The 60,948-nt window shown below is 39.7% G+C and overlaps 1 protein-coding gene across 1 annotated transcript; it reads left to right on the plus strand.

The window, feature by feature from the left end:
• Positions 1-22,088: 22,088 nt before the first annotated feature.
• On the plus strand, positions 22,089-60,554 carry gfra4b (GDNF family receptor alpha 4b; the record flags this gene model as incomplete). The annotated part of the gene is made up of 8 exons (XM_079228672.1): positions 22,089-22,131; positions 50,220-50,495; positions 51,323-51,403; positions 52,946-53,291; positions 54,066-54,175; positions 55,001-55,135; positions 58,633-58,799; positions 60,414-60,554. The coding sequence occupies 8 exons, from the start codon at positions 22,089-22,091 to the stop codon at positions 60,552-60,554; spliced, it is 1,299 nt and encodes a 432-aa protein (XP_079084798.1).
• Positions 60,555-60,948: the final 394 nt, after the last annotated feature.

The following is a 60,948-nucleotide window of genomic DNA, read 5'->3' on the forward strand; positions in this document are numbered from 1 at the left end:
ACCCGGCATGACGGGAGGCTGGACCTCTGGACACATCCTCCACTTGAAGCTCCCCCACCGTCGGCTGTCATCCTCTGAAGCCAATGCCAGAATCGCTGCAGGAGCTCTGTAACTTTGGAACGTGGGTTTTGGTGCGGCAGCACGCTTCAGGGGTCTAGCTCGGGCGGGCACACACATAAGGCCTCCAACGTCACGCAGCTCGGCCTGCTTCAAGTCCAGAAAACGGAGAGGTCAAAGAGTCTGCCTTGAGAGAAGTGGACTCGATAGAGGCTCATTTGAGAAGTGTGGGGGTGGGAAGTGAGGCAAGTGTTTGTGGAAAGGAAAAGGGAAGTGAGAGGGGGTGGGGTGGGAGGCATTAATGACTACGCAGAGAAAGAGTCCTTTATTCTGACAAGCCCAGATCAAAACACTTCAGACGCATTTCAAAGACCACGATGATCTAAAGGTGGCACATTGCTGTCATTGTCATATTATGCAGATGAAGGAGGGAGAGCACTTGAGATGAAAGATAGCACATTTTTCCAATATGTTATTGTTAAGTGCAGGAAATATGCAGTCTTTAGATTACTTGTAAGACACATTGCTTTATCAATATTTTTTTCTTCGTTTTGTTAAAAAACCTCTCAGCCTGATGGCTTGTTTACACAACGCAAACAAAAATATTTGTGCGAATACACGGAATTCACAAGGCGGTGTGTCGCGAAAGCCTGTCAGCGTTGAGATTCTCCTCCTGCCGTCATGGATGTTGAATTCGAAATGGGGGAGGAAAAATATTGCTGCAGTCTCTGGCGCACTCAAAGTGCTACGATAGTAACTCATATTTGTACAGAGACCGGACGTAACTATGTGTATAATGTGTTTGTAGAAGCTATAAGCTGTCTATGGTGTTAATAATGATGTTGCTGCCTTATTTATGCTGAGATGGCAGAATTCTGACTGTCGATGGAGCAACTACAATGATAGCATAGCCTAGCACTGATCGCTCCAAACTCCTCTCAGAAAACAAGTTGATTGTCCTCCTGTCGACAGACCTGACGATGCAGAAATTCAGACTTTTAACAAATCGTCACCATAATGTGCTTATTTTGTCCTTAATCTGTTTTTTGCGATCCGTTTCACAGCTAAATGTGTTTATTTGGGGTTCATACTACTGTAGCTACTCAGCAGATGTTATACTTACTAGATACAGTAAATACAGCTCAGTGAAATACACAAATCGCAACTGGATGATGTTATGAACCCGTACACTACGATTATGACAAAAATGATTATTTTGGCACTAGTTGATGAAGCGAACACACAATGAACACAAATAATCTCCCAGTCAAACTGTCACGAGTAAAGCGTGATTAATCAACACCAGGCGGAAGTTTGCTTTGTTTGGTGTGAAGACATCATTCGATGCTCCTGTTGTTTTTTTTATGATAATAGTTTCATCCCAACTGTTGAACTTGAAGACTTTCCAGCAACCTGCTGTTGATGTATCTGCCAAGGTGAAAGGTGGACTGTGTTGTTATGACTGCTAGTGTGAAACTTGTCTAACTATTTCACATTGCATGCTCGAAATTCGAAATTTGAGAAATGGAAGCTGTTTTTTAGACCCATGTAAACAGACTCTGCTTGAAACCAGGCCCCATATGGAAACAATCTCCAGCCTACATTAGCGCTGTCAGGAGCAGTTACCACAACGCATACCATTGCTTCCTTGGAAGGCTACTCCAGAACTACAATGATGAACGACTGCTTCATGTGAAATCAGCCGACCTCTAGTAAGGTTAGTGCACTTTAGCTCACCCTGCATAAAAATAAACACGAGTAAGAAATACAGTTTGAGAACACAAACATGGCTGCTGAGTGACCTGCTGGTTTTGATCAATGTTTGAGATTTCTGTGGTTCAGTTCTGCTGAAATCATTTCCTCTGTAAAAATCAAATTGGTACAAATCGTCAACAGTACCAAACAGAAAACATTGTGAGCTGCCCAGTAACATCACATTCATCTCCAGAGAAGAAATGTTTAAGACCTCAATGGCGTCACATAAATCTTGCAGCGTGACTTGAGCCAGTGGAATGGAACATGAAGAATTGAGCTGTGAATCACCCAAACAGAGGCTTTAGCATCACAAATGTTACAACAGGATCGACACCAGCCCTGTGTTTGTGTGGACTGAAGAGACACATGTGATGTTTGATACCTGAAGTGTTTTTGTCGACATATTCTCTCTTTTGTATTAACACAGCCTTTAAAACAAAAGATATCTAATGCCTGATGATTTCGGCATACGGACTTGGAAGATCTCCTGTCTTTTCCTTTAACACCACCACAAGGTTGAGGTTTAAACTAGTGGGTGGATTGCCATGAAATTTGGTGCACACATTCATGTCCTCCTCTCTTTTGTGATCCTTTTACTTTTCTTCTTATGTTTTCCTTTGTCCTGCTTTGTGACCAAATGCCTGCAAAACTAAGAACATTTCCATCAGCCTCAGTTGTACTGTGTGAGTTTAGTACTTTAGCACTTAGTAGCAAACGTTATCATGTTGGGGAACATGGATAACACCACCATGGTATAGTGCTACAGTTTGCATGTACTTCAAATAATTAGAGACATTCAGCACATGAACAAGTGATCCTTACAAATCTTTGAAACTGAACTGACTCCACGGCATAGCCACCATCAATGATTAATTCAGTCAATTTTAACAACAGAGCTTATCTTCTAGGTGACAAAAGCAGCTCAACCATGACACACAGTGCTCTACTTCCTCATTAAAAACAGAAGGAGCGAAAAGACCAAAAGCTCTGATGCGTTCACTTCCTGACGTATGTACTGAAGTACACTGACTGAGTTGAATCAGTAAAGCGATGTGTGCTTTCCACCTCTACGAACACGTCTGCACAGCCTAACAGAGCTGGAAACGTGGCTGGAGAAGTCTTGTAGTCTTTTTCTGCAAAGTAGCCAAAGATTGACGGACAGGGGAGAAAACATCACTGTTGACTCTGGAAATACTGAGCGGATTAGTTCGAGTATTATGTGTCTGATTTCTTTTTTTGAACGTTTTTCGGAGCACAACTAAGGAGCTGTGGGTTTTCCATTTTTGCATTGGCCGTTCGGTTTTTGTTATTTTCGTTCCCTCCCTCAGCGGTGGTTTGAGACCTCCAGGACGTGTACATTTCATTTGTGCTAAATTCTCAGTTTAAGGCTTAGACAATTCAAATTAGACCATGTCCATGTCCATGTATGTGAAAGAGATCAACTGTGATCAACTGCAAATGCCTAGATGAATTCTTTCTCTAAGGTCAAGCCAGACATTCCCACTGAGACCAAACATGGTCTGACTCATGTAGTGCAAATGAGGCATTTGAAACACTTTGGCTATTCAGCTTTATCTCTCGTAATCTCATTTTCACATCTCTTGCAGGACATTCAACACATCCTTGCCAGATGAGACTAATTCTTCCTTTTGGCTGTGGCATTTCAAAGTCCGAGCTGCGAAAGAAGCAACTCTATTTAATTATGTGAAGCTTAGTCTTACCATTCAGAATCATAAGCATGCTAGCAAGATAGCTTTGCTAGATAAGACACTGACTTTTATAATATCAAGAGCAGCTCTCCACACCATGTGGGCAGCTGGTTGATGCACTGTACAACAGAATTTTCAAACCAAAAATAAATAAATGCATGAATGAGTAGAGACTTTTTTAGTTTTGAAATATCAGAGAATTCTGAAAAGGCGACTATCATAAGAAAAAGTAAGAAAATCCTATTTGAGAAGCTGTAACTATTAAATATGTGTCATATTTCCTCATAAAATAAAAAATAAATGATTGTGTTAAAATCGTAGCATAATTAGTTATAATAATGTTTCAGTCCATTTACTAATCCGATAATCCTTTCAGTTGTAGTTTAAGGGCCATGAACAAAAGATGCAGAATAAATGTTGACCAGAACGACTGGAAATGTTTTGCTTTTGGCTTTCACATATTGATCATTGGCCCCTGTTTTGTGGGCCCCGGGAGAATTGTTTCTTCCAATCAATCTCTGATGAAAATGCCTGCAGGTGGCAGGAGCCTCCTTTCAAGATTTATGGTCTCCATACTTAAATTTAAAAAGAAAATGATCCTTGATCTGCAAATATCCCTGCTCTGTCCCAAATGAAATGGCCTGCGTGGGAAAGTGAGCCCCCTCACTCTCGCCCCCATCACCATTTACCCTCAGGACACACTTTGACCAGCATGGGGAGCGGAGAGGAAGCCCATGCATAATGCTTTGTGTGGTTATTTGAATTCCTTACAATTTCCATTGATTACACATAAAAGACCACATAGGAGCCTTGGTATTACAAGGTTCCTTCATTATGCTTTCAGCGTGAAATAACCCAGTGAGCATTTTCTGCATACATGTAGTGTTACATCCACATTTGAATGATAAAGACCCCCATCCACACAAAAACAACATTTCATATGCAAAGTTTGACCTTATGATTACTTTCAGTGTGGTTTGTTATCAAGTATTATGTATAAATAAATAATGATCTGATGTTATTGGACATCGTAAGCCATGAGCCTCTGTTATTGGAGAAGATATTCTTATCATGAATATCACCTGAGGACATCATCTAATTACGCAGCAATGTCGTGGCTGGAACAAACAATAAGCATATTATCTAACTCTGGCTTCTTATTACATTCAACGTCTGTTCATGAAATGAACACATAAAACATTTAAATGGGACCGTTTTCACAAGCGCACAACAAGATCACCCATGTGACACAAAGTATCCAGAATTTCCCAGACGACTCAGTATTTCATTTCATACACCCAATCCTCCACGGAGAAGTCCGACCCAGCGCTGTGTGACGCAGTGAACGTCTTGTTCCCCAGTCAGACTGTGCCTCTGAAGGCCCCGGTTGTCTGAGATTGAACCGTTCAAAAAGTTTCATGATTGAGCTTAGAGGTGCAAAATCCATCAAGACAGAAAGTTGGATCCAAGCACAAGCTGGAAATGTGATTAAGGCCTGAACCTCTGTGGTCGGGGATCCGCCCAACAAATCCCTTACCCAACACTGTGATTCTGCCGAGGTTCCTCAGGAGACATTTAGCATTTTGTTAACATAAACCTGTTTAGTGTGACATGGGATGAAGGCCCCTGAAGTGACAGATGTTTCTCTTTAATGTGATGGAAAGTATTTTTTATTTATTTATTCTTCTCGGGGAGGGGAGGGGCGCTACTCTGTGGGGTTGAGTGAGAGACGCTCGCGTTGCTTCGGGCTGTTTGAAATCCTGGGCTCATCCAGTCTCCTTTTCTCTGCGAAAGTTTTGCATTTTGATATGGAATACACCTCCTCTGTTTCGCAGAGCCAATAAACTGCTCAGCCTCTTCTTTCCTCTTCCCTCTCCTCCTTCAGCACGACAGAGTCCACAAGTTATGAGAATGGTGACTTGGTTTTATTTGGGTGTTAAGGGTCATTGTGGCCTCAAGCAAGGTGCTCTCAAGATAAAATTGTTTCACATACTAAGTAAAAGAGGGACCACTTTCCTTCCTTGCAAAAAAAATAACTAAAATATGCACTCTGAAATGAGTTTTGGGTTCATATGAGTAACTTCTGCTTGTACTTAATTGCTTCTGGGATTTGCGAAAACACTTTTTAGCTATTAAAGGGCCTCGAATGAAAATAGCCACGCTCCACGTCTCCGATTATTGTCCGTCTTCATCTTCTAAGTGCAAGAATTGAAGAACAGATTTTGCAACACTGCAGTGTTTGTTCAATTGTGATTGGCAAGGCTCGAGCATTGTGGAGGAAGAGAACAAAAACAAAGGCCCCTCTCATGAAGCTGGCAGTCTGTTTGTGTGGCTGGTTGAAGAGTCTTCAGACACCAGAGGGAAATCCACCAGACCTTCAAAGGGACAGAGCAGCGGGCATGTTGGCAGACTGCTGGTTTGGACAGCTTGCATACCTTAACACAGCCCCAGTTAACAGGCCAGCACACAAACACAGCATCACCCACTATTATGGCTGAACAAGCAGTGGACCGGCCAACATATCTATATTTATAACTAGGATTTCCAACCAGGGGAACTTATACTTCAGGGGTTACTTCAGCATTTGTGGAAACATGGCAGAGTTTGAAATAAATAGAAAGCTGTAAGACATATACTTCTTGTTACAAAGAAAGCTAGCAAGTTAGCAAGCAGAGATGTCAAAAAAATAAGTTAAAATTAATAGATGGTTCACGAAAAGAAATAATCAACAAACAGTTTAGTTTAAAATAGATAAAAAAGCTAAACATAGTGCATATGGTTGAAATAGTTAGCTAAAAGTATTTGAGTATTCTAAAAGTATCTGATAAATAGTTGAAATGTTGAGCTAAAACGTAATGAAACGTTTCAAACAGTAAGCTAAAAGTTATGTATAATTGGTGAAAATTGGTAAAATAGAGCTAAACGTAATGAAACTGTTCAAATAGTTCGGGAGCAAAGTGTTGTGGATAGGAAGTGGAAATGAAAAGTGTCTGCTGCTCCACAAGTTGTCATTGTTTGAATGCAAACAAACCAAACTCAACAGTGATATTTTATATGTATAAAAACATATTGTAACAATATCCAGATACTTGGTACAGTTAAATAACATCCAGTTTAAAGTGTCTTATAGCATATATACTATAGTGTAAAAGGCCACACACACACACACACACACACACACACACACACACACACACACACACACACACACACACACACACACACACACACACACACACACACACAATCTCTCTCTCTCTCTCTCTCTCTCGCTCACACACACACAGGAAGCCACTGAATTATAGATGCAGAAACAGGAAATTCCTCCCTTTACCCTCTGTCATTCAGACTTCGACCTTGCACTAAATCAATTAGTAGTGCTGCAGGCAATCAGTGGACCTCCTCGGAGACTCTATGAATGTACCCGTAATTCACGAGGGCCTCCTGGACCCCTCTCCACGGACGCTACTTGATGGGTGGCCCCCGCTCCTGTTCATACAAACAGGACAGTCATTTCACGCTGCGCCAATCAGAGAGCAGTAGGGGCTCCATCGTTTGGCTTCCTCTGCCGCGCTGCCTCATGTCTTGTCCACAAAGGTCCTCTCCTGTGTGGTCAGGAGGGTCTTGTTCCACCGAGTGAACACTGTGAAGGTCTCTTACTGTGTCCTTTAGGTGGCTTTTTGTCTCTTATAGTGCTGCTTCAAGGAAAGCGCTGATATAAAAAACAATTTATGGTGCGATTAACCTGGCTGAAATTACCAGGATATATCAGAATTGATTTGTGCCGAGACAATTAATCGATTAATTTGATAGGTATCAACAATTAATTAACCATTTGTTAGTTATTTATTAAGGAAAAATGGCAATGTGTGCTGGTTCCAGCTTAACACATGAGAGGATATGGGGCTTTTTAGAACTGGAGACTAAAGTGGTCAATAATAATAAATAAATAAGTAGCTGTGACCTATCTTCTTTGAGCCTTGTGGTGCATAAGGCCTTCAAAAGGGCGATTCCAAAGCAATGGTCCGCACCATGGACCATGGATTCAAGCCTCCCTCTTTTCTTTCTTTCTTTCTTTCTTTCTTTCTTTCTTTCTTTCTTTCTTTCTCAACGGTGTGCATCCAGGAAGTCTTCTTCCTTTTCCTTCTGGTACCCAGGTTATTGCTACGTTGGAGGTGTTGTTCTGGTCTTGTCTCAGTATGTGTCAAATCATCTTCCATCTACGCCACTTCACCTCCTCACTCAGCGGCCTAATTTCAGCTCTTTCCAGTAACTCTTCAGTACTGACATGGCCTTGCCATTGAATTGAAATCGAACGATTCTTCGTAGACACTTGTGAATGGAACATGTAAACTGCTTTGTTCCAACCAAATAGCAAGACTTGCACCACCAATGTGTTATACAGCCTCAGCTCTGTTCCTCTTGAGAGCTTCAGGTCTTTCCTAGGCTTCTGAGAGTCTGTTCTTCAGCTACTCAACTATGTCCCACCCTCCACAAATACATGATACTGCCAATCAAATGAAGGATATCAAAATGTTTACAGTGTTGTATGTTAGAGACACTCATGACTATAGGTTTCAAAATACTACACATATAATAATGTAGGTCCATCTCTTATTCACATATTTAAATCAATTATATTGTAACAGGAAAATAATGTATATTTTTGGCAAACATTGCAAGTCTTCCATACACTGCTCTACACTTCATTCTGGGCTGTCTTAGCGTTTCCGTTTGGTAACCTGACACTTACTCGAGCTTACAGCCATTCAGTGTTTATCAGCAGGATCAATGCAGCATCTGTGTCTTTCTCCCACGAGACTCTGAGGGATGTAATCCCTATCCAGCCAAGCGGATCCTGAATCTTCCCATTCACTCTCGCTCCCCTGAGAACACGGAGGCACATTTCCCATGGACCTGAATAACTGCATTCTATGTGCGCAATGTATCGCAGGACGATTGTACCGCAGTAATGTGTATGGCTCAGATTACCTCGCCTCATCCTTAAGAGTGGACGCATTTCTCGGGATGGTGATGCCAAAGTATTCACATTTTATGACCCTGAAAAAACTGATCTCGACAGTAAAGCCTGCCCTTTCGTTCCCCTGTAGCTTCTCATACTTGGACCTCACACAGTAGGGCTCATATCAAACTAAATGCTGCGGTTTTCTGCACTTAGCTGGTACATCGCATTGATTCCCCTTCGTCATATTTCTTCGACTAACATCAATGTGTATTTGAGATGAGCAAATCGCCAGGTAATCACACTCCGCCGGGGAAATAAACAAAGTGTTGTTCTGGGAAATTAACCCAATTACAACATGAGAATTAATAAAGCAAATAAGCAATTTCAATCAATCTGTTTAGTCCTGAACATAAACTCATAGTAGCTGTTAGCTCTATTAGCCTTGTTAGCTGTTTTTGCCCAAACAAGTTGCTGCCCAGTAGGGTTGGACGTGTCTGTGTAGTTTCAGCTGTTCACATGGCTAGTTCACTACATTCCTCAAGCTGCCTTAGCTTTTTATAGTCCAACAAACAAACAAAATTAACTCATAAAATATCAAGAAAGGACATTTTCTTACACCTATTATCCTTAATAAACCAAACAAAAATAACCATACACCTTCTGGATTTCTCTCTTTCACCAAACTAAAACAGGATTAATGGCCTTATTAACTCATAGTAAAACACACTTCCAATCTAATCAGAAAGAAAACGATCCTTTAAACTAAAAATGTCTTGGTTGATCTTACCACTGCTCCAACATTTACCAACTGTTGTTCTTCAGAGGTAGATCACACACACACACACACACACACACACACACACACACACACACACACACACACACACACACACACACACACACACACACACACACACACACACGATGAACTCAGCCAATCGTGTAGTCGCATTCAAATATAATTTCCATCTGTAATGCTTTTTGTTGATTTATTAATGCTTCCTATATGAACAGAAACTGTCAGTCCATTAGCCAAACACACTGTCGGAGGAAACTAGATTCAAAACGGAAGCAGATGTTAATTACTTGCTGTCCCAACTGGCCGGTTAAGAGTAGAGACGAGTCAGCAGTCAATAACGGTATAACACAGTCAATTAAACATGTTTAAAAAAAAAGTGTGAATCATAAGCGCTAATTGAGCATATGTCATAAATGAGCACAACAAATATTAGTCTGATGAGTCCAGTAGTATCCAAGATTAGCTGTGGACATACAGAGAGATGCACACACACACACACACACACACACACACACACACACACACACACACACTCATGCACGCAGACAGACACACAACCAATTACATTTTCTACTTGCAGGGATAATAATAAATAATTTTCCAAGATGAAAAAAAAAGGTAAATAATTTTTGCTTTTATTTAATTTGCTGAAGAAATTTGGATGCGGCTTCATGTTCATAAAAATGTACAGTGATTTTCACATGAACATCAGTACAGTCATCAACCTTTTTTTTAATTCTCCACAGCATAATGAGACCAATTTTCACCTAAGCTAATGGCTATTACATAATTATCTTAATCAGCGTTGATTGTACCTCCACTTTATCAGCACTTATACCAAGCATCTAAGGTGAAGGTGAAAATAATTCCTGGAAATGTTAGGAATTTGTTCTTTTTCCAGTTTAAAAATATCCAGATTTCTTAAAGGTATAATATGTAGTCACATTGGTTTGCTGTTTTGTAAACACAGTAATCCTCTCTAGAGTGAGTGAGTGAGTGAGTGAGTGAGTGAGTGAGTGAGTGGGTGAGTGAGTGAGTGAGTGAGTGAGTGAGTGGGTGAGTGAGTTAGTGAGAGAGATAGAGACCAAGCAGGGTAGCAAGCTAGAGAGTGAATGAAGAAAGAGGTCGTCGTTAGTGAAACTAATCTGTGGAAGATTAAGACAACATTTTTTAATTGTTTCTCTGCAGTTACGTTCTAAAGCAGAAATAAACCAGGTGGCAACCTCCGGTTCTGCCGAGTGAAGCCTATGCAGAAGTATGCAGAAGAAGACCAGCAGGGGGAGACTCCTTTGGTTGCAAAAATAAGTCAAATTGCATAGGAGTATGAGAAAATTACCCTACTTTTAACTTGATTTAGTACCTCAGTAAACATTATGAACATGAGTCTCAATCGCTAGTTTCAAGTCTTCTTCAACACAGCACAATGTTCATTTCGTAAATTATGGTCCATTGAGAGTAAAATAGATCATAAAGCAGAATATATGCTTAAGGGCGGGCTTACTGTGATTGACAGGTTGCTGCTGTCACGTCTCATTTCTCCGCATTCCAAATATGGTAACTTCCTTTCAGTGGTTGCAAAAGCAACACATGTTTACACACTAACACAGCACCCAAGGACAGCAAAGAGACTGACAGTGGACACACAAAAGCACATATAAACACACAATGATGTAACACCCTGTTCACGACCGCTTTGTATCAGAGTGCCACTTGAGCCTCCGTACGCCTCAGCGAGCGACACACCGTGCTTATTGGCTGAGAGTTAAACCCCCAAGTGGGGCTCAAATACTCTTTGCTGACTTCCAGAAATGCATGGAGGTCAGAGCATATTGTTCAATGCTCACAAATATATTTATAATTTTATGTAAATATAAACAAAGTCGGACTATATCATATTTTACTTTTATTTATTATTTTACGTTTTTACTTCTATTATACTGTTACTATGTGATTACATATTTATCATACTTGTTTTGATGTTGTTGTTTTCTACCTATGTCTCTTCTCCAGCAATCCTGCAAACTTCCCCACTATGGGACTAATAAAGGATTATATATTATATTTCTGATGCACAACACAAATATGTCTTGATATACTGTACATAAATGTAATTGAAATCCACAAAGTCAAAAACCTATTTGGATGTTGTTACGTTTATGTAAAACTGTTGAACCCTTATTTACAAACTGCTTGTCATGTGTGAACTTCACTGCATTGGTGTGTGGATTTTTCAGACTCCCCTGACGTGGCTCAATCTGTAGACAATCAGATAATCACATTATAACAACATTTTTGTGGAGAGAGTATTTTATATATAAATCACAGAAAACATTTGTGAATTCTTCTGTGTGCATTAATTATTATTGAGACAGATCTGACCCCATATCTACATTCCCAACACAGCAGAAGAAGAATAAAAGAGAATATACAGGCAGAGGGCAGGGCCTCAGCAGATACAGACACAACTGTCTGCCAGACACTTCCAGGGAGTCATAAGTGTTTACTGAGAGGGATTACTTTTGTATCAGTCTACACACCTTTTTCAGGAAAGTGTTGCATATTATACCTTTAAACTTAAACTCGTATAACCGCATGAAACCATTGCGCTTTAAAATCCTATTGAGTTGGGCATTAAAGAAAGTTAAATATTAAAATAAAAAAAAGCTTGGCTGAGCACTAAAACGTACTGCTATACCACCTTGTCAAATCCACTGTTTATCTTTGCTTGACAATTGTCATTACTTTTTACATTACAATCCCCACATTATATATATTGGTTTTCCTATAGTACCTTGAACACAATTGCGTTTAAAACAGTATAAATATATACATGACATTAGGTAGTCTAGGAATGTCTGCCTGCATGCATTTCATTAATGCAGCACCTCACTAGACTAACACTTGAAGGATTAGACGGTGAATTTGTCATAAAAACAAGCATGGAGATTTGTTGGGTGAACAATTCTCATTCATCTAGAAGCAGTGGCCTTTCTCTGCAGCTTTCACTGTGTCTGGACTTGACATGATATCCAATAATCAAATGGGCGAAAAAAAATCAATACTTTGAACAGGCCGAGTAATACAAGACTATTATGCATGTGGCCTTCTCAGTATGTCAATACGACACAACCCACATATACACTCAGCTGATTACATATGTTAAAATTGCTGCTTTATATCAGGGGCCAGATGTTAAACTGCACTCAATATAGATATACATTACATTATATACATACAACAGTGGTTGTTGGAAAAGTTCTGAAGTTCTCTTTTTGAAAAGACAAATAGTTAAGCTTGTTATATTGGAGTGAATTCTCTGAGATCCGGGGCTCAGTAGTTGGATCAGTTATTTATTAAAGCAGGAGGAGATGACACCTCCAGCAGATTGCCTTATTATTTATATGCTCGCTGTGCATTATGTGATGGTACATGGTTTTACTTATGAGGACGTCACAGGGAGGTGAGTTAAGTTAAAATTACGACTAAACTTCTATTGACTGGTCATTTATTTAGAGGCTGTATTAGCGTTTGGGTATTTAGGATGATGTGTGCAAGTTATACAGTATGTGCAGTAAATATTTCTGCTGGTTAATTTACATGCTTAACTTTTACTTGAGTGCAATAAACTAAATCGAGAGCTGTTGGCTGAAACATATGGAAACGTACATACAGAAGGATACAGTATAACGGATGTTTATGAGATTGATTTATAGATCTCATATCGTTTCTTGGGACAGTGATACATTATTTGCTGATATCACTTCAATCTATTTTAGATATGATTTAATTATTAATTAATCACATGGCCATTTGACACAATGAGTTACATTTATATAAAAAAGAGACCAACATATAATTGTTTTAAATGAAAAACAATTATCTTTTAAATAGATAATATATATATATATATATATATATATATATATATATATATATATATATATATATCTTTTTAGTAAAAATAATATAATTAGACCTGTTTTTCTGTCTGATTGCCGGTCAAAGCTGGTGAGCAGCTTGTCACTAAAATGAGAATAGCCGGTCCATCTTAAAAGTCAGTCTAACTTAAGTTAGCCTGGTTCTTTTTATCTTTAGGCTAACTCCCTTCACTATAACATAATGTTACTGCAACTCACCATCACTCACTATCATTGTCTCTCAAATATCTAACTGTTGAGGAAGGAGGTGCGCTTGGATGGAATTGTTAGAACAGAAATTTCAAAATAAAGATGAAAGAAAAAGAAATGATGACATATTAATGTTTTCACATTGCATCGATGATATTGGATCGTTGATCATGGAATGGATGTTTTGATCCAGGTAGATCGTTACACAACTAGTACTGAACCTGATGGATGCTCGGTATTAACAATACCCAGAGTTTACCCAGATTGAGTATATGGAAGAAAAATAAGATTTGTGAATATCCAGTCTGAACCACATTGAATGTGAGGTATCCCTCTGCCATAACCTTCATCTCTAATGCATGAAGTAATGTGATACAATGCACACAACATGGAGTTTATCATAGAGCACGGTACGGTGCAATATTCATGGGAACCTCAGGCCAGTCTAAGCAATCCAAGGCACTGTGAAAAACCCCATACTGTAGATCTGAATACTTCATGATTTGAAGGATCACATCTCTTTGCCTCAGGGCCAAAACAGCAAATCACATCTGACGCAGAGGTGGCCAAACATACGCCCAACATGCATCCTTCATATGGTATAAACTACGGGAAATTATGTTCACATATGGAAACTATCAAATAATCAGCCTCTCTGTGCTTTTACCTCATTCACGAGTTAAACATGAAACTTTTTTCCAACCAAGCAGCTGTTAAATTCCCTGTTAACACGAATAGATAAGTAGCATTATCACACTAACAGGAGGGGGTAATACAGCACAATGACACCTCACAAACCACCTTGTGAATTTTAGCAGTTCCATCCATCGGCACTGTCAAATAGCTAATTTTATGAATAACTACTTGGATGGAAGCGGGTCTCATTACACATTGCAAATTCATTTTCTTGCTGAAGACAGGCAGCCCGACTTCAACCACTCACTCTGCAGCCTATTAAATAAAGACACAAGGTAAATTGCTACTTCAGCTTGTTTGGGGAGAAATGAAAGTGATGATGACTTCAAAGAGTCTGAGATTGAATACATTATGGAAATTGTGTGAAATGCATGATGGAAACTATAATAAACTGTGTTTGTGTGTGTGTACCCTTGCATGTATGGCATGTATGTTTTTTGGCCTTCGACAAGTAATAGATGAAGTGAAACATAATAATATCAATACGGTATCTGAAAGAAAGCTTTTGAGATAAGTAATAGTTATCCACTTAAGTCTCCGAGAAATAACACTGCAGCTGAGCTGTTTGCTTTACAACCAACATGGAAAACAGCAGTTACTCCCCTTTTGACCTTTGCCTTTACCAGATTTTGGCTTCTAATTTGGCTAATAGTTTTTTTTCCCCTGGGGATGCGCATGCACAACGGGCATGGACAACATCAATGCACCGGTGTCGGGGTCAGGTCAGTCTTAGAAACACGGTTCATAGCGAACACATGTGACTAAAATGAGCTCTACCTTTCCCTGTCTATACCAGCAGTGCGTTATTGAGGCTGCATGGTGACTGCTCTTTGTAAAGTTTTCATAACAACATCGATCTCCAAATGGAGAAGGGGCTGTCTAGATATCACTCAGGTTTTCAAGCTGTCCGTCTCCCACAACAGAAACACTTTATTTTCACTGCTGCCAACACAGCTTTGTGGTCTTTCACTCCAGCTCCTTTACTTTCATGCAAATGCCTGTTTATGTTCCAACTTACAAGCCGACATCTTTAAGCTCACACACATATACATGCCGCTGGAGCGATGCAGTCAGTGTAGACTTTGGTTAAGAATGTAAGTTAGTCAGTCAGCTCAAATCATTTTGGTCTGGTTGGGTGTAATTATCAGCTTGGTCTCTGAGGTTGTTAGCTGTGTTAACCGATCTGCTGTAATTTCCTAAACATGATTACTTCATTAACCCTAAGGCCAAGATCTTCAGCTGACTTGAGCCCTGCATGGAAAAAAAGGCAGCCCTCTCATTCAGTTGAGGGGAGCCAGTAGTATCATATTTCATATGATAGACAAATTGTGCAGCATCTGATAGACCTTTAAATGCATTAATCTGTTCCTCCAACTATATTTACTGGATTGCATTTGTCTCGTTTCTACCTGATTGACAAGCTGCATCCACAGACTGTAAATGAGAAGTGGACGACGTCAACCCATTGGTTTGTCGTCCGCCCTTTTGAAGCCTCGAGATCTGGTCGTCTTCATGCTGGTTTTTTTGGCCGCTGTCACCTTGGTCTTTTGCAACCAGAAGGAACAAGGAGGCTAAGTTCAACCGAACGCTTAATAATAATACAAATTGGCAACCGAAGTATTACAATGAAAGCACACTGTGAAAGGGAAGTTGCAAGACAAATACACAGACAATTCCCAGACCGGACAATGCTGTGGTAGCCCGCCCTAAATCCTACCCTGTTTTATCGTCTCTATTACTCTAAATGATTGAAGCAAGACGGAGCATTTCATAGCAACGTACAAAAGTATTTTGTGTGTCAGATATTGTGCTCATTTCACAAACTTTAATAGAATCATTTTACTTGACTTATCAAAGTATTTAGCTGCAGGGCATTCCAACAAGTGAAACAAATTATCATGAATTGAGTCCCATGTTCTAAAAGTTTAAAGTATTTCTGGTGTCTTGGTGGAGAATGCACTTTCACTTGGTTTTCAATTGTAGCATCACTTCCCACGAACATCTGCTCAGTGCTTTCAGCTTAAAAAGACGTGTGCGATACACAGCATAGATTGTCATCTAAATGCCAGAGAAAAAGACCAAGTGGCCATTTGTGAACACACACAAATCTGCACACATTCTTCCACGCACCCACACATATTTTAGTTTGTGCGTTCACATTCACAAATCCCAGGAGGATGAGTTATGATCTTAATACATATAGCTGTTGATCCAGGTGCCATGTGATTATTTTTGGCCACCAGGAGTGTCAGGAAATCAGTGATAGATGTTCATGGATAACCTTATGACCCCTCCTTAAACCTCACACAGAGATAGATGGCCCTTGCTTGAACAAAAAGAAGTGTCATGAATTTAACATCTGGCCCAGCCACTGTAACCTGATCTTTCTGCTCTTCTTCTTAGTGTCTACTAATCTGTAATTACATGAGTGATAATAGCTGAACTCTGAGGTGAAAGAAAGGGGGAGGTGTTTTAAAAAGGAAGAATACACTGCTATGAAGCTGGAAGTCAGGAGCAGATGCATGTGTCCTATATTCAGCTGAGAAAAAATGGATTGGGGGGAGGGGGGTGAGAGAAAAAAAACACACCTTTGTGACTACAATGGTGTCTTAACTGTGCTTGTTATAAGAAAACTACCGAGATCGTTTCTTCAACAGTTGCTTGATTAATTCAGCAGCCTCTCTTTTCCTCTCCGTGTATGCGTCTGTTCATGCATGTGTGTGTGTCTGTTTGCGTCTGTGCGGTCCAAATTAGGTTTAAGACACAACTAGGCATCCGCAGAGAAGTACATAACCTTCCATGCAGTATGCATGAGACACACCATCTGTTGTAGTGAGAGGTAACGGAGTCACCGTCTGTGCAAATGCCCGCCATGCAGTCTGGCACGTTCGAGCACTGCTCTATTTGGCATGGCACTGGCTGAGAAACACCCTCCTCAGTACGCCGTGACTGAATGCGCACAAACTTTTCTGCGTGTTTAACAAATACTTAAGTTCCTCTTTGTCAAAAAACCCCCCACAAGACATGACAAGGTAGATTCCCCTGACATTTAAAAGAGACTCCTCTGCCAATATTGGCTGGTCCTACAGAAATTAAAGCTTTGTTAACCACATTCAGCCTCTTCAAATATTGAAGAACGAGACAATGATACCTCTGGTGTAGAAGAAAAAAAGAAAAGTTCTTGGAAGTTGTTTCAAGTCTGTCCTATATTGGTTTTCTGCATAGAAAAGAGAGAGAGCAGAAGTGTCCCAAGGGTTCAGACAGAACAGGAACCACTTTGTTCGCAATTGAGTATAGACATGACGCCACTGTCCGGGGAGCAGTATGTAAGACCTACTTCTTAGTCAACGGTGAGAATGTTTGAAGGTGTAGAATGAAGCCTTGAAACACATGTGATAAGAACCATTACTGCTCACTGCAACACACACTCTTGTCTCCACTTCTCGCTCACCTTTCTTCCTTAGAAGGAGTTATTTACTTGTGTGTGTCTGTCTGGGCCAATACAGATGTCTCAAAAATGATGACATGAATGAGAGAGCAAAAATATATGCGCTTGACAAGGATTATTTTCATGCTGCAGACTTTCCATTTGTGTCAGATGATTGACAGTAGTTAGAGTGTAACACAATGCACACCCTGAAACAACATTTCTCAACTCGTGCAGTGAAGTAACATTAAAATGATGAAGGCTTTATGTTTACTGTGATGGATTATCCGGCCTGGGAAATGTTGAAAGTCTGTGAAACTTGTTTACCGTGCTGCGCTTAAATGAATGGCAGCGAACATATTGTTGAAAGAAGGACAGCAGAGCTCTGATTTCTCAAATTATGGGAATAAGTAAAGAAGAGAAACAATTAAGACAATTAATTAAAACAAGAATTAGCGCCTTACGGATGTATGCCTCCGGCAACCAGTCAAGTTGCTGTTAGTTGCATTTGTGTAAAATTGTCATAATTAACATATGAATTCTTGACCAAAAACATGACCTTTGACCACCAAAAATCTAATCAGTTCATTCTTGATTCCAAGTCCATTTTTTTTCCAAATTTGAAGAAATGTAATAACAATGAATTAATGGCTGAGTTCTGATATTGTGGATGTGAGATCACTGGCACGGCCTACTGAGGCACATTAATGGAACAAAGCCTTTGTTAATGTTATGACTTGAACCTGTACCTTTCCAACTATACCAAGTCTAAATGTCGGAATAAAGGTCACGGGGCATTTGGGGACCTCACGTAGATTCCAGCCTGGTTCCGCCCAACTTCAAACTGAATGAGGTCTAATCAGGCAAATTAAATAGAAACACCTGTGATGTGGAGCTCTAAAACCTCCCCGGACCAAATCCCCTAAACAAACACACATTTGGCATGCATCATGTGGGTCCCTCTTCTTTGAAGCAAAAGGAAATTAGGCCACTATGCTCTTTGGTTTGTCATGCAGAAGGTACAAGTCTCCATTTGGCATAGCAAAGCTGTTAAATGCCTCCGACACATATTTACAAAGTCCCTCGTCATCACCCAGTTTCGGCACTTTGACACAGCAATGATTATACTGTAGGTACAATAACTAATCCCTCATTAATGTCGTGTCCACGTGCTGCGGCTCACTAAGATAGAAAATCAATGCACCTTAGCCTGAAGCAAGAACTGAGAGCTGTCCATCTCCCATGTTTAAACAGCACATACTCTCCATCTTGAAATATTGTGAGGGAAGTAAGAGATCCTGCAGCTATTGACAGTAACTCAATACCCCTAGGGCAAAATAACTCTGTTTTATGAGCATGGGCTTTGGTTTAAGAGATTGATCTCTGCAACATCTCTGCTGGAGAGATCCCAGCTCAGGTGATGCAGATCACGTTAGGTTGTTTGTTAATTCGAGGATAAGGAAGTCAAACCCCTCTGCTTTCCCAATCCACTGGGAGGGAGCCAAAGACTTAAATGGTTCAGAAGAAAATAAACACTTTCTCTGTAATTCTCCCTAAACCGTTGACAGGGCTTTTTCAATCTTGCAACATTTAATGTTGATTTGAATTACAAATGCAGATGCACATTGCAAATATGTACTTTACCCAAAGCTCCCTATGGCTTTGAGTCACTCTTTAAAGATTCATAAAGCATTTTCAGAGCCCATCTTCCCCACATTTAAGCACTCTAACTCCCAATAGAGATGGTAATATATTGTTCCAAATATTCTCATTGCAAGCTTGTTAGGGAGTTAAAATTACAATCGCTGAGGCGTTAAGACATTTTTGCAGTTACAGTCTTTCTGATTTGAGGCCTAAGCAAAAAAAAAAAAAAAAACTTTAAACAACCAAGGCTCTGGAAATGCGTAATGTTGCCAGCTCATGTAAGTCCAGTGAAGCATGATCGTACAGCAGCCATTAAAGATAACACCAGCAGGCTGAAATGGCTCTTCAGAGGTCTTCCTTCTGTCTTTGGTACACAACTGGATCATCCTTTTGGACCCCTCTTGTTGCTTTACAGACACTGACACACATGCAGTGAAGCACACACGCTGAGTGTGGCGGTTCCAACATGGCGACCCCTTGTTATCTGCTCCTCGCCAGCTTTGTTTGCATGGATCATCTGGAAACTCTATTTGTTGTGGCTGGTTTGGAGACGCACTAAAAGGGTCAACACGCTCCAATGCACACCCTGATGTTCTCTCTGAACAATAAATTAAATAGATGGTGTGAAAGTTGAATTTCTTAACACTAAAGAATCAATAACTGTCAGTTTCATAAAACCGTGAACAGCTCTGAAAATGGAGCCGTGCAGCTCTGGTATTGGGTCGTGAGCAGGAACGGGATCCACCTCTCTGTCGTGGGCAAAGAGTTATTGCTTTTTAATGGAACAAAACGAAAAAGCTTTCACAGGTAAGGATACAAGAGTCTACATTTTATACAAAACGTATTTGGAAACTTTCACCTACACTACAGCTGTCCACCTGATTGTCTGGTAGTAGTCTTTTCCACCTGTTAACATTAGAAAATTGTTCATTTTTGATGCCGATATGGCCAATTTTGGCGGCTCACCATCTAAAGCTATCTGACTTTGGAAGGAATCTACAAAAAGGGACTGCCTGTCTGTCTGCATTTGATTGTACAGCCAATTAGAGGTGTGCTGTCGACATGAATTTGGACTATGAGCTCTCAAACGTTGTGCACAGGAAACCAGAAATGAAAAAGGTTTCTGTTTGAGAGTGCCCTGAATCTGCCTCTTCTGAGAGTTTCTTGTATCAATATTAATCGTTTGTTTGAGTTTCTGGGAGACCTGAAAGAGCACAGTCATCACCTTTAGAACGGGTTTAGACTAAGCATTGATCATGAAGACTTAGGTCTCACATTTAGGCTTTGAACACTTTTGATTGTGACTGACCTGAATTAGAAGAGTGACATTTCACAAGAGGCAAAAATGAATAAATAAATAAGACCGGACTGGACCATGAAGTTATCCCAAATGTAGACACACATGGGCCCCAAAATAATAAAAACAAAAGGATTACATAGGGTTTTCAACACTCACTCAAACTTCAGCTCAAACTCCCAACTCACTTTTCTTTATAAACTCTCTGCAACAAAAACTCACACTTCATATTATATAAACAAAATGCAGTGACAAGTGTTAGACCTTGAGCCTGATGATAAAAAGGCAAGCTAGCAGAAAAACCTTCATGAAAACATAGTACGGATAGAATAGAGTAAAACAAGGCTATACAGGTGTACTATGTTTAAATTACGTTATATAACATCTATTGGATGAAAAATCAAATCATATAAAAATAGCAAAACAACATTGTTGAAGAGACTCTGTTAATGCTATAACCAGAAGCTGAAGAAATATTCAGAATTTAAAAGAAAAAAAGGTGCTGAATTCCATATTCAGATTATTTATATTGTCTCCACATGGCTCTCAACAAAGTGAGGGTTAACAGTGATATCAGCGCTAACAGCGCCAACAGTGTTTACCTGAGGGGTCGGTCAGGGTGGCGCTGCTGTCGTGGTTTGGTAATTATATATTATACATGTAGTTGTACATTAATGCTCTGAATTACATATAGAGAACCTCTTTCACAAATAAAGTCCTGCATTTTAAATATTACGTAAGTAAATGTGCAAAAGTATTAAAAATAAAAGTACTCATTATGCAGGATGGCCCATTTCAGAAAAATTGCATTGCTAGCTTCTGAATTCCCCCCTCATCTTAACCTAAAGCACTTATGATTTTAATTGTTGATAGTATTTTGCAAAGTTACTAATAACTGAAGTCAACACATTATTGTAATGGAGTAAAACACACTTCTGAGATGCAGTGAAGTAGAAGTATAAAGTAGCAGAAAATAGAAATAATCAAGTAAAGTACAGGTACCTCACAAATGTAAGTACAGCACTTGAATAAATGTACTTAGTTACCTTCCACCACTGGCTAAAACATCCTAAACACAAACCACAACGCAGGTGAATACCACACGTGTCTGCAGTAACACCATAATACGCGTTGCGCTGCTGCATTAACCTCGTGTCACGCTGTATTAACGCCGCGGAAGCCCCGACTGCTTCATCAGCCTGTTGTCCTTCCTCTCTCCCTCCCTCTGGTTCTTCCGGGCAGCAGTCAGCATCTCTCCAGCAGCGGACTCGAGGACTTGAGCTCACCATCTCGACGCGCAACAGAAGGCTCTCGCTCACGACACCGGACCGTCAGCGCGCGGGGCAACTTTACTCCCATCGTTACGCATGGCTCTGGCTCTGCGCAAGAGCTGCACTGTGGAAGAAACTGTCGGGATTTTAGGAAAATAAGACACGGCCACAGCAAACTGAAAGACGATTTGAGGATTTGTTTTCAAGACATTAATCTCCCTGTGCCAATAATGATCTCGAGGAGCGTTACAGGATATCCTCTTCTCGCCGTGTAATCATACAGCTGGAGGCTACGTGGAGGTCCGACGCTTTATCTGAAATTATCATTTCACACACAGAGATGGATCTGTGGGGAGTTTATCTGTTTTATCTCATAACTTTAGGTAAGTAAAGACTTGTCTTTGAAAGAATAAATAAATGTAGCAATTGTTGGAATTATGCGTCTCCATCAGTGGAAGAAAGCAATCCAACCTGCTCCCTTATAGTTTAATTAATCTCATCAGATTAATCAAACACGAGGACTTTATCGGCCGTTTCTTCCATCAATCTTTTGAAGAAAAACAAATAACGTTGAAAAAAGCGCACTTTCTATAATTTAATTATTATACATTTCATAATAATTTAAGTGGACGCTTTTCTTTTCAGAGATCAGCTGGGTTGGACAGCATGTGTTGTGCAAAAACGGTTTATGTGCTTATGTGTGTGTGCACGTGTGCGTGCTTGCACATGCGTCTGTTTGTGTGCCAATATAAAAACTGCCCAAGAACACTCCTTTTTTCCATTGGGGTCAGTAAGTGGATTCTATTTGTGTGTTCTTGGTTATGCATATTTACTCACTGCAGTATCCCACATCCACATTTTAGGTAGACTGTACTGCATAATTCAATATGTATCATATATTCAATACCTTTTCACTATGCACTGAACATTACATGGATTAAAAGTTTCATATGCCACTTGTTTTATTGTTTAATCTAGTAAACCCCAGAACAGTGAGCATCCCCAGCAGTACATCAGTCAGTGCAGTGTCACTGAGCTACCTCCTCTCCATGCAATTGAGCACATCTGGAATATTGATTTTTGTGGCAACGATCCACAGTCCTAAGAGAGGAGAGCTGCCTGTTGTTGGCTCACAATGTCTCTTTGTCACCATATACAAATTTGTCAATCTCAGTACAGGCCACTTATAACTGTAACTAATATAATTATACCCACACTAATGGCCAAGGCACCATCTATGCTCATTCTCCTTTTAATTGGCACCAACTTTCCTTCTCAACAAAGGCAGGAATATGCATTATATCTCGACCCTTTATTCATTAATATCCTATTTGGAGGTCTTAATTAGAGGAATGAATGCCGTAAGAAATGCTGAATGGAAAAGAATGCATTCGGCTTTCTGAATCAGCTTTTCTCTCTGTAATGACGTTTGATGGTCACATTTATTTGGTATGATTTGCCTGGTAATAGCTGATTACAGACAGACAGGGACATTTTATTCTCCAGCCATATGCTTGGAAACAACTCAAGTCTCTGGGCTTGTTTTTGCAAACCTGCATATTTAAATATATGTTTTAAATACAGCAGTAGTAATCGAGTCAAGACACATTACTGATAAACCGGATGCTGATTCTAGGCAGTTTAGCCATCTGCTCAAATCAATTAGCCAACACCAAACTGCGAAAGGTCAGAAACTGTTTGGATGACTCAACCTTTTTATGTGGCATTCTGGGCAGTTTCTGTGACTTCCAAGGCTCAATGTGGACTGAAAACCAAACTCACTTATTATCCAGCTCCCGGCCTGCTCCAGCCAACACAGAGGGATCTCAAAATCACCCCAATTTTCCAGAAAGAGATGGAGGGAAAAAAAAACACATCATGAACCTTATTTCTCAGCTTCAAATACTGGATATTAGAGGGCATTGTTAGACCATTTCTTGGCTTGTTGCAACATTTAAACATTTTCTGTCATATATTTGTGCTCATTATTTACTTTTCAAAACACAGAGCCAGAAATGCAAATTAATCTTCAATTTTATTTGTATAAGTATCCAAGATAGTTTGTTATTGTGAGGTCTTAGTCAATGCAGATGCCTGACTTGTAAAACGGTAACATTTACATCATCATTTTTTTCTATCCATAATTTTGTCATAATAATCCAATTAATGAATACTTCAAGGGTGAAGGGATTTTCTTTTTTCCAAGAACACAAACAGGACATTTGAGGGCGTCAACTTGGGCTGAGAAATTGTAATATATATTTTCACACATTTTATAGGCAAAGCGTTTTATCTATTCATTTTATGAAGTAAGATAGATCTATGATGAAAATAATCTTCAGTTGCTGATCTTGAACATTTATACGGACGACATAACGGATGTATTTTTCCATCGATGCAAATCAACCAATATTTCTACAACAAGCTTTGTTTGGTGAAGCTTGCTCATGTGATCCATGTTGGTCTCAGCTGAGACATGAACCTCGAGAAGTGATGAACTTCAGGTCCTGACAAAGACATCAATCTCGCAAACAGTTAGTTTATACATTCAGTGGAGTTGAAACAAACTGGATCACTGTTGCTTCTACCGTTGTGAAAAATAAAAATGAATCCCAGGCAAGTAGTTGACTGTCCCAAGCTTTGATTTTATCTGAATGATAAATGTGCACCTGGACTCGCATTGACAGATCCACATGGAGGCTCGAAATTACATAGAATTAAGCTCAACTGTGCAGTGTAAGCCTTTTTTTATGATAAGCATTTTCCTTCAGTATCAACTTAAAATGGTGAAAAGGCACCGCCGTCACATTGCGACCATTTTATATCAAATCTCAATTGTAGCGCGAGGTGATTGCATTTCAAATGAATGGGTCAAACTGAAAGCCGAGGAGTGATCTCTAGTGGCACTCAAACTGGTCGGGCTTGCAGTGAAAAAACAGTAGCAGCTGACACGGAAATGCAAATTGGGTAATAACTCTTCTAATAATTTACATTTTTCTGATTAAGGCCTGCCACAGACTTTTAGTTTGTCATCTGATTTTTTGTACTTTCACCTCCTTTCTCAATCAGAGATGCTTTTTAACAGCGACCAGCTTCATCCCACCATCAAGCTATACTTTTTGATTTAATGGTTTTGACATTGTGGGATATGACCTGTGTCTTTAATGGAGACAGATAAGTACTGCCAAGCATGCTATTACCTAGCATATTGGCTGGCCTCTTGTAGGGGATTTGTCATGAATCTCATATGAAGCAGGCAGTAACCATGGCGGACATGCAGCCCATCACAAGCTTATGCCGTCTTCATGTGCGGCAGATAGGTAATTCTGGTCCCAGTAAAATATTGATATTATTGGTGAGAGGAGATAGTGTAACCTTGACAATGGGTGTGAAGTCAAACATGATTTTCATTTTATAAGAAAAAGTAAAAAAAAATGTAAGGAAAATAAAAGTAATTGTAAATTAATAAAGCAACCAGGAAGATAGAAATAATCGCAAATTAAATAATAAACAAAGCAATTAGTAAAATGTTGACGCAAACAATCTGACTCAAGAGAGGAATAGGAGCGGAGCTTGTAGCCACCGGCTAGTCACCAAAACATTAATTCCACTTTAAGTATAACACAATATGTATTTGAACCTTCATACTTGCTGTTGGTCAGGTTGAAATACTTGGTTGTAAATGTGCCATAACTAATAGCATTTCATTGCATTTTTTTACATTTATTTTCTCACCCTAAAAACACTGACTTTCTGTTTACTCTTTTTATATTTATGTGGTTGACAAGAGCAAAAAAGATGTCTGACATGGCTATACAACTTGGTTTTATCAAAGTTTCGTTTAATTTGCCCAAATAAGTACCAAGAGAGGAACTCATACTTAACTTTCTGGATTTCTTATCCTGGAACATACTATATAATTTGGACTGATTGGAGGGGAAATGTAGCCTGGCTCGACCACATCGCCATCCACAGCACTGATTTAAACAATCAGGGATTTAAACAAATGAATTGATGTGAAATGGCTACTCAGTCTGATTATCATGCAGGGAAAATGCATGACTCAATTGGCACTCTGCACATTCACCAATTAATTTCTCGCAGCCTACGTACTCTGTGGAAAGCAATTCAGCTTGACAAAAGGCTAAAAGCAGTCAAGTCAGCTAATATGTAATTTAAGCATCCTTTACATTTGATTATTTAAGAGTGAGGACAAAGGTACAGTCTTGAACATGTCAGTGCTCATTGGTGGACAAATGTATTACATACACCATTTCTAAATTACCTCAAACTAATCTTTGGCATTTCTGAACTGACATTTCTTGTGACGTCTCTCCTGACATACACCAACTCTTCTGCATAAGGCTTATATAAGCCAATATATGCCCAGCTGATATTGCCTCAGGTCTAATACCTGGGTTACTCTTGAGTTTGTGCTTTAATATAAAGGATTTTGAAGTGAGAATCTTTACCGTAAGCACTATTATATACTGTAGTAAAACAGGTGAGGAAACAAAGGAACATTTTATGGATTCTGGTATAAATAATAGCTGCAATAACGACTTAATGCATCTGTCCTAATGGAAATAAAACAATAAAGGATGCAAGTTTTCCATCTAAAGCCTATCAATATATGTGAGTTACATTTACTCGCTGGCAGAGCTGGGGGTTAAAAGCTTTAGAGACACAATGGCTGTTCCACTTTTCCTCTGTTCTCCTGCCTTCTTCAGAGCCCTTCAAAACATCTTTGTGTTTGTGAGGTTTTAAAATCTGCTGTTGACCTGGAACATTGCCATACATCTGATGTCAGTCAGTCGGATGGCTCTGGCCTTTATTGGTGACAGTATTACATTCATAACATCATTATCTGCCTGTAATAACTATAACAACTTCAAACAGTACATAAAGTTCAGGGTAAAAGCTGCTCACAGTTTAAAAGACTGAGGCAAGTGGTGACATTGTCAGGGCCTGTTGGGAGAGGGTTGAAGCCAAAGATGCAGCATTGATTAGGCGTGATGAATGTGGGTGAAAAATAAATTAGTCTGAGTGTAAAGCCCTAATCCATTATTGCTGTCGAGTCCCTCCAGTTATATCACTGTTACCTCATTACTGAATGTGTTTACATTTTAAGAATCATGCAATTGAAGGCACTCTGTTAGGACAAAATAACCAACAACAAGTAATAGGGGAGACAAAGAATACGACTCTTGTCTATTTCACATTTATATTTAATGTCTTAAGAGGCTTAGTAGCTTAGTTTGCCAATAAAAATAGGACAGACTCTAATTCGGAGTTACAATAATTGGTAGAAGCTGTAAAAACCTTATTGTCTAAACATTCATAGTAATACATTTATATATAAAAAAATAATATACATATGGCCCTTCAAGATCAACTGCTTCATCAATTTCATTCTCATATCTTCACACATCACTTGTATCATACGTTTCTGATCCCAGACTATTCACATTGTGTCCGGTACTTTATGTCAACGTAAGGTAAAATCTGTGTATGTACATGTACATGCAATAAGAAAGTTGCTGAAAACATGTGAAAAGACCCTGAACGTAGTGTGGAGTTCGACCGTTAAACCGTTTCCCATCATTTTTGGGTTTAGGATGTTTTCTTTTAGGATTTTTCTTGATGATGCACCAGAGCCATCCTTAGCCCCTCCCCTAACACTACATAATAACTAGATTGGATTAGGGGTAGGCAATATGACCGCATTTAGAAAATTTGATTTTGCAGTGATGCTATTTTTATTTATTTGAACATTAAAAGGGATACTCCACTCAAAACATATGAACTAAACCCCTCGAGCATGTAAGTTAACATTCCGCTAAAGAAGCACGCAGCAGTGAGATGGTCAGCAAGCAGTAACGGATATTCTGTACGTACGTAACAAACCAGTGTTTCCTATAAATTGATTTGTGGCAACCCGCCAGGAGTGGTTGTAGTTCATGGGGATGAGTGGTTCGATCCCCATACTCCCCGTAGTTCACATGTCGAAGTGTCCCTGAGCTTAACCCTAAAATTGCTCCCAGGGCGCTTCACTAGGGCCCGCCCACTGCTCCTTAAACACTAAGGATGGGTCAAATGCAGAGAATCATTTCATGTATGTACTATGACAAATACAGTTTCTTCTAATGACATGACCGCCACATGATTTATTTTATTTTAGTAATAGTGCAGTGCCCGTTTTTGAACAGTCCGATTGCTTGGGCCCCAAAAGTTCTGCTTGCAGTTTTGTCGAGAACCGCTCATCGTTTCACGAGAACACTCTTCTCTGGTATTAAGCCGTTCCAGGTTCCATTTAGGTAACGTCGTGTTATGTCAGGGATTATTTTTAAAAGGACTAAACTTGATGCATCAAATCCTACATTACCCACAATGTAACTTGATTGTCAACAATTGGTTCAGATATTTGACTAATCTAGCACCCATTTTGTTTTTTTACTCCAGATCCCAAGATTTTTTTCACTTTCAAACTTAGTCTCCCACTGGAGCCACAAAAGGCACAAACACCTAGTCCTCCCCAACACCTGTAAAGAGACCTTATTGTGTAGGATGGGCACTTGGTGGTTAAGATATTATGTTTAGTACCAGGACACCTGTGCTGCTAATGTGTATCTAATGATAATGTAAGCCACTGTGGAAAATGAAATGGCACATTGGGGTTTACAAAACTAAGTACATGGTTTATTAATACATAAATGTAATGTACAAGCAACGCCTTACAGTGGCTCATAGTCCCAGAATAACATATTTATTATTTCATTTGCCTTTTCCTCTGAATGTGTTTAAACATAAGAAAACACTCAAGAAGCTGTAGCTGGTTTTATAGTAAAGTTACTTTCGAGTAAGTTGGGCCAAGGGACAGAAACCACTGACAATAGTCCTGGCGAGAGAACCCCGCTGTATTAAAGCTGGATGATGCTTTGGATGATGCTTTGTTTTCGGAGACAAACTTGTCAATCTACCCAACAGTACATTTTGTTTTGTTTGATTAACATGTGTTCTGTGAACTGCTGAGGAAGCAGTTAGTTCCCCCTTAGTCTAGTTGCATTATGAGATTAAATGAATAAAATAGCAATGCAAACATTGACATGCAGTATCTGCTTCCACCAAACACCCTCTCCCCTTTTCCTTTGCCTATCTCAACATGACCCTCAATTATCATGTTTCAGAGTCCAAGAACTCAGGTCTGATTCTCTGCTAAAATATCAAACGATGCCCTCTATCCCACTGGTAGGCTGTGTTTAAAAGTGAGACAGGTAGAGACTGCAAACTGACTGTATAACTGTCTCTCATATGAAAGAAAAGAAAGTACCAGTGGTCATTATCTAAACTCAAGTGGCAGTGATGTATTCACAGAATGGGCTTCCTTTAATCTGCAGAGGACACTTGGTTTAAAACTGCTGTTGATGACCAAGTTTAAAGCGAGAAGGTGAACATGACACAGTACTTGTATAAGTAGGGCTCCTGATCAACACTAAAAGCAGCATCCCCCGATCCATTAGACCTGTTAGGAAATTCAGACAATGTTTTTGAGGTTACGGACATACAGTGGCCTCTAAGGGCCAAACAGAGGCTCATTAACTCGGAGCCTGTCGGTGGTTATCCAGAGAGCACGACTGTTCTAGGCAAGAAGGCATAGCCCCATTGTGACACAATTTCAAAACGGAGGGCTTAAGCTCCACTTCCTGCCTCCTTGTTGTATTTCTGGGACACTTCTAAATCTATTTGGGGTGAGCAAAGTTTCATGAAGATGAATGGAAGCAAATTTTGGAAGACTACATGCGACAAAGGTGGAAGCACATATTTTCCGGTCTCCCTCCTCAAGTTAGCTGAGTGTGAAATTAGTATTTTCATTGCCCATGAGGCCTGCATTACGGCCACTGACTGAGTGAGCATACCTTTATTTTACTTTTCATTTCTAGATGGACAAACAGCAACGTGACATCAGCAATAAGCTGGGAACAACACTGCAGCTTTATAGACATTGGTTATTCAGAGACGTAATATTGAATTTTATAAGACAAGCAGATGTGTGTAAATAACGTCGCTCTGGCTTATTCGAATGTAATAACCTGAAGTCAATGTTGAACTTCTTTTTGATTAATAAAGGGACGTTTCAGTTTCCTCTCTGACTTGCTGGCATTAATAACCACAGAGTTCAGACGGTGAAGAGACCTTTTGATGAACCAGTCATCTCTCCTCCCCCCCCAACCCCCCTCCAAACAGGAATGACTGCCGCTGATATTCCAATCCCCTTTTCTGCGTTCCAATTTTCCTGTGGTAAAGAGCTCCTGTTTTCCACAGTGGTCAGCTTTTTGGGGAAACTTGTACAGCAAAATTTAAGTTTTTGTATGATTTTTCTTTTGTATGTCTCTCACATAACTTATTTTCAACATAAACACAAGACCCACTATGTTGGCAAAAGTTTTCAAAAGTCTTCAGCGATGTGAGCCAAAAACTGAAAAAAAGTTTATAAATCGACCTCAAAGCCAGAAAATGAGCTTCGACAACAATACTGGCAAATGTAGCATCCTTAAATCATTGTGAACTCAACACAAGGCTTTATGGCAGGCACAATGAATGCACTTTTTTGATATCTGTAGCTGTGCATGTGTACTATATGTTATGTTATTATTTGATTAAAATAAGTGCAACCCTAATCTTTATGGTATTTAATTACGTTCCATTGTTTACATGCACAGGCAAGTGAATTACACTGCAGTTCAGCCAGTAAGTGGTATATTTTCTTATCAGCGTTTCCAGACTACACCATATACCAGCAGAGCTATGGCACCAAGCAGTTTTTCACTGAAATTAATTTGGCATCTTTATGCCTAGGAGGAGCTCTTCAGTTAATCAAATCAGTGAAATCAGTTTGTGGCCTAACCACTATAAAAAAGGAATGACTGGAAATGCGTGTTTGCACGATATAAATGTAATTATTGTCTAAACAAGAAATAGTATTAGTAAATTGAAATACGTAAGCTCGCAGCAATCCATGAAACCTCAGGCTGTGTGTGTCATCGCTCTAAACCACGTCACTCGTACTTTTTCCCCTCCTGGTATTGCTGTTACGAATGTGGAGCCTGCCAGGGGAAGAGACATCGGATCTCATCTCAGTGAAAATTATGTTGAGGCTCCCCGAGGTGATACAGTAATGCCAAAACAGATTTTGCAAAGTATATTTCATTATTCAGAAGAAAAATCAACCACCACTGTGCAATCGAGAAAAACTAAATAAATCAAGGATAGTTTATTCATACTGATAAGAGCAACGCGTTTCTATCAGTGCGCCATCATCTGTGGTCACAACCAGAAACACTTGAGGTTGATTTGTGTTTGACAACATGCTCATTTTGCAGTTTCCAGCTTTGCAGTTCAAGCTTTTTTCCTATTTGTTATTTATTTCATTATTCTTATATTTATTTATTGTTCCAAAAATGTGGTCCAGTGGCATATACAAAAGCACTAACAAGAAGGTACTGGATTCAAATCCGGCTCCTAGTTAGCATATTCTCCCTTCACTTCTGCACTGCATAATTAGCCTCGGATATGACTGACCTATCCAGAGCTGCTTTGCTTGCACAGAAGAGGTTAGAAGATGGATGGATGAATAGCTATTGCTCGAGAGAAATGCTATTAATTGGGTCTGTGTGTATCACCATCCTAAATAAGATTAATAGATGTAGAATGACATGAAAAGGAATGCGATCCTTGGCCTGAATGTCTTGAAGTTTAGAGAGATGCTGCCCACGAGCAAACTAACACCTACAATCTGAAGTGTTCACTTTAACAGGCTCAGGTCTGAAAGCGTTTAAACATGTCTATTCTTGTGAGACTCACGTGGCATTACACCGCAAGTGGCCTTTAAAAGGTTCTTGTAGTGGAAATAAAGCATTGTGACGTGTGGATTTGTTGCAAAAGCTGGCTTTAGATGGAATTTTGTATTTTCTTCCAGCCAATGTCTAGGAGAGAGAAATGTTTGTACTCAACATGGATACAAGACTCGTTGGATTGACTGTAGACTGGAATGTCCATTTAATGCAAAACAGCATATTCATCTGATCAGTGAAAAATACTGCAGAGTGTCTAAGAATCCGTTTGCTTTGTTCTGGATATCCAATACATATTTGTGTCCTGTACATTTTGTTCCACCAAGCAACCTCAAGAGGGGATTAGTTAACCTGTTCTGCTGTATAAACTTGTAATGTAAAGATGATAGAGGTTGGATGGAGTGCTGCTCGATTCCTCCAGTGTTCAAGGAAAGGAAACACACCATTACCAAGGCAGCAGACAGGAACCGGCTGGAGGGCACCTGTCTGTGTGAGCTGCAGTGGATTTACAACATCTGCTCCATGCAGCAGAGGATGCCACCTCCGTTCCCCGGTCCTCGATTAATTCTTTTAGACACAGGGAATGAAGCAGCCAACAAATTGCCAATTGTGTGCACAGAAGATTCCGTCTCACTTTCATCTTAACGCTACTCATACTGAATATCAGGAAGATAAGTTATTCAATCTTTATTCAGTTGTCAGGAATATTTGTGTCTTCAACATTTGTTCAAACTTGAGGCCTAAACTCACTGAAAACTGTAAGTGACGTCCCTCATTTGAAGCGCTCCTATGGGGCATTGCAGGCATCATTATATTTTGTATATTATAATACCCCTTAGGCTTTTTTGATCACTTTGTTGTTGCGACTACAAAAACACTCAGTTGTACAGTGGTGTCACTGAGTGAAGCTCCTCATTACTTCATTAACAATCTTTGGCAGCCACCGTCCTGCAGAGAGCACACATTTTTGATCAACCTTGAAACTACAAATGCAATTATAGCAATGCATTTCTTTAATAAAATATGATCTGATGGGGAAAAAAATCGTAGCTTTTAATTTCATTTAGCTCTTTCCAAACAGATTCACCAGCTGCAGAAAATACAGCTGCGGACGTTGGGAATTCATTTGACGCTCCATCATAGAAACCAGGCTGGAGTTGGATGTTATTGAAGATTGGCAATTTGTATTATATTTACATGTGGTTGGAACCCTCCGTGAGCATGTTCTACATCCACAACTTTCATCGACACGGCGGTACTTTACATGTCTCATTAACGGCCAGTGTGTGACGAGAAGTTGGCCCCGCTTGTAGAGGCCTTTGACTCTGTCACCATTTGGTCGATCCGAATCCCTTCCACTCTCCGTGCCTTGTTAGGTCCTAATTAATTGGATCAAGAGAATGCCACTAAGCGGTTGACAGCTCCATGTGAGTGATAACTGTGAAACCAGAGCCACATTCCCATGGATATGCCTCTGGAGAAGAATCACTCCGTATTAGGCCCATTGAATCTCTGCCACACGTGTCCTGGGGGATTCAACACTGCTGCTGTGATAAGGTGCAGCAAGACCCCGCTGCAGTGGGTTTGGAAGTTATTGTCATCTTCACAATGGTGAGCATAACGGAATAAAACAGCGTTCCCTATTTGATACAGTACACGGTTGGTTGGTTTCTGCAATACCAATTCAATTACATTCAGTACACTTTATATAATAGTTGTTTTATTGTTTGTGGCTTAGTCCGCCATTGTCAAGCTGGACTCAGATTGCCTTCACACACATATGGGATTCACATGCTTTTCCATTTTATCTCATTGGAATCAGCCTCTCTGTTCGGGCCTGTCTCTCCTTACCTCGTACCACAACTGTATTAAGTTACTGCTAATGAACCCTTTACTGCTGGCGAAACAGGCTTTTATTGTGAAGCAGCCACAGGAAACGCTACACATTCGTCACAGTGGTTACCTCAAACCACGATTGTTCTTTCAGAATAAGTTTACAACAGTTATTTTCGTGTCTTTGTTCGTGTGTCTTTGTTTTGCAAGGGAGTGACGAAACAAAAAGGCACAGCCACAGTGAGCTGTTAGATGACGGGTTGAGCTGTTAGATGACGGGTTAACTGTGTTGAGAACTACCCACACCGTGCATGCAGCATGAATTTAGATTGCGGTTGCCCAATTATTGACTGACTTTAGTAGAAATTATAATTGGTCGCACTAGAAACGGTCTTCTGTACATTTCCTACAAAAGTAGCTTGATTTAAAAGCTTAAAATTAGAAAATTGAAAGAAAAAAATATATAAAATTGGGCCAAATAAGCAAAATGGAGAAATATAGGCCCAGTTGCTCACCAGTTAAGAACAATTTGACACAATTAAGGGTCTGGGGCTGTAATGGACGTTTCTTTAGCCAATGCTCAATAATGCAGCGTAAAAGAGAAGTCGAGACATTTTTGGCAGCATTGTATGTTTGGGATGTTGATCCAATGACTCACCGTTCCACAGTTGCTGTACGCATTCATGTCCTTCTAACATGGGAGTAACACCTGTTTGGGGTTACGGAAATAACATGTTGTGCAAAACAAAAGGTCGGGTGAAAGCTGATGTTGCTCTCTTCAAGTCATAACAAGGCCATACGACTATTCAAGCCCAGTCTTAGAAAACAAAGGTCGTTTCAATACTAATATCTCGCTCAAGTATCTCTTGCATGCCGTTGGAAAGGTTATGCAGAGCGACAAGACAACAGAATACACACTGGGACGAACACTTATTGGACTAATTGTAACCAGAAGCTTATCTACAGTGCATGTCTACGTCTCTTACTTTAGACATTATTATTTGATGGTATTTCTTGAAATTATAACAGAACAACCTTTTGGGAAATGGCGCCACTGAAGTCGGTTTGACATTTTCAAGTGTGAATATTGTACGTTTAGATAAACTGTTAATTCATATTCTCAGGTCAATTTATGGGTTTCATTTCATCTATTTCGACATTCAGTCTAGTCATCCTCGAGGCTGGACTTTCAGGGGCAAAGTCTATTTTTTGATCAAGCAGGTTAATCACATTAATGTGCCAATATACATTCATTTTTAAACAGATTAACACACCAGGAATCCTTGAACAGGCAGCTGTGTGGTGACATACATTGCATTCCATATGAGCTAGCCTTGACAGTCTTGGTATTCAGGGACAAAGGAAAGTAAGGAAAGCAATCTATGTGATTATCATACAAATGGCAGTGCAGCACACAACAAAATCGAACCATGTAACCTACTGCCAGTGAATGGGTACACAGGCTTCACCCAAGTACATTAGCAACTGAAATGTATTGGAACAAAACAATAAGAGGTTACACCTCTACTATTCTTATTCTATTGTCATTTCCATTATTGTTCCTTACATTCATTAAATTCATATAGATCACATGAAGAAGTGGGTCTACTTAATGTGTGTTGGACTCATACAAGCAGCGTCAACGATTTCATCTCTGGTTGTCAACGTTTACAAAGACTCCAGCCTGCAGTGTAATTCCATCCACTTTCCTGCTACACCATAAATACATGAAAATGCATTGAACAATAATCTTTCTCGACTTGTTTTTAACAGCAGTTGGTTGAATGACATTACAAGTTGATATCAAATGAATTTCCTTCTCTGATAAAAGACCCAGTTCACCACAGCAGCATGCAACTCACACCCAACCTTGGGCAGCTGGTTCTCAAAGTAACTTTCCCCGCTGACTTTCCATTTCAAAATGTTCTCATGATAACTTCAAAGATGATTGACACACAGGGGTCTCCTAATGTAACTTTCATATCGGCTTGTATTGTAGCCACCAGCTATTTCAGCTTTGTGTCTGAGAAACAAAAGACAACACCCATGAGCCTCAACTGCTGGTATTATAAAAGAGAAGCCAGACGGAGGTGGGAATCATGGGATATTTAGTGACATCTAAATGTTTGTTTCAGTTGGAAACAATAAAAGGACCCAGAATCCCAAACTGAATGCATTTCTGTTGCATTATATTATGTCAACTTCCTGAGTTTTCTCGCCTTCGGCCGCTGTTAGCGGTGCAAATAAAAAGCTCCCAGGGCCCTGGCGGGAACCCACCGGACCATTCTGTTTAACCACGCTTTAAGATAAAACAGAAGGGAGGCATTTCTGTCAATTACAATTGTTTTTAGTCGCGTGTTTGCCTCTACACTTCCAGCTGCTGTATCGTTAGTCTCTGCCTGCGCCACCTTTCAAAGGTTTACCTCCATGCTCCAGACGGCACCCTTTTCCTGCAATTCATAATGTGAGTTACACAAAGCATTGGCTGGATTACTGGCCCTGCAGAGACGTTGCCGTAGCCGTGCGTACCTACATTGACCCAATTTAGACCATCATATCACAGACCCACCTAATCGATAAAGAAATTTGAAGCTACTATTTTTATCATCTATTTTAATTGATTTAATCGATTAGTTGTTGCAGCCCTCATCTGTTGATTCAACCTGCAGAGTTTCATGTCCGTTCAATACTTGAAGTGTCCAACAGTGAGTCACCTGACATCGTCATAGAGAGAACGAATGGGGGTTTTACTTCTGGAAGCAAGGGCACCTCGAATCACTCCTACAATCTTGCAACGCGAGACAACGCCACAAAAACAAAAGCCACAAAAACAAAGCCACCATACTGTATATACTCAATATCATTTGTTATGTTTAAATGTCTTTTTCAAACCACTTTAAATGTTGGAGGCTGTGTTAAATATGTATGCATGTATTTTAGAGCACTTCTGGCAAATTGCAAATGCATAAACGCTTATATTAATTTTGTCGCTTTAGAAACACACAGCTTGTTAGTCGGTCTCTAAACGGTTTTAGAATCTTTACCATTATTTTCACAGAAACACAGCAAACATGGTTATTAATGATGTCTCTTATTCAATTATACTTTAACTTTAGTCATGTTTAGCCATACAAGTTATAATCCAGGCAGTAAGTAACGATGAATTTCAGAGAGGAAATAAATTAGGACATTGTTATGGTTTATTGCCAGTGGAAGTTAAATTGAAGTGACTGAAAAAGAAAATTACAAGCATTTCCTGCACAGCATTGCTGTTGTTCTACAAACTGTGACAGAAATGTCTAATGGTTTTTTGCCTGAATAATGGATAGTTGTTGAGACTCAGCTGTTTCTGTTTACAATAAACAGTGAATAGAGGATGGAGCTGTAGAAGTTATTGTTGCAAATGTTTACCAGAAGATTTGAATAGGAATAAACACGTGAGAAAGAGAGAGAGCGGGAGACTGCAATTGGGGATGTCAAAATAACAGAAATGTGTCGTCAATACACACTAATACCACTGAAATTCCACAATATGAGATACTACAGTAAAAAGCAAAAGTTAAACAATAAATCCAATGTACTTCAACAGACACTCCTTTATTATCATACGAAATAAGGAAGTTTAACAGGTCAGAATTCCCTCTCCGTTATCTATTTTATATATAACTGTGAAATAATCTTCAAACAACAAGATACATTAGAATACATCATGATGTCAGAGTTTATTTTTAATTAATTAATACATGGGAAATTTCCTATTCTACATTTGATTTTTGGATGAAAAAGAACAGAACATTCAATACACACTGCACAATTACACACATTGTGCAATTAAAATGCACATCCTAAATCATAAACAGACGGTTTTACCAGATCATCTTTAAAACCATGCAAAGCCACTCGCTATGTTGTGAATCACACCTGTGACATGTTAATGAATGAAGAGAGCGTCACTGTGATCCTATCCTGTGTATTCCTACTTTTCTTTTTTAAGACAGCTCAACACCAACTTACTGTAAATGTAATCTATCACCAATGGTGTAAACTCTGAAGATGACAAATAGGTAGCCAGGTTTCACATTCTTGAGGAATGACTTGCACATTTTCTTTTCAGCCATATTCAGAAGTCCCACTAGGACTAACTGACAGTTTACTAGAAATTGCTTGTTTGGCAATTGCTGGTGTCAAACGTGGCACTCCGAATGCCTTTTGGTGTCTCTTATCCCTTTGTGACCTTTCAGCAGAGTCTTTAAAACAATGAATCACAAAGAAGCTGTGTAACTGAGCCCACTGCAGATCACTGTTGTAGTCCCACGGGTCGTGCATGATTGACAGAGTCCTGGGCGCTGAAGTCTATCTTAATAGGCTAACATCTGCTCACGCTGACCCACATTTCACTTTTTGTCATCTTAAAGTTGACTCTGGGTGAATGATAATTTCCCTGCACTGATATTCTTAAATAAAGTGGTTCAGTGTAGGTGTGAAGACGGCAATTACAGATCACGGAGGCAAATGGAGACACAAAATCAAACTGAGATGTAAAGGCAGTGCTGCTGTATAAAGGCAATGCAACAGCACACTGAGATAACTTACAGCTAAAACAGACCATCTGCATCTGGACCCATACAATTGAAAAAGACAGCAAAAGCCCTGAGATTTATTACCTTAAAAAAAAAATAACACTACGGAAATTGCCATGTTGTAACTCTTTATCGCAGTGGAGGCAAGGAGGCAATCAGCTGAAAAGGCCTATCTCAAGATTCTTGTGTGAGTTCTTCTCATCGCGGCTGCTTCTGCGGTATTACAACACAACAGATGGGTCCAAAGGACTGGAGGCATGCTGGGAGTCTGAGCGACACAGAGGACTCTGCTGTTAAAGAGTCTCATCAGTAAAAGTGGCCATCAATCATCGTACTGGAATGTGTGGCCCCTCCCCACTCTTGTAATGAGTCTTGAGCGACAGCAACAGCTGGCAGGTATTACGGTCTTGCTACAACATCAGACCCGACAGAAGGTTAACACTTAATCACTTTAAGGCACCATGGCTACTGTTCCGTAAATATTCTCCATCTTATTCGTGTGAGCGCCGGGAAAGGGCCACAAGGCACACCATTGTTCTTCTCCGAAGGACCAGCGGTGAAGTTACACTTTAACCACTCAGGTTCAGTATTTGCACTGTGTTTCGAAACCCTATATATGAGGAGGCCCATCATTAGCACGCCCTGTTTGGCTGGCACCAGTCCTGCTCAGCGGTGCAGACAGACAGCCAGCACTTTCACAGCGAGAGAAAAAACATGATGTGTCATGCTCTCCTCCTCTCCAAGCAAAGGACGATCTGCTGATAAGTTAATTGCAACCATTACATACCAATCGCCGAGGCACTCATAATGTTGCATTTTCCAAGTGAAGATAAAGCAGTATTTGTTGTGTGACATTGAGACTGAACTTGACAGGCCTTCGCACCGACATACAAATTGGCCTGCACTCGCTCTCTCGCTCTCTCTCACACACACACAAACACAGAGAGAGAGAGAGAGCGAGAGAAAACTTAATCACAGCCTTTATTATATCTGGGAAAATTAATTTAATTGAACTTGCTGTATAAAAGGTTGAGTAGGGGGGGGACAGAGTCATACCGCCACGGAGACGGCACACATCTGCAGGAAAACAACAGCTGGTATGACGGGATGGGTGTAAAGTTTTCCCAACCACCGGGACATTTACAAAAAAAAAAACTAACCTACAGCGACCAAGAATGGCACCCCCATTTTGGGGCACAACAAGGTCTCGGAGCTCCTTACACACTGAGCAGAGGAGCTCAACCCACAGTTATTGTTTAGAATGCGTGTCGCTGCCCGATGTGTATTATTTTACGTCAACTTGAGTTAAAACGTCTCGCCTCTTTTGCTCCTGTGATGCCGGCGTGCTATCTGAAGTCACACACTGGGGGGGAGCAGTATGCCGCCGTTGTTTGGTTCAGTCTGAAAAAAGCAAAGCCGGAGGAACGACTAATCAACTTTACGACCGTATTGCGGAGTCTGTGTGTGAAAGGGGCTAATGGTTCTGTATCCAAGCTGGCAGGGTGCTGTGGAGCGCAGTAGCGCCTTCCGGAAAACTTCACAAGATTTCTGCTGGTGGTGCTTAAAGTGGCCGCACACAAAAAAACATCTGAGCGTTGAACAAAAAAAGCTTAATTGAAACTCAGCTTCATAACAATAATTTGAATGTCCCCGTTATGAACAAGGTTTTGAAGCTGCAAACTATTCGGTACAGTCCTGTAAGCCAAGAATATTCCAGAAAAGAAAAAGGCCATGGATGTATCCAGAGGAAGGCACTGGGAGTGAGAGAGACAGTAAATATTTCTCCAAAATCGCACTGAATTCAATAATATCTTCTTTTTTTTCAACATTGTGAAAAACCCAAAAGGCATTTTTCACATTCAGCCAGCTTAGTATGGACGCATTCTTTGAAAAGAAGGAAGGCCTGTGTGCAGATACTGTTAGCATTATTATCGTCACCTAAACCAAAAGAGATGTTCTTAACTGTTGCTACTTGATATCAATGTAACTTCCTTGTCGACTCCATGTGTTTTCCCTCCGTTGGGAGAAAGATATTTTTCCTCGTCTGTGTTGTGGAGACTTGCTTCCTGGACTTATAGTGAGCAGCAGTGAGTCGATTCCAATAGAGTCTTTGTCCTGTAATCTTTCTTGTGGCGCAGAAACAAATCACGCTGTGGATTTGTCGTACGGTTGTTTCTATGTGTCAGCGAGTGGGTGATGTTGTGCCGAACAAAGTTTTCACACTTGGCCCGTTTCAGCATGTCTGTGATATGAGCTTCAGGTTGTTCAGAGAGCTTTTAGAAACCACCTGAGGAGCAATTAGGCTTTTGCAGAACACTAACACACACATCGTTGGAATATGTCAGATCTTTTTCACTTCAGTAACAATAACAGAGAAAGGAGAACTATGGAGTTACTGCTGATATTTTCAGTCTGCCTCTTTTTCAGGTACGGTTGAGCTAAGTGCTTTTTTCCATTACAGGTGTCTGTGAGCAAATCTTGGAACCATTGGTTTTTGGCAAGAGCTGGCATTTGTAATGTTTCCTTGTGGCCATCTTTTAGCAACAGGGAGCCAGATTCATTAAAGCCTCGTAGGTGGCAGACTGCAAACTGAACCAAGTATTTTTTTGGGATCAGATTAATGTGTTTTCACAGAAGTAATCTTTGTACGTTAGGTTTTTTTTTATCACCGTCACTAATGTCACGTTCACTGACCCACAGCCGAGCGTTCCTGTGGCGGACCATGTGTTTTCTTTTTTACAGAACTGGTCCAACAAGCGTCTACGCCGCGTAACTCTTTCCTCTTGTGGGTTAAGATGTAACATGATATGCCAGTTATTGGTTTCTTCAGTGATGTCAATTATTTTGAGTGTTTTGTAATTCCCATCCAGGCTGCGGTGAAAAGAGGGAAAACAGTTTTTCTGATTATTCTTTTCGTACAGACATCTGTGTCCTCCACTAGTCTAGAGGTCACTCAATGTAAAGACAGAAGTAAAGAAGAACCAAAGTTTAGGATCCTCCTGCAGCACCGGAGCAGTAATCCGCTGACGAATACACACAGCTGTAGCTATTTACAGTCCTAATTTATCACACACACACCTGTAAATCATCAGACAGCCATCATCATCAAAAACCAAATAGGCAATGATGCTGATTTGATGATAGTGATTTAGTTTACAGCACTCCTGTTGAAATGAGTCTACAAAGTGCTTCACTAACATGGAAGTAAAATGATGTGTACTAAGCCAACGATGGAGAAGACAACAATAAAAGCAATACAGTTCTGCAGATAAAAGCGTTGCCTTTAATCTCCCACTTTATTAATTTCCACTCTCATCAGCCTGTTATAGATATGGACTGTATGCACGCCGATATCGTGATATGAGACTAGATATCGTCTTACATTTTGAATATTGTAAGATGAAGTATTGTCATTTAGCTGACGCTTTTATCCAAAGCGACTTACAATAAGTGCAATTCGACCATGAGTACAAACTCAGAACAACAAGAATCAAGAAAGTACAATTTCTTCAATAAAGTTAAACCACAAAGTGCTATCAGTAAGTGCCATTTAAGTGCTACTACGGCGCTACCTTCCTTATTCAAGGTGTAGTCGAAAAAAATATGTGTTTTTAGTTTGCGACGGAAAATGTGCTATAAAGGCTGCATTATTAGAACGCAATGTCCTTTTCTGAACTTTTTAACTTCTCATGAGGCTGTTCTGTCATTTGTGTTTACCCATTGAGTCATTATATCCACATTACTGATACTTATTTATCAAGGTTCACGGTTTTTATTTGGCCATTTGTGCCTAGACCAACAGTCCAGACTCATTGGAATTTTTTTTCGCAGCGCTCTCCAAGTCAACAGTTTTGGAAGAAAAAGAAGAAGAAAAAAAAACACACTATAGAGGAAAGAGACCAAATATAAAACTATGAGAACACTATACAACATATAAAATATGAAATATGAAAAACAAAAACTTGAAACAAAATATAAAATATGAAAACCCTGAGTCAAAATAGAAAATATGAAATATGAAACACTGTACGAAACATGAAATATGAAGACACTGTACATGTGCAAATGTGGTCAAATATATCATTGTTACACCTATGTTTTTATAGCCATGATAGCATCTATGGATTGGTAATGCTGGTGGGTCGAACCACCATTTTGGTCCAGACTGAAATAGCACAACAACTATTAGATTGATTGTCATAACGATTTGTGCAGACAATCATGTTGCCCAGCGGATGAATCCTTATGACTAGTGATCCCCTGACTTTTCATCTCAAAGCACCAGAAGGTCAAGGACTATTGGATGGATTTCCATTTGGTAGAGACACTCATTTCGCTCTCAGAATGAAATGTAATCACGTTAGTTATCCCCTGATCAATCGCCATCATCATGATCAGTATTTCAATTGGTCCAATACTTAATAACGAATACCAGCAAAATGACTCCCAATCCAATCCGCCTCAGCTGAACTTTGTGTTTAGTGTGGATGAGCCGATGTGCTGTCGACTAAACTTTGAACATGGTAAACAGTATACCCGCTAAACATCAGCATGCTTCCTGTTGAACCCTACAGGCTGGCCTGGAAGCTCCTCCCCTACCTGGTCATAACTGGATTTGCTCATTTAGGCTGTGATCCCGTTCTATTCACTGTTGCAATTAGAGATTCTGTCAGGACAGCGTATCTTCACTAAAAGTCTCTTGCATTTGTATTCTCACTCCTGGCATTGATATAATCTCCTGCGACCGAGACCGCTTGACCGGTGAGTCTCGTTCCTCTTCCTAGCGGACTTTAGGATAGGAGGTTTTTCTGATTTTAACGTGATTTCAAAAGCTAAACTATAAATAAATCTATCTTCTAATTGCGAAATCTTGACTTTCCAAATCTTTGGAACGTCAGTTTGAAGGAATTGGACCAGAACTAAAGTGAAACGATTAATCATGCCCCCTAACAGGTGAAAGCGCCCCTCAACTGAACGCCAATGCCCAAGTCCTGTCAAAGCCGATAAGAGATAAGATGATAAGAGATTAATTAATGTCATAAATTAATAAATGCTCCTTTGAATCCCAAACGTAACCACCCACCTCCCTGCCTTTGTGAACACTCTCATTTACGAATGAAAGCTCAAACTGGTTTTCAAAAGGGAAAATGCAATGAGAACACACACGGGCACAGAATCCAGTTGTTACTAGTCGGCTCAGACCGACAAAGGTGCTCACTTGAAGCAGCGATTCGAGTCATGAATAACAACCACCATCCATCTTCGGTGTGTTCACAGATAATCTTTTGTTTACAATTCCCTCCGTTCAGACAGCAGCCTTGCATTATGGGATCAATTTGTACGTTTGTGGGGGCTTTTCATACTGCACAGAAAGAATGTGAAATTCAAGAATAAAAAACACACACACAGGAAAGAGAGATGCACGTTTGAAAGGAAAACCTGCCTTTGTTAACACATGGTGAGAACATGGCATGCTCCTGCCTCTAGTAATGGGGAGAGATTAATAATAAACATATTTGTCATTGTGACGACTATGCAAATACATGCAACATAATCAACAAGAGGCCGCTGAAGGAGTTAGCGCTGTGACATTGGGTTTATAATCAATTAATTGCAGTGGATTTAGAGGAGCAGGCATATGCAATATTCTGTATTTCTGGGAGCTGAGTGCCTGAAATTATGTATACTACTATTCACTGAAATGTCACTTATTCACTTATTATTATGTGTGTGTCCATGTTTGGAGATGGAGAAAGCAGAGCGAGTTTAGTCTCAGCTTCCTATAAATTGGAAGACCATTTCCTCTACGGCTGAAGCTCCTCTTAGGGAAAGCATTTGATTAAAGTCAAGGGTGGTGGTGAAGGTTGAGGAGGGGAGATGGTTATTAACGAACTCAATGGTTTCTATTTAGGACTTGATGCTTTCTTAGAGACGCGAGACGTCACTTTGAAGAATACACATTTTCAGGGCATTAAAAAGACCTCTGTGAATGTGATTCTGTGGTGTTCTCTGAATGCATTTTTACTTCTGAATTAAAGTTGTAATACATAAGATTTCAATCCTGGTCGATTTGGCAACACTCTCGGTTGGTGGGAACAGCAAGTGCAGTCAATTTCGTCGTGTAGCTGTTCAGCCTTGTTCTGTTACTCCCTGCATGCTGTAAAAGACCATTATCTCGTTTCAAAGAGGCCTTTTCAATGACCAGTCAAAGCCGGTGGTAACTTCTGTGACTATTACATTGCTTTTTTCTGGCTCTGCTTCACAATAATTGCCACCCCCGTTTGATGGTATTTACTATGAAACAGCAGCAGTCAGTATGATTAGCACTAAAAAAAGCTTGAATGCAACTGTGGGAGAGCAAACAGTAACAATGAGGCTGATATCAATGAGAAAAAATGACAAACAGTCACCATTTTGAACATGCTTGTGTTGGAAAATGTGAACACAGCCTAAGTCTTTCCGACCGTTGTTTACCACAATTTACTTCATAAAAACATTTAAAGTTGATGATTTACCGACTGCTAAAATGAAGGAGTTGATCTAACTTATATGTGACCTATTAACATTAGTTATTGGAATGGTTTGAGTACCAAAACTCCCTGCTTGATCCGAGCAGTCATAGATGAGCAAAGTGTCTAATTCATGCATGTCATGAAGTGATCCCTGACTTACTTCTACAATCATCAATTACTGTCTTTTTAATAGAAAATCACTTCAGAATCCTTTATGCCTCTGATGCCATGAATGGTAGTGTATATTGAAGTTATATATAAAAGTGTAATCAGGGTCCGAAAATAAGTTTTCTCCTCACCTGCAGCTCAAATTGTTTGACGAACCACTATGTAGATCTGTTTCCAATCGTAAACACTGAGTCAGTGGAACCAAACAGTAGAAATGTGGAATACATCAGGTTTCATACATCTCTTGACTATTTCAATTTAAAAAAAAAAAAAAAAGAAAATTAGTATATCTATAAAATAGTAATATCTGTCATGGTGGTAAGTAAACAGAATTTTTTTTTGTATCTGCAGCAGCCAACATTTACCTGTATTTGGCATTTGGCAGATGCTAATTTTGTTCCCCGAGTGTAATGATCGCGATCGTCGTCTTTCCTGGCAGCTACATATCTAAGCATTGCCAATAAAATCCTTTATCTACGCATCTCTGTTTGAGCTGTTGTGGATGAGATTGTTTGATAATGTGACAACTGTGTTTGTCTTTTGAGTTCGGAATAAATCATTTATATGGCATATAATGTGATTTTCTCTGAGTGAAGGTTGAAAAAAGCCACTGTTGGAAAAGGATCAACTGATTTTAAAAAAATAGGTATTTGTACCACATGTCTAACATAGTAGGATGGAAGTGCTTCTCTTTTCATTACTTTGAAGTTAAATTACTGTGCTTTTCTAGGTCTTCCTGCACTTTTTGTTTGATGTCTAACATGAAGTATATGTGGAGCTGGCATTGTTTTATTTAGAATGTAGATGGATATTTTGCAGTCTAATTCAATCTACTCTGCTTTGATATCTGGAATTTTTGACAAATGTTGTCCCATAAAAGCAAAGGATGTTGCCTTATGATAAGTATCAGACAGCAACATTTCATCAAAAACAAATACAGACTCCATCTCTGCAAAGATGACACTGGTAAAACTGTTTATTTTCACTTTTGCCAGTAACTTAAATGTTGAGCTCCCAGAAGTTGTCACTGATAAAGCAAACTATGTAAGTAGGACACCTCACTTTCACAATATGATGAACTTTTCTTTCAAAGACAAAGTGTTATAATTCAGGAGCTTAATGTGACCAGCAGGAGATCAATAAAGAATACGGCAAATTTAATATTCACTTGGATTTTCATTAAAGAGTGTCACTGCTAAGCCTTTACATTTAATTACCTTTTATAAGTGAATTAAAATGCTGAAGCATATTTACCAGTCAATAAATGGCCCTTACTCTCAAACACCTTTTTTAACTAAAGTTAATATTTCCAAAGGATACACATAAACATAAAAGAAAGTGTAGTTTTTGAAGAAAATGATTGAGTGAATGATTGAAGCTTATTTGACTGTGCAAATTGTTTGCTATGCTGTGAAAGCAGAGGTGGCAAAAGGAACTTGAACTAAAGTAAGATTAGTAGTGTTGCAGGAAACAGAGTGATGATCAAATATATATCTTAAAGATATAGAAATGTTGGCATTAATTATTGAACTTGGCATGAAATGTAACTCCTTTTGCACAGATGTTGAGATTGCAGACAGACAGTTAGTAACAAGCTGGTGAAGGTAGTGGAGGTGAAAAGGCAGATGTTTGGATCGTTTGATTGATAGCTGCCAAAAAACATATACAAAATCAAATAGCTTGAGTCTTGTTACCGAACATCCTTTGTATCGGTGGTGGATTCTGCTAGTTTTAATCCAACTATCAAGATAATTTGAAAATCTTGCCGGAGCTGTATTGTGAACATTAAATACCAGCGTACAACTATTTGCTATGTAAATATTTGGTGGAGTAATGTCTACCTGAGCAGAGAATGAAGTCCCTCTGCCTCGTCGTGTGTTCCGACTTCTCCTTGCTTTGTTGACATAGCCGTGCGTACTTTTAGCTGTTAGTTGCTGCTCTGTACTGTGCTCATAAAGCGCTTACAGCTGATGATGCGTGGCGTCCGTCCTCTGGTTCCCCCTCAATTAAGACTGTTGGCTCCATCGGGACGTTAGCCTTAGTTTGTGCTGTTCGCGCTGTTTGTATCTTTGGCAATGAGTCACCGTCTCGCCATCTACAAGTTGAGAGCCGTTGAGAGGCAATCAAAATGCTGACAATCTCGAACCCTGCACCTTTAAAAAGCACTGAAACAAAGGTGATACTCATTAAGTGCATCGATAATTTACAATTTTCCTCCACAGCCTCGCTGCTTTGTAGGTATATAAGAGTGTGCATTACATTCCAGCTGACTTCATTAAGTTTCATTTTCCATTTTATCTCTCCTGAAGTGGACCATTAAGCCGGTGCGCAAGGGTAACTGATCAGCTAATCTGCCAGTGATTTATGTGGCAGGGAAACTGAGGCCTTAACTGAGCCTCAGAACACATTGATTACTGACATGGTTAATTGGCTAAACCCACTGGTACATAGAGACGGGCTTATTGGAAATGTCAAATCAAGCGGCTCATTTGCATTCATGATGTATGGTGTCAATTCCAGCTTCTGCCCAGGCAGCACAAACTGCCACACACAGCAGGACGGGTCTGGGAACTCTGCCTTGAATTTGCAACAGACCATCTGTCCTTGGGTCGGACATTGGCGTGGGTTTATTCATTTATTTATTTATTTCCCAACGTTCCCACGTCAGTATTGGATGCATGTCGCTGACATGTGCTGCATAGAGGATGAAAACGTCAATAACTTTGGATGTTCGTTCACCTGTTGGGTTTGAGAAAAGATCCGCGAAGAAAAGGCATTTTTTGCAGTATGCATGCGTGTGTGTGTGTGTGTGTGTGTGTGTGTGTGTGTGTGTGTGTGTGTGTGTATGTTTGTTTTGAAGATCAAAACGGAAGCTGAGACGAATTTGCCCAATAAATACCTTGAGTGTGAGCAGATGAAAGCAGCATGAAGTAAAATATTTTTTTACATCAAAACCACATTACGGTAGAAAACCGAGGTGGTACGAGTTTAAAGTCTTTGAATAATGGGATCTTCTTGTCTTATTGTGGATCATGCTGAGGAATGTGGTTTTAGAATAGCATGAAAACACAAAATGTAAGCATGTAAAAAAAAAAAACATACTTTTAATTCTGCAGACAACTCTTGAGTAGCAATAGCACCATATAGTCTGACTTAATTGGATATACACATAAGGAGCAAAACATCATGTAAGACAACACTAAATGACAGCAGGACTACAAAGAAAATGGCTTTCTTTTCAGTTACTAAAAAAAAAAAAAAAAGCAACGAAGGAAAAACTCAAAAGAAGAGTGGCAGCTCTTTTTAAAACATTCTCCACTTTCACAGAAATTAACTCCAGCAAGGGTCTGTATTTAATGTGTGGCTTTTGAGCTATGTGACAAAAATGTCTGCACTGAACATTTTACACTGCTAATTGTTGTATTTTTATGCCTGGGTTCAACATCTTGATGCATATATGATGTTTTTGTAAGAGCTCCAATTGCTCCAATTGCTTGAGTCATTTCTTATTCATCCATCAGACCACTTCATGTTCTGGGTTAAATGTTTTGGGTTATTACAGAAATAGTCAACATTTAACCAAAACACAATCTTTCCCGACCTTAACCCAAAGGCTTGTGTTGCCTAAACCGAACCACAGACAGGACTCAGGAGGCAAACCCTGAGACGGCTCGACTCAAATTCAAAATACACGGCAGGATTTGAAAGTCACAGCAGTTAATTACATTTGAATTAAATATTAATATGCCTCCATGTGTCAGTTGTAACATAAAAGCCATAACATCATATAATGCAGTCATAATGTATTTCCATTTGCCATCCCCCATATGACTTTACAAACAGTTATGCTACAACTACCAGTAGTATAGACATGACTTAAAAACCAGCAGCTCCCATCTCACCAGCTGTTATGTTGGCTCACTGAGATCGAGTTCGATAAACTGGGATGGTACTGGGCTTTTCACCACAGCAGCAGATTCATACATCTATGAGTCTTTCACTTGCTCTCTGTACATTCTGTACACAACACACAATATTCAAGTCCTCTGGCTCACTGAATAGACTTGCAGCTAAACTTACGGGGTTAAAGCTACTCATGGCAAGGCGAGTCAGTCAGAATCAATGAGAGCATGGTTCAGCATTTGTATAAGTCTGCCGCTCACGTATATTCAGCATGCATTAAAAATCCAAGGTTTCATAATTGAAACTCTGCGAGGCGTTAGTAAGAGTAGTTCCAGGAATTCAGCCTGCATGCCTCGGTGTGAGATAATGGATAGTCAAAAAGCATGTTATCATTAAAATGAACTAGAGCCAAGTTATTATCAATTTAATGGCGGTCAAGGGTTAGGATACTTTCATAAAACATCTTGTCTGAAAACTGTTTTCATTAAGTTAAAGTAAAAAAAAAATCTTGATAAGAGAAATGCTATAAATGTGTGTGGAGGAAATAATCCACCACCGACAAATCTGTTGATCTTCTTCGTACAATAGTCTGTTTTTGTGTTGTGAGAGAGGATTGTATTCCTTCCTTTCTCCAAACTTTAAACCTCTCTTCTCCTCCAAGTGTAAAATATTCGGTTCAATAATTTAGTTTGAATGAGTTTGAAGGGCTTTTCTTTATTCTACTAGCTGAGGCAGCTGAGGCTCAGTAGGTAGAACTGGTCCTCCATGGGGTTGGTGGTTCGGTCTCCAGCGCCTCCTGTCCACAAGACACTAAACCCCAATTTCCAGCACCTCGCATGGTAGCTCACTACCATCAGTGTGCGAGTGTGTGTGAATGGTTGAATGAGAGGCATATTGTAAAACAACATAATATTACCATTTATCAGCTTCTTGGTTTAACTTGGTAATTAGCACTAAACACAAAGTACATTTGATGGAAATGTCTTTAGTTCTGCAGGTATGTGGTAATACAACAAAGTACTGGACACATTCAAACGTCAACCTGATGGAAAAAACAATGAATGTCAACCTCCTGTTGGCACCACATAAAAAGTCAGGGGATCACTAAAGTCACAAGCGTTCATCCTCTGGGGACACTGAATGTCTAAATTGCATTGCAATACATCCAGTATGTGTTGGGTTTATCTTTGTCTGGAACAAAGAGGTGGACATCCCCAGAGCTAGTCTGCTACCGTGCCTAAAATAATACAAACCAGACAGTAAATCTTTCTTGATCGGCCCTCCTCCTGAAAACAGTGGACTGAAGACAGTCCTTCACACAGAATATTTTGGATTCCCTCTCAGATTTTCACCGAACTTAAGATGCATGATGCGTCTCAAGTTGTGAAGCAACAGTTCCCCTGGTTGTTGTGAGAGGAGCGCTGTAATGACACTTGCAGGAGAATCTCACCTGTGCATTACACAATAAGCCACACAGCTGATTTAACCTAATCCTTTCTTATTCCTGACATTTGTGTCAGACTTCTCCTTTATTCTTTTTTTCCGTCTCATCTTTACACCTGAACTGCCATCTCAAATCCCTCTCATGTTACGCTCTGGTTCTCTCTCTCTCTCTCTCACACAGCTCTGTTAGAGGTTATACTGGCCGGCAGAGACTGCTTGGTGGCTGGGGACTCGTGCTCGAGTGATGAGACTTGTAGTCCACGTCTGCGGACTTTGCGTCAGTGTGTGGCGGGCAACGGCAGCGTGAAGCTGGGGCCCGGTGCCAGGAGCCAGTGTGCCAATGCCGTGTCCGCCCTGCTGTCCAGCCCCTTGCATGGCTGCCAGTGTAAACGGGGCATGAAGAAGGAGAAGAACTGCTTGAGCATCTACTGGAGCCTCCATCAGTCCATCATACATGGTCAGTGCATCCCGAATAGCACTCGTCAATACTGCTAAAAAATACAACTTTAATTTTGTAATTATTTGTCAATGTGTACAATTCATAACTTTTGTTTTGTTCTCATTCAGTAGCTGAATAAACACAGGTTGTTTAGATAATACAGATGAATAAAAGGCAGATTTTTATCTGAGTAAATTAGTGGTGTAATTTTCATGATCGGTTCTGTAAAATGTAGTGTCGGTGAGAAACAGGAATATACACTTGTTTGAAATAGATGTTTTCACAACAACGTAAATAGATACTGGAGATGAATTATGACCTGTTTAACTTCCTAACACTTGCTCTACGCAGCTTATGATACATCATTAAAATGACTAATGACAAGATCTGTTTTAATCAAGCATACAATATTTTATGTCCTTGTCATTTGAATTCTGAACTCTATAAATTAAAGTAAAAAGGATAACATTTTGATTTGTTTATGGTTTACACTGACTTCAGAGTCGTAGAGTCTAAAAAAGAAAGAAAGATCTGGAGCCTTGTATACCAGCTGCTACAATCAAACAAGGGGATCTGTATCTGCCATTATGTATCATCAGTGATCTGCAATTATTATTGGCCACAAAAAAACGTGATCAGGGATCTGTAAGAGTTATATTTGCTCCTTTTTTCTTTTGTGCTGATCCGATCCAAACCGAACCGAGAGTTTAACAATCCGTATAAATTATAATTTAGTCGACTGGAGTCTCAAGGGGTTAAGTCAAAAAGATAAAATGAGATATGTATTGTTTCATATTGTTTAAATGAATTGTGATGTTACACCAATGTTTCTTTTATTCCTTCAGGACTCAACCTGGTGGAGAGTTATCCCTATGAGACGGTGCATAAGGATTACGACTATGTCCGCTTGGCCTCTATTACAGCTGGCAAGTTCACTGACCTTCATTAAGTTTCACCTTATTTTATACAGATTTACCCTTTAAAGAAGTTCTGTTCGGGCACAAATACATGACTCAACTGAATTTCCCCTGGAAGCATGCCCAAAGAAAATAGAGGTCCCTCCTGTTTTTTTTACACAGTTACACAAATATTATCATTTATCTGAACACAATTCCAGCATTCAGAACAATTTAGTGTGATGGCATCCTTATTCATTTGCATGACTGTCCATGAATATTAATGCAGGCACCTTTCTAAACTACTAATGTATAATAATAGAATATCCTCAAATCTTGAATTATTTCTTATAGCCTTTGGCAAAATAAATTTCATAGAATTAAAACATGCTTCTTATTAAATATTGTGGATATAAAAACCCAGTGTTAAATGATAAACACATAACTAGATGTGCTTTTTTTAACATGTTGATCTTGTGAAGGGTTTTCCAAATGTTACATTTAGGCATGTAAAATAACATTAGGTGAGGTTAAAACTGTAAAAAAAATGTGTTCATGTTATGGTAATTGTTTGTTCATGGTTATAAGAAAACAAGTAATGAAAAAGTGACTTGCATTAGAAGATTTATTTGGCTATCTACTAATCCAACCAGAACATTCAAGTTACAAAACTGCAGAAAAACACAGATGACTCATCCCTGAAGTTCAAACAGGTCGGCCTGTTGCTCATTTCCGAGGCATCATGTAAACAAAAGGTCCATTCAGACGTTGCCACACGGAGGACCAGGGTTCGCTCTCATGCTCAACATGACCATTCATAAATCCAGGGCTGCTTTATTCACGAATGCAATAACAAACAGGAAGTTGTCTCACAACAGATCACACAACACTAACTTGACTAAAGTCACACTTTTCATTGGATTGGACTTTAAAATTACTCCGATTTTTTTAGGCATTTCTTGAATCGTAGAGAAATCAGCTTTTATTTTACTCTCTCATTGAGAGGCGAAGTCCCTCCCCTTCCCGTGTCACTCACGGGACCTTATGTGAGATTAAAAAAAAGAGAGAGGGATTTGCAGCAGACAAAGTACAGACAAAGTGTACTTTTGAAAAAAGCATATAGTAGGTTCACAGTTGAAGTAGGCAGCCATATTGACAAGTCGAATGAGAAGGATGGAGAGTCATGGCCCTGGTTCTTCTGCTAGCATTTGAATAATGAAAAGAAGCCCACTGGGTCATACTTGTGTCCTTATTTTCATTCTAAGAAAGTGTTTTCTTTGCAAAGCTTAGAAATGGAAAACCACACTCTCCTAATACTCATTTTGTTATTCTGGTCCCCAGGAAATGAGCCTCAACTGTTTATTCATAGACACTTCCACTTTCCAAACTACCGATCTCAACTTGTGAACCTCTAACAAAGACACATCTCAGCATGTTGAATAATCAAACTTGAATACATACTAAAAGTCACATACACTTTTTATTCACATAAACACATCTTCTTGTCTGCTCTGTTGCTATTATGTTTCTACTGAAATCCACGCTTGTCTTTGACCTTACTTCTATCCACAGACTCGGATGTTGGCATGACAACTGTGAATCGCTGCCTGGATGCGGCCAAGGCTTGCAATGTGGATGACTTGTGCCAGAAGCTCCGCACAGAATATGTCTCAGCTTGCATCAAACCCACTGCCAAGTCCGGCCTGTGCAATCGGCCCAAATGCAACAAGGCTCTGCGCAGGTTCTTTGACCGCGTCCCCGCCGACTACACACACGAGCTGCTCTTCTGCCCCTGCACGGACACGGCATGCGCAGAGCGTCGAAGGCAGACTATTGTACCCAGCTGCTCCTATGAAAGCGTGGAGAAACCCAACTGCATCACACAGATGAGGATCTGCAAAGCTGATTACGTGTGCAGGTGACAAGGCAGCGAAATGGTAGCTTTTAATTGGCTCCCATTCATTTCACGTCTTTCTCTCGTGTCTGTAACAGATATTAAAGTTATTTCTCACTTCGCCACTTGGCCCCTTAAGGATACGATAACATATTGCTGCAATATGATCATAATCCCCAGTTTTGTTTGGTTTAATGAACTAATTATTTTCTCAAAGTATCCCAAATCAGCAAAGCCAATGTTTAACCACTCCCAGTGTATTCAAGTACTCCATGGGTATATATTAAATATACACACATACATATTTGGACCAGTGCTGTTCAATATTATGGTTCTTTGAAACAGAATAAACAGCCAACCAATCAACAAAATGGCCCACTGTTTCACCCTAAAGCTTTCTACCACCATTGGTTAGAACACCCCCGAGAGCCTGTTGGAATAACACATTAAATATTTAGCACAGATAAAGAGCCAGATGGATCAGAGTTATCGCTCATTGCTATCTCTGGTCATGGCCATTATTTTTCACAGCCCCATTACACTCAGAAGGCTTCACTAATGATCCCAGGTCTGGTGGATGAAATATATTACTCTTTATATCACTTTCACATTACAGTCCAATGCTTTCAGTCTTCACCACGTCCAACAATATTTCTTTATTTCATAGCTAGCAAACTCTTAATTAAATAAAAGTTAGAGCGGAAATAATTAATTAAAAAAAGAACCAGTAAACTTTTTAGATAAAACAATACAGTGAGCTATCATGTTCTTGCTAACTACTGCCCATTGCTTTTCTAGGTCTCGCCTGGCACAGTTCCAGTACGACTGCGAACCCTCCGAAACGTCTGCCAATGGCTGCAAGCAAGGGAACTATGGAGCCTGTCTCCTCTCCTACACAGGGCTCCTAGGTAGGTGCCCATCTGAGAGGCAATACACCGGAAACACAGGAAGTAAAAATGGAAAAAATTAACAGATGGAAGAAGAAAAAGATTTAAAGGAAGTTCTGCACCATATGCTGTGTTGGAGAAAAAATGGAGCAAAATTGTGCAGCAACAAAGAGGCAGGAATGTGTGAAAGCTAGCAAGAGAAACTATTAATAAACAGGTTAAGAGTGAGTGGGAGAATACAATTAAACTTCTATTTCTAAACCAAAAGACAAAAGTTCAACATGGTTTAGGATAAAGAGGCATACAAATATCTCAACAAAGAAAAACAGAGGCGTTTTACACAATGTGAGGTGTGTCTAATTTGTTTTATAACAGTCCATAAAAAGAAAAAAGAACATCCACTTCTTTTCCTCACACTGGAGAGAGAAGCTAACCGAATGCATTTCAAGAACCTCAAATGGTGCCATGGTGCCCCTCAGCACAAACACACACTTGGCATTTTCATTCCTGCCTTGTATTTATTAAAGCACTTGAATTCACACCTCCACCATGTTGAAAGGGGAAAAACAGCCATAGAAAAAGAAAAAAACACCAGAGACCATGACTATGACCTAAAAAAGAGAATTGGAGAATTCGCCAGAATCTCTCTATGGTATCAAACGACTCAGTGCACACAGCCAGTCTAATAGAACAAAACTAGAATATGATTAACCCGGTGCAGCAGACCAGTATAGGAAATACAGTGTCCATTAATGTTTCAGATAATAAAGCACAACAGTGCACCAACTCAAAAGGAAAATTAATATTTAATAATACTGATTGAGGCCTGGTGCGCTCTCTCCGCAGGAAGCACAATAACTCCCAACTATGTCGACAACTCAACGTCCAGCGTGGCTCCGTGGTGCTCCTGCTCGGCCAGTGGGAGCCGGAGAGAAGACTGTGATAATTTCCTGGGATACTTCAATGACAACATCTGTCTCCGTGAGTCTCACTCAATGTACTGAAATGTACCAACACAGGTTTTTTGGAGCAGGGTGTTTGTTGTTGTTTATGAGTGGGGTTTTTTTCATCTTCTTTCCTGTCGTCTTTATGTTTTTTTTTTTCTTTTACTGATTCATAATTCAGTTGCTGACAATTCAAAAAAACTAAGTCTTCACAGGAAAACTAGGCCAACAGCAGTGAGACACCAACTATTTCAAAGTGTACTGTAAAATACAGTTTCTCTTCAGCTCCAAGGACACAAACCGCATCATCAGATGGCGTCGATGAACAGTTTGTCTAAGATCATTGCACTAAAATAGTATATGACAGTCCACTCAGATCATAACTTTTTATCACACTAATGGTTATATTTTACAACTTGCATGTGTATCGACCTAGTTGTCAGTTACCTTGGAGTCGATTGTGTCTGTGACTTTTTTTCCTCTACTCGATGCTTTCAGACAGTTGCGCATGTTCTGTGACCTCAAGCCATACGCACACTGCATCAAGTTTCAGTTTGTTGAGGCGACACACCCTATTTCTTCCCAAAAATGCTACATTGTGATAAAAAAAGGGTGTTAAAATTTAGCAGGTTAATGTTAGCTGTTAGTCCTGCTAGACTGAATAAAAGAGCTAACAGCGAATGTTAACAGAGGTTTTAAGGACTTTTAAGGATTCGTTCAAGCTTTATTCAGTAAAAAAATGTTTTGGGGCCGAGTTAATTATAACCATACCATTAAGTGTTCAAATGTAATCTTGTAAAATGTAAGTTAAATAAACATGAATTAACACAGTGGTTTGAATATATAGTGCATATTAGAGAGGGAATTATGACCCATCTAACTAATGCCAAGAATGCATTTTTAATCAAAGCAAATATTCAAATGAAAATACAATCATGCATGTCCTAATTATCTGAAGTGTTAAAATATATATATAAAAAAAGACTTGTGGAAACGTCCAAAAGTAACAAAATCCACAGACGAGCATCCCTTATACTAACTACTAAACAAGATATGTCTCATGTGTTGAATCCGCACAAAACCAACGTGTACAGTGAGATAAGTTGCAGATTCAGTGGAGGTTGTGGGACAATGTCTTGACCAGGAGCTTTAAAAAATGTAATTTCCATATATATACGTAGAAATATGAGCCAACTGGCTGCTTTTTTTTGTTTATGCTGCATGAGAAGCCATATATTTACCTAACTCGAGATGAAAAAGTAAGCATATTGCTTTCAGTCTTATTGTAAGAGCGTTGGACTATAAACAGGTATATAAAGAATATCCCATCACTGTGGAGCTGAAACAACAAGGCTCCACAAATACCTCAGGTGCTTGTTTGGATTTCTATGGTTTCATATAATTTCCCGACGCTGCTGGTACAGCCAGAGTAATTTAATTATGACTTGAAATACAAAAAAAGCGTTCCCTAATCAGAATAATTTGTAGTGATGACCTGCAACAGGGGACATAAAAACAAAGTTGATATGAAAAGCAAAGTAAATAACTTCTGGGATAGACAAAAGCGACAGGACAGAGCCATTGGGATGCAGAGAGACAGATGTTTCCCAGCATGCCAAACAGCCGCAGAGTGAAATGTATGTCGATTTAACAGTATGATCTCTCTCTCTCTCTCTCTCTCTCTCTCTCTCTCTCTCTCTCTCTTAGTGTGTCTCTCTGTTTCTCTCCTATTTCCTACTCACTTCATCTTCTCTTGGTATTAATCATTTGCTTCACGCTGTTTCCTTAGTAATTCTGCCTGGGTGTTCAGTCACTTCTTCGTGAATTATAAGTGAGCTGGCCCTTTGATTGTTCGTTAATTGTATATTTATTGAATCTCCTCCTGATGTACTTTCTTTTTTTAAACAATTGAACAACATTAGAGACCTAACTCATGATGACTTTAGAACATTTCTGATTATTGTGGACAGTCATAACTAGTTGTAACCCTTAACTGCATTGGTATCGAGAGACATTCCTTCCTCCCTGGGGTCTTTACTGACCCGTCACTAAAGCTACTAATTAACATAATATTGCTTGTACATTTTTCAGAATATAATGTCAAAAAAGTCACAAATTACCTGGCAGATAGACCAAGCTTCCCTTTTTGGTCTATCTGCCAATGGCAGATAAACAGAAAAGATTTAAAGGCCAAACATTTTTCAACTGCATGAGATACGATTAAAAACAACATACAAAATAACAAGCAGGTTTTATTCTTCTACTACCTGTGGCAAATACCGCAGCTGATTGTATTGGCATTACTGTCATTCACAAAACAATCTCATCTCTCCTCACCCCCTTTTCTACTCCGGCAACGAGCTGCCACACACGCTACGGTACTGAGCTCAATGACCGCTAGCTAGATGAAATGAGCGTAAACATCACAGGCTGGCTGCTCGGCCGACGGGAACCCCTGCCAGGCCAATTTTTTTAAATATATATTTTTAATGCAATAACAGCAAGATCGTCCGGTGTCTGTTATGTAAGCTGCTAAAGTCAGTTGAACAAGCGAAGCGAAGAGAACGTCGTCAGTAGCCGTTGTTCGGTTTCAAACCGGCTCGGTAACGACAAGCTGACGAGCTGAGCTGGACCACAGATTAGAGTTTTTTATATATATTGTGAAAAAAAAGACAATTAAGAAAAGGATCAACATTGTTTTAATGTTCCTTCTTGAGCAGCAACACAGGAAGTTACAAAACGTTAAAATATATTTGCAGCAAAACTGCCTTTGTGTTAGCACAACCCTTTACTTATAATCTAAGAAAACATACTATTAAGTAAGTAGTATCACCAAACACTACATGAAGTATCAAAAGGACAAGCAGTCATCGTGCAGTGAAATGTTCCCGGTCAGTGTTTTACACAACACTTTACAAGATTACACTAATAAAAAATAATCCAGAAGTTCAACATGGGTGTCTAGTAATTTATTGCATCTTCTGCCTTGTTTCCTAATGCTCATTCTCGTCTTCACATTCCTATTATGACCTCTGCTCTGGAGAGTGAATAATTAATGGTCCGTATAATTGAGCTCAGCGAGCACATATCGATGAACCTGTACACACAACGAGTACCTTTGCTTGGTGTGTGCGGCGAGATGCATCTTTGGCCAGTCTTTCCTCGAGCGCCCGGCCTAGAAAGGATACAGAGAGAGGTCTCAGAGTTGTTTTGCCAGTGCAAACGGTCTATGAGTTAATGAGGTCGATGTGGAGAGGCAGGTGCAGTTTGGATAGGCTACTTGAAGAGAATACTGAGTATTTTCTGTTTTCTTTTTTTCCCTCTCTCTCTCTCTTGCCTCTGCTGACCAAATCCAAACTATAGCTCTGGCCCAGCAAACACGCTCATGAAAAATGTACAACTCCGAACCTAAGGCATCTGTTGTGATTGAATAAGACATGCGTGGAACTCGTACAGAAATAAGATGTTGCTGAAGCTTGATAACAGCTTTTATTTTATTTGTATTTGTTTTAATCTCTATGTCAAATGTTTCAGGGAATGCTCTTATGGCGTTTGGAAGTGAATCAGACCAGCAGCCAACTGTTAGCCAGTCCAGTACACCCGGCCCCGGCCACAGCAGCAGAGAAAACAGAAGCACCGCATCTCCACCAGACACCATCGAAACGATGAAGAACCTTCTGGATACAATAATACCAACACAGGTTTGCAGTTTTTATTGTCACTACGGTTGACAACGATTTTTCATGTGATGATTATATGTTTTTTGTTTTATTTTGATGGACTAATGTTGTGATAAACATGATGACTTATGTTCGCAAAAGGATAAGACAATTGATGTAGTATGTAGTTGTTTTTCATTCCTTCCCTGTGTTCCTAATAGTGGCATAAACTGTTGTCTGCATTCAGTCTTTTTTCATAGTACCACTTAGCCTGATCCAACTGGCATTTGAAATTCCCATACTAGCAATATTACTTTAATAAAAACAACGATATAGCTGAAGAGAAAGACTCACACAGATATAAATATCCATTAACTGGAGACGCATATGTTACAATACTCATAAAAGGCCAAAAAGTGACCACAATGTGTCGGCACAGTGAGCACTATCTGACACAAGGGCATGCTGAGATACACAAATTGGGCAGTAACTGCCTTCGTACAGTCTCGCCACAGTTGACTATGGTGTTTATATTTTGTTGCTTTTGTGAAAGCTTCGATGATTGAGGGTCAATTGCTGCGGTAGAGTTTTGATCCAGTTGCTCTTTGTGGATGGAGTCGTAGCAGACTTCTGTATTGTGCAAAATGGGAGTGGATAGGCGCATTTGCATTACTTTAGTTCAGGAGAGCGGACACCTGTTCCTGATACATGGCTAATTACTAGGGCTGTGCCAAATAGTTTGAAGCTTCATTCATAACGTTGACATTCAAATTATCATTATTAATGTACTTACAGAAACATTGCGTGCGAGCGACGCAGTGCTGTGTAATTATCTCAGTCCTTAGTCCAAAGGTAAAAATATATTAAAAAAAGATAGATGTAATCATTTCCATATTCTCAACATATTTTTATCTAACAAATGATTCTGCTTCAACCCATGTTTGTGGTAAAAAAATATATATTCATGCACGCAGCTGTGTTAACGAGACGGTATAACAGAAATCCTACAGCACCATGAATTACATTTATGAATGCACAATAACATAAAATCAGATGTATGCATGTAGTATAATGTTTAACTCCCTTTCAGGAAACCCGTAACCCTCAGGTCAAGAGCACTATTCTAAATGAATCATGCCGTGGGTGCAACATTACCCTCTGTCCATATATGTATGCTGCAGAAGGATAAACAGAAAGCCCACCTTCATTACTGTGACGATGAATGGTTTCTAGCTTCACTTCAGTCTCAGTTTCGAGATATGAATGACCAAAATCAGGATAAATGATTTAGGCCATATCACGCAGTCCTAGTACATTTTCATTGGAACAGTAAGGTTCATCCACGGCACTTTAAAGACCACCTTCCAAGCTGGAAAAAATCCAATGTGTATATAGCTATGCTATCTTACACAGTGACCATCTCATACAACAAAAACATTCTGTAGTCAGACTGTTACCGTTACCCTGTTTTTAATCCTGACCTTCAGAGCTGAAATGAACACCGTCACAAAATATCATCGGTCTGCTTTACCACAATGAGTTATGATAATCAGCTGAAACACAAAGGGCTGTTTGAAACACACTTTAATATCATCAAGATTGGACTATCCCACAAAAAAAGAGTGGCCATGAAATGATCTCTTTCTCTCCTGCCAGGCCCTGGGAAATGAACTACTAGTGGGCCAGTCCACCCTGTCATCCAACAGCCTCTCAAACTCTGCTTCACCTCCCAGTTTATTGCTTCAAGCTGCCTTCAGCCTTCTGTTGCTCCTTCATCTGCTCAACAATGGACACTAAAGACTGCAGGGGAGCGTGCTGAGGACCTTCTGAGTACCAAGCAGATGGGAGGACTAGTCGGTTCAGAGGAAAATGGACCGTGCGGCGTTACTGCTCCAACTAAACATGTACAGCAATTCTGTTTCTCTATTTTTGTGTCTAAGTGGTCGAGTTTCACCGGCCAGTGTTCTCACTCAGACTGTGGGACACCTCTGCAGACCGAGGCCAGTCTGTACATTTGTACATTGTCGTTGCGATCAAACTAAGCTGAAACAAAGTCAGAGTGTCGCTTTTGTGGAATAATGCAGCTCTAAGCTATCCAACTGTATGCATTTTCAAGAGTTATTATGAAAATATACTGCAGATATGTATGATACAAAAAGACATTACGTATGTCAGTAACCTTGAAGATTTG

This window comes from Taurulus bubalis (genome assembly GCF_910589615.1).
Source record: "Taurulus bubalis genome assembly, chromosome: 13".
Lineage (NCBI taxonomy): Eukaryota > Metazoa > Chordata > Actinopteri > Perciformes > Cottidae > Taurulus > Taurulus bubalis.